This window comes from Henckelia pumila, chromosome 3 (assembly GCF_033568475.1).
Source record: "Henckelia pumila isolate YLH828 chromosome 3, ASM3356847v2, whole genome shotgun sequence".
In the NCBI taxonomy this organism is placed as follows: domain Eukaryota; kingdom Viridiplantae; phylum Streptophyta; class Magnoliopsida; order Lamiales; family Gesneriaceae; genus Henckelia; species Henckelia pumila.
Window position 1 is genome coordinate 129235011 of NC_133122.1, and position 72089 is coordinate 129307099.

The window sequence follows — 72089 nt, forward strand, 5'->3', positions numbered from 1 at the left end:
GATTCATGAATCTCAATTCTGCTATCATCTCTCAATGCTTGGGTTTCTGCAAGGATTTCATAATGAGAAACTGATGATTGTCCCATGTTGAGTAAACTTTGACACCTACAGAAGAAAATAATAATAATAATAATAATTTCCTTCACTAGACCAGATTCAAGACCATTGTACTCTTGCACGTACTTATGTGGAACATAAACATACAGTAATAAATGCAATGTTCCCAGAATGTAAACTTAGTTCCATTGCGGAAAGCCGAAGGCTTGTGAGCCAAAAGTCGGAGAGGGTAGTTTCCATGGCCATCTGATGTAACCCCCAGCCTTGGATAGTGTTTTAATAGCATTGAAGCAACATCTACAACAAAAAAACACCAACCAAGATTAGGAGAATGAAATATAATGAAGGAACCAATGATGAATATATATACATCTCCATATATATGTGGCTTACCAAAAGATTCGGCTGTGATAAGACTATTAAGAAGCAACACTCCATTCTCACCATTCTGAGGTTTCAGTAAATGTTTAGGAGTTTCTCTGTAGAGATAAATAACCATGTTCTTTTGTCAATATAAATAAAAGTAGGTGAACTCAGTATGGTTGCATTTGATGTACCTTTCTATCAAGTCCTGCATTGTTCTTCCACCAAATACATTATATCAAAATTAATATAAATTATATACTACTCAATAAATTTAAACATAAAAAATAATTAAGCATATATATATATAGAATTTATAATAATTAATTAATAGTACCCTTTGGTGGCTTGTTGATAGAGCTTTCCATGGGCGGAGAAAATAAAAAACAATGATAGTGATTTAATACCATACCAAAAGCATTAATGTGCATGAATATTACAAATAGGGGTGCAAACGAACCGAACCTGTTCGTGAGCTTTACGAGCCCGCTCGATAAATATTTGATTCGTATTCTAGCTTATCGAACTCGAGCCGAATTCGAACATTTTTTCGAGCCGAGCTCGAGCCGTGTTCGATAGTTCGCGAGCCTTAATATTTAATTAATATAATATAATTATATAATAATATATATACATTTCGAGCTTTCGAACTATAATATCCGAATAGTTCACGAATAGGTTCGAATATTTCGAACCGAACTTGAACTCGAACTTCATTTCGAGCCGAACTCGAGCCAAAATATTTGAAATTATCGAACTTCGAATCGAGCTCGAACTCGAATATACTCTTATCAAGCCGAATTCGAACCTTAAAATTTTACCACTATTCGGCTCGATTCGGTTCGTTTGCACCCCTAATTACAAATGCCCAAAATACTATCTAACTGTTTCCGTCAATCTTACTGAGAAAATACTTCACTGTCTCATAACATCCAAATGATTGGCTCACACATTTGCCCTATCATGGATCAACACTGGTTTCCCAATCTATTTGTAATTATCTTTCAGCATTACGATAAACGAAGATCCATCATTTCAATTTATTTCCAATATGGGACTGATATTATCTACTCATTACCTTGGAGAAAATTGTCGTGAAGTTAATTTCAGATTATTTATTACTGTATCTGTGATATTCATTTTGTAAGCAAGAATTAACTTTATTATTTAATAAATGACTTCGTGCAAGATTTTCCATTTGAAAATTAAAACAGTAGGAAAATAATTGAAACTTTTTTCCGGATTGATAGAGTCCATGCAGATAGAATAAAAGAAAACAATTTGTCATCAGAAAATTACATAAAACTGTTAACACAAATAAATCATATTACGCCATCAAATAAAAACTCCTTTCAGCCTTTTCTATATCACTCGAGTAATGAAATATGTTGTAGTTGCTGAGAAAATTTACCCAAAAACACAAAGGTTTATGCAACTTGATACACATAACAAATCTAAGACTCGTGATTTATTTACCATGTCATTTACTGGACATGCTGGCGTTGTGAGCTCTAACCGAAAAGAGACCTGCGCGCCAATTGTAAATGTTGTGTGAGAACATTGAACTGCGTACATAAATTAAGAAACTAAATGATCCAATATCTTGAGACACCTCTCCAGATTCCTTGCTGACACTAAGGTCTTTCACAAATCCACAAGAAACTATGTCAGTTCCAAAATCTGGATCAATTATCTGGGACAAGGCTTTTAGGACATCATTCTCAGCAACTTGAGAAGTTACATCTGAAGCCGCAGCTGCATTTAAATTTCACTGCATTAAGTTGAATTAAGAAAGTTTCAAGATATACCAGAAGCCAGGTCTAAGCTAAATAGCAGGGAAAAAAAGGAAATCCAATAAAAGTGATGGCATCACCTTTAAGTCATGGTAACTAGACGATGAACAAGTAAACTAGTTGATATTACCCAATAAAGCATTGTAATAACATTATGCTCATTAATCACTGTACATTACGTTCAAACTGACATACAAAAGTAAGTTAACTCATCGAAGAACTAGATGCGAGAGATTTCTGCCCTTTTTCTGACTCGATAAAATCTAAAAAAAAGCACTTCCATGAAGACCTCTGGTGAGAAGATAAGGAGAAGCTGGTTTCCCAGAAGAGGTAAAAGCACGAATTGCAGAAGACAAAAATAAAAAACATTGCGAAGCAAGGAACAGAAAAAATCACAAATGGATTTATCTCCACTCTGAATAATTTTTACCTCAAAACACCCATTTGTCTTCTTAAACAAGTGCGCGGTCCGTGGGTAGGCACAAGCGACCAACCTTACCGCCAATCCCTTGTCGCCGGAGTCGCCAAGTACAAGAAGAAGGAGAAAAATCGACGAACCTCGTCAACTACAAGAGCAGCAAAAATCTACGAATGATGAAAAAGCAGAATGAAGAGGAAGAAATCGCGATTAAGGTTTTGTCAAATTGTAATCGAAAGAGAGCAAAAAGAAAGGGAGAAATCGCGATTAAGCGTTTGGGGATTTTGGGTTTTTTTGGTCAGACGTGAAGGGTAAGGGTAAGGGTAAGGGTAATATAATAGATGTATTTTAACTTTTATTATATTATTATTATTTAAAATTAAAAAAAATTATCTACAAAAAGCGTTGTTGTACATAAAAAAAACGCTCATCTACAACGTTTTTTAAAAAGCGTTGTGGATGACGAAAAAATGTTGTCTTTTACAAATTTTAAAAAATAAAGACAACGCTTTCTCATAAAAGCGTTGTGTTTCTTTTTTTAACAACGCTTTTTGTAAAAAGCGTTGTCTTTCAACTGTTGTCGATGACCATTTTTGTTGTAGTGATTAAAAATGATATCAAGTGTGTCAACCGAACATTTCGACGTAGTGTTCTTGTGTCGAACCGTTGTGTTGAATCCAAAGAGTATTAGAAAAGCTAATGGACATTAGCAAGGGAACATCAGTTGTCTGATCATGATAGGTCACATTATCTAGGATCTAGTTCTCAAGATCTAGCAGGTTGTGTCACAAGTTTTCAGCATGTCATATCCGTCCAGTCTACTGTCAAGGATATTGCGTTTTAGCAATGGACAATGGTCGGATGCGTGATAGGTAGCTAGAGATGATGGTGTCATCAGAGACTCCGAGGTGAGTTATACCAAGTGCAATGGCTGTCGAGTTTCGAGACAGGATAGGAAGCGTTTCCATATGCCTGTGTACTGTGTAATGTCCCGGTAGAGCATTTTGGTGGGAGCTTGCCTTAGTCTTGATGCGATGATTGCCATTGCGGCATCTTCATATGAGTTTGCGAACCAATGGTTAATGGATGACGTAACGTCATGTTGACTAGTGATGATAGTAATCATCGGGACACAACGTTGTGCTATATCAAGAAACGTGAACTGTGATTAGTACTAGACTTGATGGCTTGAGTTCCCAGTATTGCTTGGGAAGCTTGTTTGCTTCAGGGGAGCATGGGAAGGATAACTAGTCTGGGAATCGTGTTAAGCAGTTACGTTGGATTATAGCTTCGTGTCACTAGGATTCTCTTAGGGAAAGATTCTTGAGTTTATTTTTAAGAGCAGTGTTGGGATTGGTGTTGCCTGACTAGAGGTGTTGTGCACCGAGAGCTTTTAAAACCATTAGGTGGTTAGATGCAGTTAGTGATTCGATGAATGTCACAAACCAGTCAGGTTATGACTTGGTCTTCGTCAGTCTAAGATTTTTCTTTGGGACGATGATCTCGATCGAGCGGGTGTTTGCATCCTTCGTGAGTGAGATCGTGGTCAGAATGGAAAATATATAAGTGTTGTGATACATTAGTGCCAGGAATTTCAACTGTCGACAAGAAGCGTGGTAGTATTCAGTTGGCAGAATACTAATGCGAACCGTATTAATGGAGCTTGCAGGAAATTCGAAAAGAATCTGAGTGTGTCGGAAGCTATTTCGACCAGACACTCAAGCATGTGTCTCTAGTACGTTCTCGAGGTTCTACCCTAGATTTCGAGGATGAAATCTTTTAAGGGGGGGAGAATGTAGTGACCCGTATCCAGAATTAACGATTAATGAGTAATTAATCATAGGATCATGTTGAGATTCAGTAAAACATGATTAAGAAAATTCCAAATGGAGTAACGGAGTCGAGAAATGGATCCAGGACACTAAAAAATTGGGGGTAAGGTTTGGGAGGTTCGGACGCTCCGAATGTGATCGGAATCAAGTATCGGAGGCTCCGAGGAGTTCGGACGATCCGAAGACCGATCGGATGGTCCGAACAGTTGCCAGCCAGTTGTCCTGAGATAATACGTCATTGGTGACGTCAGTGATGGGACTTCGGAGGATCCGAACAGGGTCGGAGGCTCCGAAGTCAGGAATGGAGGATCCGAATCGGATCGGAGTCTCCAATGTCGAGTTCGAAGGCTCCGAAGTCGAGTTTGGAGGCTCCGAACTTTGCCTATAAATAGGGGGCCGAGATTTCATTTTCAACTCGCCCCTCTCCTCTTTTATCTCTGATTCTTTAGCCTTCTAACTCAGATCTATGAAATTCTAGGCGTCCTATTGGGAACCCGGAAGTAGCGGAGCGATTCCGGCATCGTAGCGGAGCTATGACTAAGTTTTGAGGCAGTCGCCATCAGCGAGCTGACGACGGACGCAGGTATAGCTATGGTATCCTTAAATTATTTAGGAGTATGCAATAGCTTAACTAAGGATTTTAGAGCTTAATAAATGATGGATGGGTATTTGCATTATAGAGCTGATGATAGCCTTGAGAACCTAGAGTGGGACTGCTAGGAACTGCCTGTAGAAAGGTACGTAAGTACTGCCTGAGATGGCCAGCATGATATATATTATATGTGTTGCATGAGTATGTGCTACGTGTTTTGTATGTTTTACTGCTTTAGCACATGCATGTTTTTATGGTGGACTGCATCTGGTATGATGTGAGTCATGATAGTTTCCATCAGTGAGGCGTTACTTCCTGTGGATTCGTGTCTGGGGACACTCAGCCCCTGGTTTTGCTATCACTAAGAGCGACCACGATGGTGGAGTAGACACTATAGTTGATAGGGGAATATAGGAGCGGCACCGCGGACTAGCTATCCGACACTGCCCTGTATATTCCTAGAGCACCTGAGTATATTGTTTTACCCTGGTTTTAAATACATTTATGTGATGCATATATTTTATATATCATTGCTTTCGTATTGAGCGTATTCGCTCACGTCCAGTATTTTCTGTATGTCTGGACACCCCATTCGACGGGGCAGGTGTAGGTGAAGGGTTGAGCACTAGGATCTTGGAGTGGCCAGTGACCTTGGAGACAGCAGGATTAGTTGTAGGTTTTTGCCCTTATGCTTATTTGTTTCGATTGGGTTGTATAATCGAATTTGTTTAACCGGTTGTATTCTGTCGGTCTGGTTTTATTTAAGTCTTCCGCAGTGATTTATTTTAAATGCATGTTTATTTATGCTCTAAACTCTGATTAGGTAGTGGATCCGGGTCGGGTCGCTACATGGCCACAGTCGATTGTTTTCAAAAGGTGGTCAGATTCAGACCAGAGATGTCAAAGGAGTGTAAATTCTTTGGTAAGGGTTCTCGATCCAGAATTCCTTTGATATCTGTTTTGTCTATGATTCGGTTGTTACAAAAAGGAGCCGAATGATTCTTGATCTATGCTATTTATGTCTTGAAGTCTAGCCCTGATTTGATTGAGATACCAATGGTTAAAGAATTTGCTGAAGAATTTCCAGGGGAGATTCCTGGATTACCGCCTATTCGTGAAATCGAATTCAGCATCGAATTGACATCAGGCATGCAACCGATTTCTAAATCCCCTTGCCGTATGGCTCCTGTTGAACTGAAGGAATTGAAAGAGCAGTTGGAAGACTTGATTGCCAAGGGATACATCAAACCTAGTGTGGGGACCTCGGGTGCTAATCTCAATTGATAACATATAATCTATGTTAATTCAAGTCAGGGCAACAAGGTAAGAAGCAATCAAAAAAAAAATTTTAAGGGAGGCGCGGGCGCGCCCTTGTCTCGCACCATGGGCACCATGGTGCGAGGCTTAGGCACGGGAGCGCCTTGGGTCAGGCGCGTCGAGTCTCCTCCATGTCAAACTGAAAAATGAAGGTTTTGCCCCTGCTTTGAACCTCAAACATTCTATAACAAGTATATCAACTTCCATACCTCAAAATCTAGAAGAAAAAATGCAATATCATAAGGTGTTCAAGGATCCAAACATTACAAGTTGTTATAATATGACATGCTAGTAAATCAACAAGATTCTTGTTGTTCAAAACACACAACTAAAGTTGCTAAGTTCATACAACTCATACAAACACTTCTATAGAGAATATACATAAAGGTCTTGATAACAACTTCTGCACTTCTAACTCGAAGTCACCACATCTATCTTGATCTTATTCTTTCACGGGCGTCCCTAATTCATACCAGCCCCACCTATTGCCATGCACACTTACAAACAAAGCAATATCCGGATATCTCCAGTGAGAATAAAATCCCAGTATAAAACAACATAATCATGCATAACATAGCAATTTAAGAAATAGCCATATGAACATCTTAATCAACATTTAAACTAATCTAATGCAATGCATGATTTAAAAAACTTCTATCAAGTTCTATATCGGTTCTTGGAATCCCGGGGAAGAAGAACACAACAAACCTCCCACCTACTCTCTCTTTCGGGTGGCGTAGAGCTCTTTTCCCAAACTTTGGCCCACTATATCAAGATTCTAATAGTAGGAGTCGATCTATCTCCTAAGCTCCTCGATATATGTCCAAACATCTGTATTTCTTCTGGCGAGTCTGCCATTCAAAATCTCAAAGGGTTGTTGGCTCAATATGAATGCAACAAATCTATATAAACATAAATCTAAGCCAACAATAATTAAACAAGCTCATCTAGTAAAGAATCAACATCAAGATTTCATTCAATCCATATCAATGCAAGAAGCATTTAAACACATAAGTATGTGGTTTAAGGGCACTCAAGTAGATCTATCATGAGTGTTCAATCCCTTCAACTTTGATGATTTCTTATACCTTTATTATCTTGGTTTCAAACTCTTAAACTCTTCACAAGATGCATCACAACAAAGGCTATCAAAATCTGCTCACAACTCTTGTCAATCTTCAAGGTAGAAGTCACAAACCTTAGCCAATTCAATCCCGGTTCAAAGCTGAAGTCTCGAGTTAGATATCCCCTGTTTTTAATTCTGAAAACACAGCAAAAATAACTAATAACATCAGCAAGAACTCACTTCATTCACAGCTCAATCACAAGGATTCAAACTCTATCAAATTCTTGAACTGGCGGCGTAACGGTACGAAATCGGTAACCAAAACTGAATTCTAACCAATCTAACATCCAAAACAACTTCATATACATGATATACCAGCAAAATATCATCATATATCATCATACCAACAACTATAAATTTCAAAATACATGCTGTAATTTCATATCAAATAAAACTGTTGTCTGTTCTTCGATCCGGTTTCGATATAACAAAGCTTTTAATCTCAAGAACACAAATATAAAATAAAATTCTGAGTTCTTCCTCATCTCAATTTCAAAATATGCTGTAAACATAATAACACTTACACCAAATTGAAACTCTTTAAGAGAGGATTGCAGAACTATGCCCGAAATTAAAATCGAATGAACGGATCTTGAGATATATAAATTTGAAGACAAAATGCCAAGGTAGAAGATGATGTTCTCAGTTGTCTTGGGCTGAGAATTCTAAAATCTGATAGAAAAACATACATGTACACGTTCATATTCATAGCAAGCCAAGTGTCCCACTCAATTTCTAAAAATTTCACTTTGGCCCTCAAAATCTTCACTATTTGCAATCTAGCCCTTGAAACTTCTTTTTAATTCAATTTCAATCCTAAATAATTTAAGAATATTAGAATTTAAATCAAAACTCCAAAATTCTCAAATTAAATATTCTCGTATTGAATTAAATAATCTCGGGCCTTATAATTCTCCCACTCTAAGACATGATTTCGCCCTCAAAATCGCATGCAATCTGTACGCATATAAGATAAAGAAATAACATAAATATTGAATAAGAACTCACATCAGTGAAATAGCTCAGGAAATTTATGTCTCATGTCTGATTTGACTTCCCAAGTGTTGGAAAACTGGCTAGTTCCCAGACCAATTACGATTGATACCCGGTGCAGCGGAAGTTTAAAAATTTTCTCATGGAACGATTCCATGGTGTGGGTATCAACCATACAACGATTGAATTATTGTGTGTGTAAAATTTAAATAACAGTTAAATAAATTTTACCTCAAATCTCGCAACGAGATTAATGGACACCAACAGAACAATTCTGCTCTTGTTGTCTCTCCCTGGAACCGATGAACGCCTTCAATCAGGTCCACGAACAGAGGTTTAATCCCTCTGATAGATTGCACTAGAAAATCTATCAGAAGTTTTCTGCGAAGAGAATACACGAATTTGATTCGTTATTCCTTACTGCGATTCAAAATCACAGACCGGAATTTTCTCGGGCAGAGGGGGAGGGGTCGGCCGAAATTTTCTTTTAGAGAGACTAGGGTTTTCGATTTTTGCTCTCAAAAATTATGACCTGTTGTGCGTAATTTCTGTACTGAAATAACTTATTTATAATGCAGGCCACTAACACCTTAGGGCCCATTAGTCATAAGCTGGGGCCCGACAAGCAAAGCCCGCTCGTTCAGAAATTAATATAAAATTCATCGTGACTCCTATTGATGAAACGATTTCACCAATGTGCACAGAAACCATTTCTGCACGTTTTAAAGTCAAAATAAATTTTCCTGAATCCGAATTCAGTGGTTTCCAAAAATGTCCATCCCTATGTCATTTTAGGAAATCCTACTCCCTTACTCTTATTTAAGAAGTCCAACTCCTTAGTTCATTAAATTTAACTCTTTAAATTTAACTATCTCAACGGGGATTAAAACTCCATTACACTGTGTGACCCTCAATGGTTCAGGGATACAGCTAGCCGTGGGCTCACAACTCCTTGTGACTCGGAACAACACTTTCCGACTTGCCCAACGAATCATGGTAAAGCGCCTAGCAACATCGCCCCATGATTCCCTAGGTATCACTGATAGTGCCTACAAGAACCAGTAGATTTTGGTTAGCGTACAGTACGGTCCCTTCATCCATATATCCCGATCGAATCAACAACCATTGGTATATCGAGAGTCGCTCAAGATTCGATAACTATGCAATACATCTTGAAGATCAAATTAGTGACATCGCATGTGCTACTAAGAAACCATTTCTTAAATCACATCAATTACTCTGGCCAGAGATTTATCACACTAATATCTCCTCAGATCGCATAGGATATCCACACTCGCAAGTATGTGGTGAATCCTTGACAACAATGCATTGACTCCTATATGTCGTAACTGTACCCAATCTCGACACCTGATGACCCCCTCAGAGTCGGTAAACGAGTCAAAGCACAGTACTAGCATATAGAGTCTCCATGATGTTTCAAGTCGTAAGGACTAATGGTGTACAACCAAAACCGCGGACTTTATCCACTCGATAAGTGATAACCACTTGGAAAGTCCGGATAGGGTAGTTCGACTATTCATCCTATGAATATCCATTTGCATGCTTCGAACATCTCCATGTTCCCTACCAATGAAACGTGGTACTCCGCATCGCAAATGCTAGTCTCAAACTCGAGCGATCCTTATCCTTATTATCGGACGGCTCAATCGACTAGGAACGGTTTTAGAACATACAGTGACTATAAGATGTATTTCATGATAGACATCTCCATGTTCTACCACATCTTACATACACTATAGTATATTCAAGGTCTTTATCAAAACAACAATAGTATATCACAATATAACAATATGAAGTAATATAAAGTCATTGCCATAAAAGTGTAAATAATATTAAACAAAAGATTGTTTATACAAAGAGTCAACAAAGCCCATAGCCACACAGTTGGCTCACTGGGCACCCACTCTTACAATCTCCCACTTGCCCTATAGCCAACTAGTCATACTACGTAGACCCATTGCTTCGCGATGTTTGTCAAACAATGGTCCTGGCAAAGGCTTAGTAAGTGGATCAGCGATATTGTCTGCAGAGGCCACTCGTTCGACACTGATGTCTCCTCTTTCCACAATCTCCCGGATTATGTGGTATTTCCTCAGTACGTGTTTGGATCTTTGATGAGACCTTGGTTCCTTTGCTTGAGCAACGGCACCCGTGTTGTCGCAGTACACCGGGACTGGACCAACAAATTCAGGAATGACGCCCAACTCTTGGACGAAATTCCTCATCCAAACGGCCTCTTTAGCAGCAGCTGATGCTGCAATGTATTCAGCCTCAGTGGTGGAATCCGCTGTGGTGTCCTGCTTGGAACTCTTCCAAGAGACAGCACCGCCATTGAGCATGAACACAAATCCAGAGGTAGACTTCGAGTCATCCACATCACTTTGGAAGCTAGAGTCGGTATAGCCTTCCAGTTTGAGTTCTCGTCCTCCATAAACCATGAACATATTCTTAGTCCTTCGCAAGTACTTAAGAATGTCCTTCACGGCTTTCCAATGCATTTGACCAGGATTAGACTGATATCTGCTCGTGACACTCAGAGCAAATGCTACATCCGGTCTGGTAGATATCATCCCATACATGATACTACCTATAGCTGACGCATATGGTACATGTGTCATATTCTCTATCTCTGCATCAGTCTTGGGACACATAGACTTGGATAGAGAAACTCCATGACACATGGGTAGATGTCCTCTCTTGGACCCATCCATTGAAAACCGTTTCAATATGGTATCGATGTAGGTTGATTGAGTGAGTCCTATCATTCTCTTAGATCTATCTCTATAGATCTGAATCCCTAGAATGTAGGATGCCTCACCCAAATCCTTCATCGAAAATCTACCTGATAACCATATCTTCGTTGACTGCAACATCCCTACATCATTCCCAATGAGTAGGATGTCATCAACATAAAGTACTAAGAATGTCACAGCATCCTTAACTACTTTCTTGTACACGCAAGGTTCCTCCGGTTCTTGATGAAACCAAAATCTTTAATTGTTTCATCAAATTTCTGGTTCCAACTTCTTGATGCTTGTTTTAGACCATAAATTGATCTCTGAAGCTTGCATACCTTATGCTCGCTTCCCATGGATGTGAACCCCTCAGGCTGCTTCATATAGATTTCTTCCTTAATGTCTCCATTAAGAAAAGCAGTCTTCACATCCATTTGCCATATCTCATAGTCATACCATGCAGCTATGGCAATTAGGATTCTTATGGACTTGAACATTGCGACTGGTGAAAAGGTTTCATCATAGTCAACTCCTTGCCTTTGAGTATAACCTTTCGCCACCAATCGCGCCTTGTAAGTCAATATCTTACCATCAGGCCCAAGCTTTCTTTTGTAGATCCATTTACACCCTATTGGAACAATTCCATCGGAGGATCCACTAAAGACCAGACTTGGTTAGTATGCATCGAATCCAATTCTGACTGCATAGCTTCAAGCCATAAATTCGAATCCGCATCAGAAATTGCTTCCTTGAAGCTTCTTGGATCACATCCAATGTCGGGTTCATCTTGACCCTCTTCAAGAAGAAGACCATATCGAACTGGAGGTCTAGAAGTCCTCTCGGATCTTCTAGGTGCAGGCGTGTCCAGCAATGGTTCCTGAGGTGTGGGATCGTTATTTTGTATTTCGGGTTCTTCTCGAACTTCTTCGAGTTCCATCATCTCGCCTTTCTTATCCAATAAGAACTCCTTCTCCAAGAAGGTGGCATTCCGTGAAACAAACACCTTTGTTTCAGCAGGATAATAGAAATAATATCCGATTGAATTCTTCGGATACCCCACAAAATAACATAAGCTGGATCGACTATCCAACTTATCTCCCACTGTCCGCTTCACGTAAGCAGGACATCCCCAAATCCTCAAGTACGAATACTTAGGAGCTTTGCCATTCCATAACTCGTATGGTGTTTTGTCCACTGCTTTAGTGTGGACGTTGTTCAACAACAATACCGCCGTTTCAAGCGCATAGCCCCAAAACGAAGGTGGAAGCTCAGTGAAGCTCATCATGGATCGAACCATGTCCAACAAAGTTCGATTACGACGCTCCGATACACCATTAAGCTGTGGTGTCATAGGAGGAGTCCACTGAGAGAGAATCCCATTCTCTTTCAGATAGTCCAAAAACTCGGTACTCAAGTATTCTCCACCTCGATCCGATCGAAGTGCTTTAATACTTTTACCTAGCTTGTTTTCTACTTCAGCCCTGAATTCTTTGAACTTTTCAAATGCTTCAGACTTATATTTCATTAAATATAAATACCCATACCTTGAATAATCATCAGTAAAGGTAATGAAGTAGGTGTGGCCATGTTGAGTCCCTACTCTAAATGGACCACAAACATCTGTATGGATCAAATCCAACAGATTCTGACTACGCTCAGGTTTCCCCTTAAAAGGAGATTTAGTCATTTTTCCTTTTAGGCAGGATTCACAAGTAGGTAGAGAGTTAATATCAGACATATCAAACATGCCCTCTCCCACTAGCTTGTTCATCCTCCTTGAGGAAATATGACCTAGCCTAGCGTGCCAAAGGTTTGCCGGGTTTTGACTATCGATCTTCCTTTTGTTTGTTGTAGCCGGTTTGTCAATACAATTCACTGGAACGTCTTTTAGTTTTAAATTGTATAGATCGTTTTCAAGTTGTCCATTTCCAATTAAACATTCATTCTTGTAAATATTGCAAATCCCATTCACAAAATTACAAGAATAACCATCTCTATCAAGCATAGAAATAGAAATAATGTTTTTAATTAAATCTGGCACAAATAAAACATCTCTCAACAATAATTTAAAACCATTCTGCAAAATCAAACAAACATCTCCAATGGCTGTAGCTTCAACTCTGGAACCATTCCCGAGCCTCAGCTGGGTCTCACCCATTCTAAGCCTGCGACTTCTTGTCATCACCTGCAAATCATTGCAAATGTGAGATCCACATCCGGTATCCAATACCCAAGAAGTTGTATTAAGTGACATGTTTATTTCAATATAGAACATACCCTTTGCAGTTCCTAACTGCTCAAGATACTCCTTGCAGTTGCGCTTCCAATGTCCCGGCTTCTTGCAGTAATGGCAAACATCCTTGGATTTTCCATTGTTTGAAGCCTTTGTCTTTTGCTTCTTCTCGGGTTCCACTTTCTTGGGTGGGGCAGAACGTTTCTTGCCCTTCATACTTGGCCCCTTCTTAGCAGAAGATGAGGAGCCCACCAAGAAAGCTGGCTTATCCTTCTTAAGTGTGGATTCATATGTAACGAGCATATTGACCATCTCTTCAAGGGTGGCCTCTATCTTGTTCATATTAAAATTTATCACGAATCCATCAAATGAAGAAGGAAGAGATAGAAGCAGCAAGTCCACATTGAGTTCATGCTCCAACACCAAATCAAGGGTCGCTAACTTCTGTATGAGCCAAATCACTCGTACCCCATGATCACGGACCGAAGTCCCTTCACGCATGCGGCACGTCATCAACTCCTTAACAGTAGAGAACCTTTCAGCCCTCGACTGAGCCCCAAAAAGTTCCTTGAGTTGCGCGTGAATGTCAGCAGCATTCACCGTGTCCTCAAATCGCCTCTGGAGTTCATCAGACATCGAGGCTTGCATATAGCATTTGGTCTTGATGTCATGGTCACACCATGCATCAAGTTTGGCCAATTCCTCCGGACTTATGTCAGCTGGTGCTTCCTTCGGAGGTGCTTTCTCTAACACGTAGAGCATTTTCTCCGAAGTTAAGACAATCTTCAACTTCCGGAACCATTCCGTATAGTTGGCGCCAGTCAGCTTGTTTTGTTCGAGGATCGAGAATAAAGGATTTCGCGAATTCATTGTATGAAATACTGAAAAGGAAAACAGACATATATCAATGATTGTTTAACAATTTACTAAGACATAAAATAGGCGAATTTAATTTTATGAATCTCACTCCCACTATTTTAACGATTTCACCACCCTCTAGTGAAAACGGGAAACTTTTTCCTTAGTGAGAACATGGAGTCCAATTGACAAACTTATGGTCCCGAATAATATCAGCCAACCATAATTCTCAAAAGGTAGAGCCCAATTGCTTCCAAAGCAACCCCCATGTATTTACCTCATGTCCAATAAGGGCCCAATAATATGACGCCGTTTAAAGTGACATGTCAAGATGACCCATCAATATTAAGTTGTGATGGACGGTCGCCATGTGGATCCCCCAATAATATGAGCCGATCCCATGGGAGTTCCACCCAACTTACAACATTTGTCGATCCAATGTACAGCTTTCCGACGGACGGGCCCCCCCAATAATATGAGCCGGACCGTATCCGCGGGTAGCATCACATACATTGACCGTTGATGGAAGGTAGGAACATTTAAACAATATTTAAATTTCCTTTATTTATCTTGATATAAATTTTAAATCATATTTAAAATGAGGGATTTTATTTATAAAATATTTGTCTCATCATATTTAATTTATTGCATGCATTGCCGGATTCACGCAATTTATGTCTAAACATGGATACAATCATAATATCAAATATTATATAGGATGATCGATTCCATTTCTAATTGACCCGTGGTTGCCAATCACGGGTCTTAGTCCAATCCTAGGTAATATGCAGTATGCAAATGCAATCCTATTACATATGCTTCCAATTTACATTTCTTCAGTCTTCATTGTCTGCTGGGCCCACCATCTTCAAATCTTGATCTCCCACTAAATCTAATGTATTTACAATAAATAACAATGACAAGTAGGGGATACATTTTTAGGGGTGGGAACGGGCTATAAACCAAGCCCACTTTTATTACATATGACATTCATATCGGGCCATAAACCAGGCCCATTAATAAAACCAACAACAATAAAGACAAAATGTAAATTCCTAACATACACCTACAAAATTGGTCATGGCAATCGATCATCCTTATCCAATAACATTTAATTCAAAATTAATTTATTGGATAACATGCTGTGGCAATTCAAATTTAAACAAGATAAAATCATATTTTATATATAAAATCACATTTCACATATAAAATCATATTTTATCTCCATATCAAATAAAATCATATTTTATCTATAAAATCCAATTTTACAAATAAAATCATATTTTATCTAATATATCATAAGATCATATCTTATCATCAATTGTACCAAAATAATTGATTTCAAAATTCAATTTACGGATAAAATATTAAAATTTTCCAAAAATTCAAATTTATCCAAAATCAATTTTAAAATTTACGGACTCGAACAATTCGATCCGAAATCTCGTGAACCAATCAAAAACAATTTTTGACCGGACCAAAAATAAAATTTTAACATATTAAAATTAATTTTTAATAAAATATTAATTTTTCCCGCGGGCCACCCGGGACACTCCCGGGTTGGCCCGCACCCGGGCGCGGGCCGGGGCAGCCCGGCTGCCCCCTTAGGGCAGCAACGCTTGCTGCCCTGGCGGCGCCTGGCGCCGCCGCTGGGCGGCGCCGAGCGCCGCCCTTGGGCGGCGCCGAGCGCTGCCCTGCGCAGCGCACAGCGCTGCCCTGGGCAGCGCCGTGCGCCGCCCTGGGCGGCGACGGTCGCCGCCCTGGGCGGCGCCGTGCGCCCCCTTTGGGTGGCGCCGTGCGCCGCCCCTGGGGGCAGCGACCATCGCTGCCCCCTCCGGGCAGCGATCCAATCACTGCCCGGGTTTCGCCCCCGGAAAAAAAAAATTTTTTTTTATTAAAAATATTTATTTTGTTTCATAAACCGAGACTCAAAAATTTTGTACAATTGATTAATTCAATCGATTGATCTGAGCAACCTGGCTCTGATACCACTGTTGGAAAACTGGCTAGTTCCCAGACCAATTACGATTGATACCCGGTGCAGCGGAAGTTTAAAAATTTTCTCATGGAACGATTCCATGGTGTGGGTATCAACCATACAACGATTGAATTATTGTGTGTGTAAAATTTAAATAACAGTTAAATAAATTTTACCTCAAATCTCGCAACGAGATTAATGGACACCAACAGAACAATTCTGCTCTTGTTGTCTCTCCCTGGAACCGATGAACGCCTTCAATCAGGTCCACGAACAGAGGTTTAATCCCTCTGATAGATTGCACTAGAAAATCTATCAGAAGTTTTCTGCGAAGAGAATACACGAATTTGATTCGTTATTCCTTACTGCGATTCAAAATCACAGACCGGAATTTTCTCGGGCAGAGGGGGAGGGGTCGGCCGAAATTTTCTTTTAGAGAGACTAGGGTTTTCGATTTTTGCTCTAAAAAATTATGACCTGTTGTGCGTAATTTCTGTACTGAAATAACTTATTTATAATGCAGGCCACTAACACCTTAGGGCCCATTAGTCATAAGCTGGGGCCCGACAAGCAAAGCCCGCTCGTTCAGAAATTAATATAAAATTCATCGTGACTCCTATTGATGAAACGATTTCACCAATGTGCACAGAAACCATTTCTGCACGTTTTAAAGTCAAAATAAATTTTCCTGAATCCGAATTCAGTGGTTTCCAAAAATGTCCATCCCTATGTCATTTTAGGAAATCCTACTCCCTTACTCTTATTTAAGAAGTCCAACTCCTTAGTTCATTAAATTTAACTCTTTAAATTTAACTATCTCAACGGGGATTAAAACTCCATTACACTGTGTGACCCTCAATGGTTCAGGGATACAGCTAGCCGTGGGCTCACAACTCCTTGTGACTCGGAACAACACTTTCCGACTTGCCCAACGAATCATGGTAAAGCGCCTAGCAACATCGCCCCATGATTCCCTAGGTATCACTGATAGTGCCTACAAGAACCAGTAGATTTTGGTTAGCGTACAGTACGGTCCCTTCATCCATATATCCCGATCGAATCAACAACCATTGGTATATCGAGAGTCGCTCAAGATTCGATAACTATGCAATACATCTTGAAGATCAAATTAGTGACATCGCATGTGCTACTAAGAAACCATTTCTTAAATCACATCAATTACTCTGGCCAGAGATTTATCACACTAATATCTCCTCAGATCGCATAGGATATCCACACTCGCAAGTATGTGGTGAATCCTTGACAACAATGCATTGACTCCTATATGTGTCGTAACTGTACCCAATCTCGACACCTGATGACCCCCTCAGAGTCGGTAAACGAGTCAAAGCACAGTACTAGCATATAGAGTCTCCATGATGTTTCAAGTCGTAAGGACTAATGGTGTACAACCAAAACCGCGGACTTTATCCACTCGATAAGTGATAACCACTTGGAAAGTCCGGATAGGGTAGTTCGACTATTCATCCTATGAATATCCATTTGCATGCTTCGAACATCTCCATGTTCCCTACCAATGAAACGTGGTACTCCGCATCGCAAATGCTAGTCTCAAACTCGAGCGATCCTTATCCTTATTATCGGACGGCTCAATCGACTAGGAACGGTTTTAGAACATACAGTGACTATAAGATGTATTTCATGATAGACATCTCCATGTTCTACCACATCTTACATACACTATAGTATATTCAAGGTCTTTATCAAAACAACAATAGTATATCACAATATAACAATATGAAGTAATATAAAGTCATTGCCATAAAAGTGTAAATAATATTAAACAAAAGATTGTTTATACAAAGAGTCAACAAAGCCCATAGCCACACAGTTGGCTCACTGGGCACCCACTCTTACACCAAGTTGCTTCTTCAACTCCATGACGACTCCATTGAACTTTCATTAATGGAATGGTCTTGTTTCGAAGTTGCTTCTCTTTCGGATCAAGTATCTGTATCGGCTTCTCAAAGTAACTCAAAGTCTCATCTAATTCTGCTTCATCTGGCTAGAGTACATGAGAAACATCAGGCTGATACTTCTGCAACATAGAAACATGAAAGACATCATGAATCCCAGAAAGAGCTGGAGGAAGAGCAATTTGATAGGCAAGATCGCCTACCTTCTCGAGAATCTCTTAAGGACCGATAAATCTTGAATATAAATTCCCTCGCTTACCAAATCTGACAGTGCCTCTAAATAGAGAAATCTTCAAGAACACTCTGTCTCCCTGCTCAAAACACAAAGGTCTACGTCTGATATTTGCATACTTGGCTTGTTTATCTTGCGCTGTCTTCACTTTATCTGTCATTTCTCGGATCATATCTGGCCCAATATCAGGTGTCTCTGAAATGTCATCCCAATAAAGAGAAGATCTGCTCTTTTTTTCGTACAACGCTTCAAATGGATCCATCTCGATAATCGTCTGGTAACTATTATTATATGAAAACTCCACCAGTGGTAAAGAATCCGGCCAACTAGTACCAAAATCTAGCACCACAGCTCTAAGCATATCCTCAAGTGTTTGGATAGTCCGCTCTGACTGTCCGTCTGTCTGAGGATGATATGCAGTACTCAGATGCAATCGAGTACCTAGAGCTTGCTGCAGGCTGTGCCAAAAATGAGAAGTAAATCTAGGGTCTCGATCTGAAACGATAGATTTAGGCACACCCAGTATTCTTACCACCTCTCTGACATAAACCTCTGCCATCTGATCTTGTCTGTATGTCATTCTGTATGGAATAAAACAAGCTAATTTCGTCAATCTATCAATAACTACCCAGATAACATCACAACCTCTGGATGAACGTGGTAGCTTCGTAACAAAATCCATAGAAATGTGATCCCACTTCCATTCTGGAATAGGTAAACTATGAAAAGACCACCTGGTTTCTTTCTTTCGGCCTTCACCTACTGGCAATTCAGACATCGAGACACAAATACGGTGACATCAGATTTCATCTATTTCTACCAATACTGATTTTTCAAATCATTGTACATATTTCTGCCACCAGGATGAATATTGTATCTATTGCAATGAACTTCTTTCAATACCTACTGTTTCAATTCTGAAACAGCTGGTACAACAATTCTGTTATTCACATATAAAACACCATCATCACTAACCTGATATTCTGATCGATGCCCTGATCTGACCATATCAACAGATTTCTGAATACTCTGATCCTCTTTTTATGCTTCTCTGATTCTGATTACTAATTTTGGCTCAGCTTGTATGGCACAAACTCTGATAGGCCGCATATCTGTCTCAAACACTAATCCAAAAACACAGCAATCTTCTACCAATCCAGATACACCTATCGTAGATAAGGATAAAGAACATACCTTTCTACCCAAGGCATCTGCAGCTGCATTGGACTTTCCTGAATAATATTTGATCTCACAGTCAAAATCTTTCAATAAATCTAGCCATCTTCGTTGCCTCATATTCAATTCAGAATGCGAAAACAGATAATTCAAACTTTTATGATCAGAATAAATTCCAAACTTGTCACCGTATAAATAGTGTCGCCATATATTCAGTGAAAATACGATTGCTGTCAATTCAAGATCATGAATTAGATATCTGGTCTCATGTGGCTTCAGCTATCTCGAGGCATAAGAAATGACATGCCCTCTCTGCATAAGCACACATCCTAATCCCCTGTGAGAAGCATCATAATAAACAGTAAAATCACAAGTACTTGAAGGAATCTTCAAGACTGGTGCACTCGTTAATCTCTTCTTCAGATCAAGGAAACTTGCCTCACAAGCTTCGGTCCAAACATACGGTGCATTCTTCTGAGTCAACAGAGTAATAGGCTTGGAAATGCTGGAGAAATATTTGATAAATCGTCGATAATAGCCCGCTAAGCCCAATAAACTCCGTATCTCTGGTAAAGATGTGGGTCTAGGCCAACTGATCACTGCCTCAATCTTGCTAAGATCAACAAAAATCCCGTCTCCGGACATAATATGCCTAAGAAACACAACTTTCTTCAGCCAAAATTCACATTTTGATAGCTTGGCATACAATTTCTCTGCTCTCAAAGTTTTCAAGATAATTCTGAGATGTTCAGCATGATCACAAAGATTCTTAGAATAGATTAAGATATCATCAATGAAAATAATAACAAAATCATCTAAGTATTTCTGAAATACTCGATTCATAAGGCCCATAAACACCGCTGGAGCATTCGTCAGACCAAACGGCATAACAATAAACTCAAAATGACCATACCTCATTCTGAATGAAGTCTTGGGTATATCTTCATCCCAAACTCTCAACTGATGATATCCAGACCTCAGATCTATCTTGGAATAAACTGCTGAACCCTGCAACTGATCAAATAAATCATCTATTCTAGGCAAAGGATAACGATTCTTTGTCGTTGCCTTGTTCAGTTGCCGGTAGTCAATGCAAAGTCTTATTGATCCATCATTCTTTCGTACAAACAAAACCGGTGTGCCCCAAGGAGAAACACTCGGTCTAATGTACCCTTTGTCTAAAAGATCTTCTAGCTGTTCTTTCCATTCCTTCATATCAACTGGTGTCATTCTGTAAGGAGCTTTCGAAATTGGTAACGTACCTGAAATCAGTTCAATACTGATATCTACCTCACGAAAAGGAGGTAATCCTGAAATCTCATCTGGGAAGACATCATCAAATTCACTAACCACTGGCAAGTCAGCCAATTCTGGGCTAATTTTTAGCACATCTACTGCATAAAAAAGGAAACCATCTGCTCTTTTCTGCAATAAATGAGTCATAGATAGAACTGATATCAAAGGAATTTGAGATCTTGAACCCTTACCATAGAACTTTCATTCCTCTGCCATTTTAGGTCTGAATATTACCACTTTCTGAAAACAGTCTACGGTAGCCCTGTACTTGGTTAGCATATCTATAACAATAATACAGTCAAAATCTGACAATCCAAGCACAATACAGTCGATCTCTATCACATTATCTTCATACCGTAGTACACAATTTCTGACAGATTTCACTGATATGATACCTCTCCCCAAAGATGAAGATATAGATACTACAGTAGATAATGACTCAATAGGAAATTCATGTAATGTAGCAAATTGTTCAGATATAAAAAAGTATGGGATGCACCTGTATCTACTAGCACATAAGCAGGATAACCACAAAGAGTACAGTTACTTGCTATGATGTCATCAGGTGATATCTGAGCCTGTTCTTTAGTCAAGGCAAAGACACGAGCCTGTTGTCTCGGAGGTTGACTCGCTGCTTGGCTACCTCTTGGTCTGCTCTGCTGCTAGGGCTGTGGCTGGAAGAAGTGAACAAAAGATGCTTGCCTTTCAGGCTGAGCCACTGATTTAGATGACCCTGCACCTTGAGACCTCACTGAACCACACAGTGGACATACCTTGGCAAAATGTCCTGGCTGATGGCATATGCTACAACTCCCAAACACACCTCTGCATTGTTCACTGGGATGTCTCTCTCCGCATTTGCTACAATACATGCCAGAATAACATGTACCCTGACCAGAACTGTTCTATCTTGGCCCACTGGAGCTGGAAGAACCACTTCCTGACGTCTTAAACTGATTTCCTCTTGCCTTAAGAAAATCTTTCTTACCACTACTGCTGTTACCTCCCTCAAATCTAGGGGATGGTTGCTGAAATTGCGGTGATGGTTGTGGCTGTCGTGGAGACTGTGCAACAAACGATACTCCTGGTTGCTTAATCAGATCGGCTTCTGCTCCCTTTGCTCGATCAAGTGCATCAGCAAAGTTATTTGGCCTCCCTGAATTCATCAACGTAAATACATCGGGATTCAGTCCATTGATGAACTGATCATCTTTAGCCTCTTCACTCCCAGCTACATGTGGAGCAAACTTGAGCAATGTATATAACTTGGCAACATATTCTTTGATGTTTAGATTCCCCTGTTTTAGATTTGCAAACTCTGCACCATTGTCTTTTCTGTACGACACTGGAAAGAAACGTTGATAAAATTCTTTTGTAAATACTTTCCAAGTGATAGTCGTACCTCGATTCTCAATAGCTCTGTTGGTGGTTATCCACCAACTCTTGGAAACATCATATAGTTGGTGCCCAATCAGTCTGAATCTTCTGTCATCTGCATAATCAAGGGAATCAAAAAACATCTCCATATCCTCTAACCAACTTTCACAGTCCACTGAGTTCTCAGTTCCGTTCAGTGTAGGCAGCTTGAAAGATTGGAATCTCTTTAACAATGTTTTCATCGGTGTAGCAGTCACGTCCATTGGATCATTGCAAGTACTGCCTTGTGTTGGTATAGGATCTCCTGCGGCCTGTGGCAAATTTACCGGTTCTGGCTGAGGAACAACCACTGTCTGTCTAGTAATCGATGTTTGACGAGGAGGCATATCTGATATTCAAAAGTATTAGTATACAAGTACATCAATATATCAGATTCAACCATTCTGTTTCAGCCCTCCTCTGATTAGAACATTCATGTGTTCTCAAGAGATCGAGTTCTGAACAAGAAACAGTTCTGATTCATTTTCAACACTACATGCTTCCAATCAACTCAGATATTCAGGTAAGCACTTAATTCTTAAAGATCAAGCATGCTTTGACAATATACATCACATAATCATGTACTCATATTATTATGAAAATATTAAAGCATGCTCGTATGTAATTAATATAATCAACAACACATTTAATATCATGCAAAATTGATCAATTACGAGGACTCGATCGACCCCGCTCACTCATTTCTAATAAGTTCAGAACTTACTCTCTGATACCACTTGTTGTGGGGAACTCGGGTGCTAATTTTAATTCATTACATATAATCTATGTTAATTCAAGTCAGGGAAACAAGGTAAGAAGCAATCAATTTTTTTTTAAAAAAAAGTGAGGCGCGGGCGCGCCCTTGTCTCGCACCATGGTGGGAGGCTTAGGCGCGGGCGCGCCGTGCCTTCGAGTCTCCTCCATGTCCAACTGAATAATGAAGGTTTTGCCCCTGCTTTTAACCTCAAACATTCTATAACAAGTACATCAACTTCTATACCTCAAAATCTAGAAGAAAACATGCAATATCATAAGGTGTTCAAGGATCCAACCATTACAAGTTGTTATCATATGACATGCTAGTAAATCAACAAGCTTATTGTTGTTCAAAACACACAACTAAAGTTGCTAAGTTCATACAACTCATACAAACTCTTCTATAGAGAATATACATAAAGGTCTTGATAACAACTTCTGCACTTCTAACCCGAAGTCACCACATCTAATGCAATGCATGATTTAAAAATCTACTATCAAGTTCTATATCGGTTCTTGGAATCCCGAGAAAGAAGAACACAACAAATCTCCCACCTACTCTCCCTTTCGGGGTGGCATTGATCTTTTTTCCCGAACTTTGGCCCACTATATCAAGATCTAGCAATAGGAGTCGATCTATCTCCTAGGCTCCTCGATATATGTCGAAACATCTGTATTTCTTCTGGCGAGTCTGCCATTCAAAATATCAAAGGGTTTTTGGCTCAATATGAATGCAAAAAATCTATATAAACATAAATATAAGCCAACAATAATCAAACAAGCTCATCTAGCAAAGAATAAACATCAAGATTTCATTCAATCCATATCAATGCAAGAAGCATTTAAACACATAAGTATGTGGTTTAAGGGCACTCAAGTAGATCTATCTTGAGTGTTCAATCCCTTAAACTTTGATGTTTTCTTATACCTTTCTTATCTTGGTTTCAAACTCTTCAACTCTTCACAAGCTGCATCACAACAAAGGCTATCAAAATCTGCTCACAACTCTTGTCAATCTTCAAGGTAAAAGTCACAAACCTTAGCCAATTCAATCCCGGTTCGAAGCTGAAGTCTCGAGTTCTATATCCCCTGTTTTCAAGTCTGAAAACATAGAAAAAATAACTAATAACAACAGCTAGAACTCACTTCATTCACAGCTCAATCACAAGGATTCAAACTCTATCAAATTCTTGAACTGACGGCGTAACGGTACAAAATCAGTAACCAAAACTGAAATCTAACCAATCTAACATCCAAAACAACTTCATATAGATGATATACCAGCAAAATATCATCATATATCAGCATACCAACATCCAATGTTCTAAAAAGCGCTAGACGGTAGGCGGGCGGCGACCCACCGCCTAGCGCCTAGCCGCCTAGGCGGGGCCTAGGCGGTTTTTTTTAAAAAAATATAAATAATAAATATCTTAGGATATTTATAAGTTTTATATTATGAAAAATTATTTTTTATGTCTTATGTATATGATTCTATCCAGTTTTTGTATGAAATTTTTTAAAATTTTAATAATATAGTAATTAACTTATATAGGCATAGTCTCATAGATATTAATAAATATCAAATATTCATACATGAGATTTAAACATCTTCAACATATTTCCAAAATATATTAAATAGATATCAAGTCTAAATTTCTAATTCTTCAAGTTCATCACCATATTTTTCTAGTACTTCTTCTGTATCAGATTCAAACTCAAAATCCATGACTTCTTCATCCTCGTCATCTGACACAAATTCTTCTTCGTGAAGTTCTCTTACATGTTCAACATTTGTTTCAACATCTTCATCTCCATCATCAACAATCCATCCTTGTGCCATAGTTGCTACACTATCAAGAAGAACATCCACTCCTTTTTCATGTTGCCTTCTCTTCTTGTCGATGATCTTAGCATTGAATTGAACATAGACTAAATTGTTCAACCTTCCTGTATCTAGTCTATTTCTTTTCTTTGAATGGATCTACATAAAGGAAAACATTATACTAAAACATTGAATACATACTTAAAAATTAAAATTTAGAACACAATAAGTAATGAATTATTTACCCCCTCAAAAGTACTCCAATTTCTTTCACAACCGGAAAAACTTGAAGTCAAAGAAAGGATTCTTTTGGCCATTTTTTGCAATTTAGGTACACCATTTCCATAAAGATGCCACCATCCAACTAAAAAAACAAAACAAAAATTAATAGTTTGTCAATTCCGAAACAAAAAAAGGCAATAGAAACTACAAAAATATTATCAATTACTAGATTTATTACTTAATAGTTAATACTTAGTTCTTACCTGGATCATATTTTGCATCATTGTTTGTGCATCTCGCCTTAGCCAATGCTCTTCCGAATCCACCCTCTTTGTTGATATACTTCCGGACGATACTGAAGCTCTTGATTTTTGAAAGCCACTTTGATCTCATCCCTCGCTCTAAGTAATTCACCATACAAAAAACCCATAGATGGTTTCTTATCCCCATCAACAAGACGAAGCACCTTAACTAAAGTAGCAAAGCCTTTCAAGCAAAAACTTACCCCATTACAAAGAGAGGCACTCAAATCAGTATTATACGCCGCCTTTCCCTTTACACTCTTTGTATGTTTGCAAGCATTCCATTCTTCACTAGCAACCATAGCTCTTAATTCACTTTTCTTCTCAATCAAGCTTTGCAAAGTTAGAAAAGAGGTTGCAAATCTTGTTACCCCAGGCCTCACAATGTCTCTTTTTTTGGTGAACTTCCTCATCATTGACAGTGTCTTGTGATGTGCATAAATAAAGATGGTGAAGCATTTTGCCTTCTCAATCACACCTTTGAATTTAGATTGGCTCCCAATTCCTTGAAGCATAAGATTCACGGTGTGAGTTGCACATGAAGTCCAAAATATATGTGGCCTCTTCTCCTTCAACAAAGTTTTTGCGGCCATATTATTTGAAGCATTATCAGTTACCACTTGAACTACATATTGTGGCCCAATTTCTTCAATACACTTATCCACATATTCAAAAATATAACTTCCAGTGTGTGCTTCATCTGATGCTTCTTTCGAAGAAAGGAAAGTCTTGCCTTCTTTACAATTGACACACAAATTCATGATACTTCTTCTTTTTCTGTCGGTTCAAGCATCGGTCAAAATTGAACAACCATTCAAAACCCATTCTTCCTCATGCTTTTTCAATAGAATTTTAGTTCTATCCACCTCTTCCTTCAATAAAGGCTCTCTTAATAGATATTGAGTTGGAGAACGATAACCAGGACCAAATTGACCAACTGCTTCCACAAACCTCTTGAAACTATCATTATCAATGGCATGAAATGCAATACCAAACTCATACACTTATCGAGATAAATATTGGTGCGCACTATGTGTTTTTTCCTTCCAAAGTGCATCAATAATATTTTTTTGTTGTTTTGTTTTCCCACTCAATGAAGAATCAGGATCAATGGTAGATGCAAATCTGTCCATAGGACCAAGAATATGTGGGTTTTTTCTTGTCCCTAAACTCACTCATTCCTCATATTCTCCAAGAAATACTTCTTCTCTCACCTTATCTTCATTCGTAATCTTTTGTTTTTTTTTTTGTTTTTGCTTCTTCAATTGCATCCTTACATTTTTTTTATCCTCGTCTGAAGCTTTCGGACACGGGGCAACATTTCCCTTGATATGAGCAATATGTTGTTTCATTCTATGAATTCCACCACTAGTAATTTTACCATACAACTTACATTTCAACTTATCCAAATTTTTAGGATCCACCAAGACCGCAAATTCCCATCCAATATCTTTTGAATTACGCTTCAAAGGATTCTCAATATCTTCCATTGAATTAGACGCTTCAGAAGAAATAATACCCGCCATTTTCCTTCAAAAGTAAACCCGAAAACAAAATCAATCTCAAACAAATTTAATTTCAAAATATATGCACAAATTGAAAAACCAGCCAAAATAATCTAAAAGCCAATATTTCTCCTACAAGAAGCTGCCCTGACCGGAATGCTTCTAATTAGTTTTGCTTCCTACCCTAGAGGACAAAAAGGAAAATAAATCACAAATCGCAAATAAACATACGGAAAAAATGATCCAAAATAAGACTAGCTAGTAGTCGATGAAGCAAAGATTTCAAACCTACGAAACATTAGCTCTCGTGGCCTTGTGTATATGGCACTGTTGCAAATTAAAGCCTCTATGAGGGAGTTCGCACTTTGGAAAAAAACTTTAATAATATACCTACGTTGAAAAATTTCCCTGCATAAAAAATCAACCTCCAAAATACACATTGAGACGTTGAAAATTCCGAGCACCAATCTCAAACAATCTAAAACTTAAAACAACCAAAAACATTGAAAAATCAATCTCAAATTAATTGAAATTTCCAGCAGCAAGCATCTTTAAACCCTAGCCCCTAAATCTCAAATCTAAAATTTGGAAAATCTAAATTATAATGTAGAGCATTCAACATAGTCACATAGATGTAATTTTTCATCCAAAACGGCAATCAATTGTTTGAATTTGATATGTTGTGAACTCACTCAGAAGTCGGAACTCGGAAGAGATTGAAGAAGGCTGGAGCTGGACGCTGGCGAGAAAGGCTGTTCAGAGGTCGGCGGCGACGTGAAAGGGATGGCGAGATTGCGGCGGCCGTCTCGACAACAAGAAGCTTGAATTTGAAGACTCACGTTCGGCCTCTCCCAGTTTTTTGTTTCTGCTTCGTTCAAGCCTTTTCTTTTGTTTTTTTTTTGGTCTCGTTATTTCTGATTTGTTATGTCCTTTCTTTTCCTTTTATTTTTTAAGTTTCAATTTTTTTTTAATTATTGGCTTAGCACCGCCTAGGCGGGATGTTAAGTGGCGGGCGCCTAGAGGCGGCGCCCACCCATTACTCCGGATGGTGGACTACCGTCCATCGCCTAGGCGACGTCTTTTAGAACACTGTCAATAGCTATAAATTTATAAATACATGTTGTAATTTCATATCAAATACAACCGTTGTCCGTTCTTCGATCCGGTTTCGATATAACAGAGCTTTTAATCTCAAGAACACAAATATACAATCAAATTCTGAGTTCTTCCTCATCTCAATTTCAAAATATGTTGTATACATAATAACACTTAGAATCGGATGTACGGATCTTGAGATATATAAATTTGAAGACAAAATGCCAAGGTAGAAGATGATGTTCTCGGTTGTCTTGGGAAGAGAATTCTAAAATCTGATATAAAAGCATACATGTACACGTTCATATTCATATCAAGCCAAGTGTCCCACTCAAATTCTGAAAATTGCACTTTGGCCCTCAAAATTTTCACTATTTGCAATCTAGCCCTTGAAACTTCTTTTTAATTCAATTTCAATCCTAAACAATTTAAGAATATTAGAATTTAAATCAAAAATCCAAAATTCTCAAATTAAATATTCTCGAATTAAAATTAAATAATCTCGGGCCTTACACCTAGTGTGTCGCCTTGGGGTGCTCCTGTTCTCTTTGTCCGAAAGAAAGATGGATCTATGCGACTTTGCATTGATTACAGCCAACTGAATCAAGCAACAGTAAAGAACAAGTATCCATTGCCTCAAATAGATGACCTTTTTGATCAACTGCAGGGTTCTTGTGTTTATTCGAAGATAGATCTGAGGTCCGGATATCATCAGCTGAGAGTTCGTGAGGAAGATAAGCCTAAGACTTCTTTCAGAATGAGATATGGTCATTTTGAGTTTATAGTCATGCCGTTTGGTTTGACTAACACTCCAGCAGTTTTTATGGGTTTGATGAATCGTATCTTTCAGCGTTATTTGGATGAGTTTGCTATTATTTTCATTGATGATATCCTTATCTATTCAAAGAGCCGTATTGACCATGCACTGTTGGAAAACGGTGTTCAGATCAATCAGAATTGATACCCGGTGCAGCGGAAGTTTAAAATTTTATATGGAACGATTCCATATCATGGGTATCAAAACTTTACGATTAAATTGTGCGTGTAAAAATTAAATAACAATTAAATTTTTACCATGAATCTCGAAACGAGATTATGGACACCAACAGATAACTCTGCTCTTGTTGTATATCCTAGGAACTGATGGACGAACAATTCTTCAATCAGGTCCACGAACAGAATTTGAATCCCTCTGATAGATTGCACTAGAAAATCTATCAGAAGTTTCTACGAAGAGAATTAACGAATTTGATCTGTTAAACCAGACTGCAAATTCGAAATTCACCGACTGGAATAACTTATTTATAATGTGGGCTGATAACAGCTTAGGGCCCATTAGTCATAAGTTAAAGCCTGACAAGCAAAGCCTGCATATTCAGAAATTAATATAAAATTCATCGTGACTCAGATTGATAAACCAATTTCACCAATGTGCACATAAACCATTTCTGCATCTTTTAAAGTCAAGATAAATTTTCTGAATCCGAATTCAGTGATTTCCAAAAAATGCCCATCCCTATGTCATTTTAGGAAATCTTACTCTTCTACTCTGATATAAGAAGTCCTACTTCTTTGTTCATTAAATTTAACTCTTTAAATTTAACTATCTCAACGGGAATTAGAAATCCATTACTTGTGTGACCCTCAATGGTTCAGGGATACAGCTAGCCGTGGGCTCATAACTCCTTGTGACTCGGAACAACAATTTCCGACTTGCCCATCGAATCATGGTAAGAGCGCCTAGCAACATCGCCCCATGATTCCCTAGGTATCACTGATAGTGCCTGCAAGAACCAATAGATTTTGGTTAGCGTACAGTACGGTCCCTTCATCCATATATCCCGATCGAATCAACAACTATTGGTAAATCGAGAGTCGTTCGAGATTCGATAACTATGCAATGCATCTTGAAGATCAAATAGTGACATCGCATGTGCTACTAAGAAACCATTTCTTAAAACACATCATGTACTCTGGCCAGAGATTCACCACACTAATATCTCCTCAGATTGCATAGGATATCCACACTAGCAAGTATGTGGTGAATCCTTGACAAAAAAGCATCGACTCCTATATGTGTCGTAACTGTACCCAATCTCGACACCCGATGACCCCAATAGAGTCGGTAAATGAGTCAAAGTACAGTACTAGCATATAGAGTCTCAATGATGTTTCAAGTAGTAAGGACTAATGGTGTACAACCAAAACCGCGGACTTTATCCACTCGATAAGTGATAACCACTTGAAAAGTCCGGATAGGGTAGTTCGATCATTCATCGTATGAATATCCATTTGCATGCTTTGAACATCTCTATGTTCCATACCAATGAAACGTGGTACTCGGCATCGCAAATGCTAGTCTCAATCTCGAGCGATCCTTATCCTTATTAACGGACGGCTCAATCGACTAGGAACTGTTTAGAATATACAGTGACTATAAGATGTGTTTCATGATAGCCATCCCCATGTGCCACCACATCTTACATACACTATAGTATATTCAAGGTCTTCATCTAAACATCTTATAGTATGTCACAACATGATAATATGATAAAAGATAAAGTAAATGCCATTATAAAAGTGTAAATTATATTAAACAAAAGATTGTTTATACATAGAGTCATAAAAGCTCTTAGCCACAAGTTGGCTCACCGGGCACCCACTCTTTCATGCAGAGCACTTGAGAACCGTGTTGCAGACTCTGCGGGCCGAACAGTTATATGCCAAGCTGTCAAAATGCGAGTTCTGGTTGGATCTGTCGTCTTTCTCGGTCACATTATTTCTGGAGATGGTATTTCTGTCGGTCCCAGCAAGATCGAAGCCGTTATGAATTGCCTAGACCGACTTTTGTGCCTGAAATCAGATGTTACATGGGTTTAGCGGGTTATTATCGCAAATTCATCGAGGGATTTTCATCTATAGCAAAGCTGATTACCCAACTAACTCAGAAGAATGAACCTTTTATCTGGACTGAGGCTTGTGAGGCCAGTTTTATCGACCTGAAAAAGTGATTGAATAGTGCTCCGATTCTATCTATTCCGTCAGGTACTGGTGGGTTTTCTGTATATTGTGATGCTTCTCACCAAGGGTTGTGATGTGTTCTTATGCAGAGTAAAAACGTGATAGCTCATGCATCGAGGCATCTGAAGCCACATGAGACTAGATATTCGGTTCATGATCTTGAGCTTGCAGTGATCGTGTTTTCTTTGAAGATCTGGCGCCATTATCTTTACGGTGAGACTTTCAAAATCTTTTCAGATCATAAAAGCTTGAAATATTTGTTTTCACAATCAGAACTAAATATGAGACAGCGGAGATGGTTGGATTTGTTGAAGGACTTCGATTGTGAAATCAAATATTATCCGGGAAAGTTGAATGTAACTGCTGATGCATTGATCCAAAAGCTCTGTTCTTTATCTATTTCTACTGTCGGTGTTTCTCAGTTGATAGACAACTGTTGCACTTCAGGTTTTGAATTTGAAACAGATAGGAGGTCTATCCAATTTTATGCTACGCAAGTCGTGCCAGAGTTATTTTTGATGATCAAGGAAGCACAGAAGTCTGATCCGAGCGGTCATAATTCGATAGAGAAGGTGAGATCTGGGCATCAGTCTGAGTTTAAGGTCAGGGATGATGTTTTGTTTGTGAATAACCGTATTGTTGTGCCTAATATTTTTGAGTTGAGACAGCGTATTCTTTGGGAGGCACATTGCAATTGGTTCAGTGTTCATCTAGGTGGCCGGAAGATGTATAACAATTTGAAGAGCCAGTTTTGGTGGAAGCAGATGAAGAGGGATGTCATGAGATTTGTGTCTCGTTGTTTGAATTGTCAGCAGGTGAAAGCCAAGAGGAACAGACGGGGTGGTCTACTACATAACTTACCTGTTCCTGAATGGAAATGGGATCATATCTGGATGGATTTCGTCACGAAGCTACCGTGTTCAGTTCGAGGTTATGATGCTATTTGGGTAGTGATCGACCGATTGACGAAATCTGCCTGTTTTATTCCGTACAGAATGACATATTGGCATGATCAGATGGCGGACTTGTATGTCAGGGAGATTGTTAGATTGCATGGTATGTCGAAGTCGAACGTTTCAGACAGAGATCCTTGATTTACTTCTCACTTCTGGAACAGTCTTTAGGAGGAACTTGGTACTCGTTTGCACCCAAGTACAACATATCATCCTCAAACCAACGGGCAGTCTAAGCAGATGATTCAGACTCTTGAGGATATTCTTTGAGCCGTAGTGCTTGATTTTGGCGCTAGTTGGCAGGATTATTTACCTCTTGTCGAGTTTTCGTTCAACAACAGCTTTCAAACGAGTATTGACATGGCACCATTTGAAGCGTTGTACGGAAATAAGTGCAGATCTCCGTTGTACTGGGACGAGATTTCCAAGTTGCCAAATTTGGGACCAGATATGATTCGTGATATGGTTGAGAAAGTGAAGATTATTCGATTGAGAATGAAGACTGCTCAGGATAGACAAGCAAAGTATGCGAATATCAAACGTCGACCTCTGTACTTTGACCAGGGAGACCGAGTATTTCTGAAGATTTCTCCTTTTAGAGGCACTGTTAGATTTGGGAAGAGATGGAAGTTGTCTCCGACATTCATCGGACCGTACGAGATTCTGGAGAAGATAGACGATCTTGCCTACAGATTAGCTCTTCCTCCTTCTTTATCTGGTATCCACGATGTCTTTCACGTCTCTATGTTGCAGAAGTATCACCCAGATCCTTCCCATATTCTTCAGCCTGATGAGGCCGAGCATGATGAGACTTTGAGCTACTTTGAGAGACCTATTCATATTCTCGATTGAAAGGAGAAACAACTCAGAACTAAGTCGATTCCGTTGGTGAAGGTTCAGTGGAGCCATCACGGAGTCGAAGAGGCGACATGGGAGTCAGAGTCTTATATGAGACAGAGGTTTCTAGAGTTGTTCTGATTATGTGAGTTCTTGTTTTTCTGTTCTGGTTCTTATGTGATTAATTCTTACTGATTTCGAGAATGAAATATTTTCTTAGAGGGGGAGAATTGTAATGCCCATAAATTATCTTAATTGAGATTATTTAAGATAACCAAAGATTATAGAATTTGATGGCTGAATTTTTATTGATCGGGGACTATTTTGCAATTTTTGGAAATTTCAGGGGCTAAAGTGCAAAATAGGGATTTTATATATTATCTTGTCTTGAGCGGTTGACTTGGTCTTCATTCACTTCTCTCCTTCTTCCTCCTTAAGCTGTTTCCTCCATTGAAGAAGCCATCAAGATCTTCAAGCTTTTGATTTCCGGGTTTCGCTCTATCCGTCCGATAGAAATTAAATTTGAAGGCATATTCACGATCACGACATCAAAGGCTTTGTTATACCGTAAGTATTTCTTCGATCGGATCTATTTTATTTTTCGGATGTTTTTAGAATCGTATGATTTTCGGATATGTCGTATATAAGATAGCATGTATCGTTATTTTGAAGACGGATCGGGACAAAATGACGATTGGATTTGTTATGATTTTTTTAGGGTTTTATGAAATTGGGGGTTTGGAGATTTGTTGTTTTTGGATCATTTTAATTGAGATTGAGATTGATATGAGATATTTATGATTTATATGCTGAGTTGTGATTTCTCGGTTGATCAAAATATAGCTGTTACGCCGCCGGTTTGAGTTTTTTATTTTGGTCGGTTTGAATTGATTGAGTTGTTTTCCGTTGAAGTTGAACGTTAATTTCAATCCTTTTATCGCTCATTTATAGATTGGGTTGAAGGCCGTCGAGCTTCTAGATTGCGGACTTTTTTTTGGTTAGAGATTGAAGCCGGTATAGTATCGTTTTGTTATTGATGATTGTTTGGGTTCGAATGAATTTTTGAAATGGGTTTATCCTTTCTTATCCAGATTTGGAGCTTATGAATCATCGAGAAAGGTAAACGACGACATCGATTATAATGGGATGGAATACTCGAGTTCGGATTGAATATCGAGTCCCTAAACCACATACTTTTATGTTTATATGTTTGATTTAGAATGTGAACATATTGTTTATATGACATTCATTCATCTATCTCTCGGGCCGGATAAGAACAACGAGAAGTTTGGATTAGTGTATCAAGATCGGATACGAATCTTGATGTCAGGATCGGATATGAATCTCGATGATAGAAGAAATTCACGAAAACATGCATTGCATATTATTTATATCATGATTGATATATGAACTTTGCTTATGTGCTTACGTCTCTTTACTGGGAATTATTCTCACCGGTTTATCCGGCTGTTGTTTTGTTTTGTATGTGTGCATGACAACAGGTGGGGCAGGATCGAGCCAGAGATCACATGGTTAGGTGTTGAGATGATAGAGTGAGGACTTGGATTTGGTTTTAGGAGTTGAATTGTATTTCAAACTCTTGTTTTGGAATTGTATAAATAGAACCGAAGCATGTTCTACTAGATCGAATGTATGTATAACTCTAAGACTACATGTATTATTTTGATGAGATTGAGGTTGTAATGCATGATTTATGTTTTGTTGTAATTGGGAGTTGTATTCCATGAATTTTGTTCTGAAATGCCTTGAGTTTTTCTGGTGTAGCATGTCACGAACCCCGTGCCTACATCCGTGTAGGGGTCCGTGCACCCTCGCATTTCAAGAATGTTTGTTTTTGTTCATGCACGAACCCCGTGCCCTTTCTGTGTAAGGGTGCGTGTAAGCTGACAGAGATTTCGACTTTTAGTGTATTTTGTGTGCAATGACCCTTAACCGGAGGTGTCACGGGGTCCATGTCCTCTTCAGGTTAATGCACGGACCCGTGCACGGATGGCTGAACTTCTTATTTGTTTCACATTATGCTATTTACTGTCATTATGTCATTGTCATCTGCTCAGTGTCTGTTTTCTTTATTTATCAAGTCAGCTATCTGTCTGAACTTCTTATATTTGAGATTCTATTATCAATAAAACAATATTTCTCTTACTCTTCGAATTGGACTTCCATTATTTAACTATCCTCTCTCATTGTTATCTTTCTGCAACTATCAATCTATTCTTAGAAAACTCTCGTGCATTTGTAGGAAATGGAAAGATGATCAAGACAAGGTCGCAACCCCCGTTACAATCGCAACCATGAAGACAACAACAACAATAACAATGGGAATCCACCTCCACCTCCACCTCCACCTTCACCACCGGGAGTCAATCTCAGCCAAGAAGATATGATGGCAATAGCTACGATAGTGGCTACCGCCCTCCAAGGTTTGGTCGGGACTCATTCGCCACCGCCGCCACCTCCTGCTCAACATGAGACTAAGTATCACTATGAGTCCCTTAGGAAGAACAAGGCACCGACCTTAGATGGGAGCTCTGATCCGAAAGTAGGTTAGAACTGGCTCAAAAACATGGAAACTCATCTCCGGTTACTTGAAATTTTGGAAGGAGTTAAGGTCGATGTAGTGACACCATTCTTGGAGGACAAAGAGAGAAAGTGGTGGGAGGATATTTCACCAGCAATGATGACAATAGGGCCGATTACATGGCAGCGATTCCGGGATGCTTTTCTGAAGAATTATTTCCCGGCAGAAATCAAATTGCAAAAGTTGAACGAGTTTGAGAACTTTGTCCAAACCCCAGAGATGTCGATGATGGAATACACATCCAAGTTCAACTCCCTTGGAACCTATGTACCGACCATCATGGCTGATGACACTCTAAAAATTCACCGTTACAAGAAGGGACTTAACATTAGGATCCAGTTAGCCTTGGCAGTTTATCAAGCCACGACTTTTGTTGATCTAATGGGAGCAGCCATTAGAGCCGAGACTGATATCAAATGGCATGAGGACGAGCACAGCAATAAAAGACCCCTCTCGGGCTCAACCAACCAAAGTGGTCAGAAATTAAAGAGGCCAAATCAATCTAGTGGCCCATCCAAGGGTTTCATTCCGACTGACGCAGCAATTAAGCTATGCCCCATTTGCAACTTTCGCCACCCAGGTGAATGTCGTAGAACCTCCGGTGCGTGTTTTAACTGTGAAAAGATGGGACACCGCATTGCTGATTGCCCCGAGCCTAAGAAGGTGGGAATGAGATCAAACATTAACGCCACCCCAGGAAAGCCAAAAGATAACAAACCCCATGCTCGGGTGTTTGCCATCACTCAAGAGGAAGCTGATGATGAAAGAGTGGGTGCCCGATTAGCCAACTTGTGGCTAAGGGCTTTTATGACTCTATGTAAAACAATCTTTTGTTTAATATAATTTACACTTTTATAATGACATTGACTTTATCTTTCTTCATAATGTTATATTATGATATACTATTGTTGTTTTGATAAAGACCTTGAATATACTATAGTGTATGTAAGATGTGGTAGCACATGGGGATGGCTATCATGAAACACATCTTATAGTCACTGTATATTCTAAACTGTTCCTAGTCAATTGAGCCGTCTGCAAATAAGGATAAGGATCTCTTGAGATTGAGACTAGCATTTGCGATGCCGAGTACCACGTTTCATTGGTATGGAACATAGAGATGTTCAAAGCATGCAAATGGATATTCATATGATGAATGATCGAACTACCCTATTCGGACTTTCCAAGTGGTTATCACTTATCGAGTGGATAAAGTCCGCGGTTTTGGTTGTACACCATTAGTCCTTATTACTTGAAACATCATTGAGACTCTATATGCTAGTACTGTACTTTGACTCGTTTACCGACTCTATTGGGGTCATCAGGTGTCGGGATTGGGTACAGTTACGACACATATAGGAGTCGATACTTTGTTGTCAAGGATTCATCACATACTTGCGAGTGTGGATATCCTATGCAATCTGAGGAGATATTAGTGTGACGAATCTCTGGCCAGAGTACATGATGTGTTTTAGGTTAATGGGTTATCCTAGTAACACATGCGATGTCACTAATAGATATCCAAGATGTTATGCATAGTTATCGAATCTCGAACGACTCTCGATATACCAATGGTTGTTGATTCGATCGGGATATATGGTTGAAGGGACCGTACTGTACGCTAACCAAAATCTACTGGTTCTTGCAGGCACTATCAGTAATACCTAGGGAATCATGGGGCGATGTTGCTAGGCGCTCTTACCATGATTCGATGGGTAAGTCGGAAATTGTTGTTCCGAGTCACAAGGAGTTGTGAGCCCACGGCTAGCTGTATTCCTGAACCATTGAGGGTTACACAAGTAATGGATTACTAAAACCCCGTAGAGATAGTTAAATTTAAAGAGTTAAATTTAATGAAAGAGAAGTTGGACTTCTTAACTAAAGGGAGTGGAATTTCCTAAAATGACATAGGGATGGACATTTTTGAAAATTACTGAATTCGGATTCAGAAAAATTATCTTGACTCTAAAAGATGCAGAAATGGTTTCTGTGCACATTGGTGAAATCATTTTATCAATCGGAGTCACGATGAATTTTATATTAATTTCTACAACAACAGGCTTGACTTGTTGGGCTTAAGTTATGGTTTGTGGGCTTTAAGAAGTTAGAGTCCTGATACAATTATAACTAGAAATTAACTATAAATAGGGCTGCAGTGTTCGAAAATTTGGTGTGATTTTCAGTCTTGAATTTTCGAAAATCAGTCTAGATTATTCAAGAGGATTTTCGAAATCCTCTGTCCCTTTCGGAGAAAATTCGGCTTGTAATTTTTATGAAAAATTACAATCTGAATTAACAGATCATATCTGTTTATTCTCTACGCAAACTTCTGATTGATTTTTAGTGCAGTCAATCAGAGGGTTTTGTTTTCTATTCGTGGACCTGATTGAAGAAACGTTCGTTCATCAGTTCCGGGGATATACAACAAGAACAGATTAAATTCTGTTGGTGTCCATAATCTCGCTTCGAGATTTTAAGGTAAAATATTTAATTGTGATTATTTATTTTATTTACACAAATTTAATCGTAAAAGTTTTGATACTCAGATATGAAATCGTTCCATATTAATAAAATAAAATTTTTAAACTTCCGCTGCACCGGGTATCAATTCTAATTGATCTGAACACCGATTTCCAACAGTGGTATCAGAGCCAGGTTGCTCAGATCAAACGATTAAATTAATCGATTGTACAAAATTTTTAAGCCTCGGTTTTTGAAACAAAACAAATTTTTTAAAATCAAAATTTTGACGGGCAAAACACGGGCAGCGCACGGCGCTACCCAGGGCAGGGATCGTCGCTGCCCAATGGGCAGCGACGGGCTGCCCGGGATTGTCCCGGGCAGCCCGGAAAATTAAAATTTTATTTTTTAAAAAATTTTGAATTTTTGAAATTCTAGTGTTTGATCCGATCAAAAATTGTTTTTGATTAGATCACGAGGCATCGGATCGAATTGTTCGAGTCCGAAATTTTTAAAATTGATTTTGGATAAATTTGAATTTTTGGAAAATTTATAAATTTTATCCGTTAAATTAGATTTTATAAAATTAATTATTTTGGTACATTTGATGATAAGATATGATCTTATGGATGGATAAGATAAAATATGATTTTATCTTTTAATTATGATGCCTTTGCATGTTTATCCAATTATTTAATTATTGAATTAATTAATGGATAAAGGATGATCGATTGCCATGTCCAATGTTTTAGGTGCATGTTAGGTGATTTACATTTGTCTTATTGTTGTTGGTGTTTATTAATTGGCTTGGTTTATAGCCCAATATGATTGTCATATGTAATAAAAGTGGGCCTGGTTTGTGGCCCGTTCCCACCCCTAAAAATGTATCCCATATTTGTCATCGAAATTTATTGTAAATTTATTAGACTTAGTGGGAGACAAAGATTTGAAGAAATGGTGGGCCCAGCAGACAATGAAGACCGAAGAAATGTAAATTGGAAGCACAATGTAATAGGATTGCATTGCATACTTGCATATCACCTAGGATTGGACTTAGACTCGTGATTGGCAACCACGGGTCGATTAGTTAATGAGATCGATCATCCTTAAATAATATATGATATTATTGATGTATGCATGTTTAGACTAAATTGTATGAATCCCGCAAGCATACATAAATTGCATGATGAGACAAATTTTCAAAATTAAAAATCCATCATTTTAAATATGATTTAAAATTGATATCAAGATTAATAAAAAGGGAATTTAAATATTGTTTAAATATTCCTACCTTCCATCAACGATCAATGTATGAGATGCTACCCGCGGATACGGTCCGGCTCATATTATTGGGGGGGCCCGTTCGTCGGAAAGCTGTACATTGGATCGACACATGTTGTAAGTTGGGTGGAACTCCCATGGGATTGGCTCATATTATTGGGGGATCCACATGGCGACCGTCCATCACAACTTAATATAGATGGGTTATCTTGACATGTCACAATAAACGGCGTCATATTATTGGGCCCTTATTGGACATGAGGTAAAAACATGGGGGTTACTTTGGAAGTAATTGGGCTCTACCTTTTGAAAATTATGGTTGGCTGATATTATTCGGGATCATGATTTGTCAATTGGACTCCATGTTCTCACTAAGGAAAAAGTTTTCCATTTTCACTAGAGGGTAGTGAAATCGTTAAAATAGTGGGAGTGTAATTCATAAAATAAAATTTGCCATATTTTATGTCTTAGTAAATTAATTAAACAATCATTGATTATTGTCTGTTTCCTTTTTAGTATACTATTACAATGACTTCTCGCAATCCACTGTTTTCAATTCTCGAACAAAACAAATTGACTGGCGCAAACTATACGGAATGGTTCCGTAAGTTGAAAATTATTCTTACTTCGGAAAAAGCTTTCTACGTGTTAGAGAAGCCGCCTCCGAAGGAAGCCCCGGCTAATACAAGTCCGGAAGAGTTGGCCAAACTTGATTTATGGTGGGACCATGATATCAAGGCCAAATGCTACATGCAGGCTTCGATGTCTGATGAGCTTCAAAGGAGATTCGAGGATGCCGTTAATGCTGCTGACATTCACAAGAACCTCAAGGAACTCTTTGGAGCTCAGTCAAGGTCGGAGAGGTATGCCACCGTCAGAGAGCTCATGACGAGCCGCATGCAAGATGGGACTTCGGTCCGTGAGCATGGTGTGCACATGATTGGGCTCATTGAAAAGTTGGTAACACTCGACTTGACTTTGGAGCATGAACTTAGCGTGGACTTGTTGCTTCTATCACTTCCTTCATCGTTTGACGGTTTTGTGATGAACTTCAATATGAACAAGATAGAGGCCACCCTTGAAGAGATGGTCAATATGCTTGTCACATATGAAGCCACACTAAAGAAGGATAAACCGGTACTCTTGGTTGGCTCCTCTTCTAACTCTAAGAAAGGACCAAGTGGAAAGGGTAAGAAATGTTCTGCCCCGCCCAAGAAGATTGTACCAAATAAGAAGGGAAAGGCCAAGGCTTCAATTGGGATAAAAGATGAAAACGTTTGCCATTACTGCAAGAAACCCGGTCATTGGAAACGTAACTACAAGGAATACCTCGAACAATTGCGAACTGCAAAGGGTATGTTTTACATTGAAATAAATGTTTCGCTTAATACTTCTTCTTGGGTATTGGATACCAGATGTGGATCTCACATTTGCAATGATTTGCAGGTGATGACAAGAAGTCGTAAGCTAAGGATGGGTGAGACCCAGATAAGGCTCGGGAATGGTTCTAGAGTCGAAGCCAAAGCTATAGGAGACATTTATTTAGTTTTGCAGAACAATTTTAAGTTATTTTTGAGAGATATTTTATATGTTACAGATTTGGTCAAAAACATTATATCTATTTCTATGTTTGATAGAGATGGTTTTTCTTGCAATTTTGTGAATGGGATTTGCAATATTTACAAGAATGAATGTTTGATTGGAAATGGACAACTTGAAAACGATCTATATAGCTAAAAATTAAAAGACGTTCCAATTAATTATGTTGATAAACCGGTAACAACAATTAAAAGGAAGGACGATAGTCAAAACCCGGCAAACCTTTGGCATGCTAGGCTAGGTCATATTTCCTCAAGGAGGATGAACAAGCTAGTGGGAGAGGGCATGTTTGATATGTCTGATATTAACTCTCTACCTACTTGTGAGTCCTGCCTAAAGGGAAAAATGACTAAATCTCCTTTCAAAGGGAAACCTGAGCGTAGTCAAAATTTGTTGGATTTGATCCATACAGATGTTTGCGGTCCATTTAGGATTGGTACTAAATGTGGCAACACCTACTTCATTACCTTTACTGATGATCATTCTAGGTATGGGTATTTATATTTAATGAAATATAAGTTTGAAGCATTTGAAAAGTTCAAAGAATTCAAGGCTGAAGTAGAAAACAAACTAGGTAAAAGTATTAAGGCACTTCGATCGGATCGAGGTGGAGAATACTTAAGTACCGAGTTTTTGGACTATCTAAAAGAGAATGGGATTCTCTCTCAGTGGACTCCTCCTATGACACCTCAGCTTAATGGTGTTTCGGAGCGTCGCAATCGAACTTTGTTGGACATGGTTTGATCCATGATGAGCTTCACTGAGCTCCCACCTTCGTTTTGGTGCTACGCGCTTGAAACGGCGGTATTGTTGTTAAACAACGCCCACACTAAAGCAGTAAATAAAACACCATACGAGTTATGGAATGGCAAAGCTCCTAAGTATTCGTACTTGAGGATTTGGGGATGTCCTGCTTACGTGAAGCAGACAGTGGGAGATAAGTTGGATAGTCGATCCACCTTATGTTATTTTTTAGGGTATCCGAAGAATTCAATCGGATATTATTTCTATCATCCTAATGAAACAAAAGTGTTTGTTTCAAGGAATGCCACCTTCTTAGAGAAGGAGTTCTTATTGGATAAGAAAGGCAAGATGATGGAACTCGAAGAGATTCGAGAAGAACCCGAGATACAAAATAGTGATCCTACACCTCAAGAATCATCACAAGACACGCCTATTACTAAGAGATCCGAGAGGACTTCTAGGCCTCCTATTAGATATGGTCTTCTTCTTGAAGGGGATCAAAGTGAACCCGACATTGGATGTGATCCAAGAAACTTCAAGGAAGCAATTTCTGATGCGGATTCGAATTTATGGCTTGAAGCTATGCAATCGGAAATAGACTCGATGCATTCTAACCAAGTTTGGTCTTTTGTAGATCCTCCCGATGGAATTGTTCCAATTGGGTGCAAATGGATCTACAAGAGAAAGCTTGGGCCTGATGGAAAGGTATGGACCTACAAGGCACGATTGGTGGCAAAAGGTTATTCTCAAAGACAAGGAGTTGACTATGATGAAACCTTTTCACCAGTCGCAATGTTCAAGTCCATAAGAATCCTTATTGCCATAGCAGCATGGTATGACTATGAGATATGGCAAATGGATGTAAAGACTGCATTTCTTAATGGAAACATTAAGGAAGAGATCTATATGATGCAGCCTGAGGGATACACATCCATGGGAAGCGAGCATAAGGTATGCAAGCTTCAGAGATCAATCTATGGTCTCAAACAAGCATCAAGAAGTTGGAACCAGAAATTTGATGAAACAATAAAGGATTTTGGTTTCATCAAGAACCCGGAGGAACCATGCGTGTACAAGAAAGTAGTTAAGAATGCGGTAACATTCTTAGTACTTTATGTTGATGACATCCTAATCATGGGGAATGATGTAGGGATGTTGCAGTCAACAAAGATATGGTTATCAGGTAGATTCTCGATGAAGGATTTAGGTGAGGCATCCTATATTCTAGGAATTCAGATCTATAGAGATAGATCTAAAAGAATGATAGGACTCACTCAATCAACCTACATCGACACCATATTGAAAAGGTTTTCTATGGATGAGTCCAAGAGAGGACATCTACCTATGTGTCATGAAGTTTCTCTATCCAAGTCTATGTGTCCCAAGACTGACGAAGAGATAGAGAAGATGACACACGTGCCATATGCGTCAGCCATAGGTAGTATCATGTATGGGATGATATCTACCAGACCGGATGTGGCCTATGCTCTGAGCGTCACGAGCAGATACCAAGCCAATCCCGGTTAAATGCATTGGAAAGCCGTGAAGGATATTCTTAAGTACTTGCGAAGGACTAAGAATTTATTCATGGTTTATGGAGGGAGAGAATTGAAGTTGGAAGGCTATACCGACTCTAGCTTCCAATGTGACGTGGATGACTCGAAATCAACCTCTGGATTTGTATTCGTGCTCAATGGCGGTGTTGTCTCTTGGAAGAGTTCCAAGCAGGACACCACAGCAAATTCCACCACTGAGGCAGAATACATTGCAGCATCAGCTTCTGCTAAAGAGGCGGTTTGGATAAGGAAATTCATCCAAGAGTTGGGTGTAATTCCTGAAGCTGTTGGTCCAGTCCCGGTGTACTGTGACAACACGGGTGCCATTGCTCAGGCAAAGGAGCCAAGGTCTCATCAGAAGTCCAAACACGTACTGAGGAAATACCACATCATCCGGGGGGATTGTGGAAAGAGGAGACATCAGTGTCGAGAGAGTGGCCTCTACAGACAATATCGCTGATCCGCTTACTAAGCCCTTGCCAGGACTATTGTTTGACAAACATCGCGAAGCAATGGGATTACGTAGTATGACTAGTTGGCTTTAGGGCAAGTGGGAGATTGAAAGAGTGGGTGCCCGGTTAGCCAACTTGTGGCTAAGGGCTTTTATGACTCTATGTAAAACAATCTTTTGTTTAATATAATTTACACTTTTATAATGGCATTGACTTTATCTTTCTTCATAATGTTATATTATGATATACTATTGTTGTTTTGATAAAGACCTTGAATATACTATAGTGTATGTAAGATGTGGTAGCACATGGGGATGGCTATCATGAAACACATCTTATAGTCACTGTATATTCTAAACTGTTCCTAGTCAATTGAGCCGTCCGCAAATAAGGATAAGGATCGCTCGAGATTGAGACTAGCATTTGCGATGCCGAGTACCACGTTTCATTGGTATGGAACATAGAGATGTTCAAAGCATGCAAATGGATATTCATATGATGAATGATCGAACTACCCTATTCGGACTTTCCAAGTGGTTATCACTTATCGAGTGGATAAAGTCCGCGGTTTTGGTTGTACACCATTAGTCCTTATTACTTGAAACATCATTGAGACTCTATATGCTAGTACTGTACTTTGACTCGTTTACCGACTCTATTGGGGTCATCAAGTGTCGGGATTGGGTACAGTTACGACACATAAAGGAGTCGATGCTTTGTTGTCAAGGATTCACCACATACTTGCGAGTGTGGATATCCTATGCGATCTGAGGAGATATTAGTGTGACGAATTTCTGGCCAGAGTACATGATGTGTTTTAGGTTAATGGGTTATCCTAGTAACACATGCGATGTCACTAATAGATCTCCAAGATGTTATGCATAGTTATCAAATCTCGAACGACTCTCAATATACTAATGGTTGTTGATTCGATCGGGATATATGGTTGAAGGGACCATACTATATGCTAACCAAAATCTACTGGTTCTTGCAGGCACTATCAGTAATACCTAGGGAATCATGGGGCGATGTTGCTAGGCGCTCTTACCATGATTCGATGGGTAAGTCGGAAATTGTTGTTCCAAGTCACAAGGAGTTGTGAACCCACGGCTAGCTATATTCCTGAACCATTGAGGGTTACACAAGTAATGGATTACTAAAACCCCGTAGAGACAGTTAAATTTAAAGAGTTAAATTTAATAAAAGAGAAGTTGGACTTCTTAACTAAAGGGAGTGGAATTTCCTAAAATGACATAGGGATGGACATTTTTGGAAATCACTGAATTCGGATTTAGAAAAATTATCTTGACTCTAAAAGATGCAGAAATGGTTTCTGTGCACATTGGTGAAATCAGTTTATCAATCGGAGTCATAATGAATTTTATATTAATTTCTACAACAACAGGCTTGGCTTGTTGGGCTTAAGTTATGGATTGTGGGCTTTAAGGAGTTAGAGTCCTGATACAATTATAACTAGAAATTATCTATAAATAGGGCTGCAGTGTTCGAAAATTTGGTGTGATTTTCAGTCTTGAATTTTCGAAAATCAGTCTAGATTATTCAAGAGGATTTTCGAAATCCTCTGTCTCTTTCGGAGAAAATTCGGCTTGTGATTTTTATGAAAAATTACAATCTGAATTAACAGATTATATCTGTTTATTCTCTACGCAAACTTCTGATTGATTTCTAGTGCAGTCAATCAGAGGGTTTTGTTTTCTATTCGTGGACCTGATTGAAGAAACATTCGTTCATCAGTTCCGGGGATATACAACAAGAGCAGATTAAATTCTGTTGGTGTCCATAATCTCGCTTTGAGATTTTAAGGTAAAATATTTAATTGTGATTATTTATTTTACTTACACAAATTTAATCGTAAAAGTTTTGATACCCAGATATGGAATCGTTCCATATTAATAAAATAAAATTTTTAAACTTTCGCTGCATCGGGTATCAATTCCAATTGATCTGAACACCGTTTTCCAACAGATGATGCAAACGATGTCGTGCCAGGTACCATTTTGATCAATCAATTTCCTGCTTATGTATTGTTTGATTGCGGTGCCACTCATTCTTTTATATCCAAGAGATTCTCTAAGAATTTAAGGCTTGAACCTGAAATGCTTGTCGAACCTTATAGAGTAGCAACTCCTACTAGCAAAACTATTGAGAGTCGTATGGTTCACCGAAACTTCAATATATGTATCAATAAGCATACTTTCAAAGCCATCTTGATTGAACTCAATATGGTTGAATTCGATGCAATTTTGGGTATGGATTGGTTAGCCGAGAACCATGCATTGGTCGATTTTAGAGAGAAGAACGTGAAGCTTTCGGTTCCGAACAAAAAGGAAGTCGTCTTTCAAGGCAAAGAAAAGGGACACAAATCCCTCTTATCTGCTTCCCAAGCATGGAAATCCATGAAGAACGGTGAGGAAATTTACCTAACTATGATTAGCGAAGTAAAATAAAGAGTCAAAATTAAACTAGGAGATATTCCGGTAGTGCAAGAATTCTTAGACATCTTTCCTAAGGAATTACCTGGAATTGTTCCAGATAGGGAAGTAGAATTTGAAATTAATTTTGTACCAGATGTTGTACCAATCTCTAAAGTGCCATATCGAATGGCACCAGCTGAACTTAAGGATTTAAAGGATCAACTCCAAGAGTTGTTGGATAAGAAACAAATCAGACCAAGTGCTTCTCCGTGGGGAGCTCCTGTCTTGCTTGTAAAGAAGAAAGATGGGAGTATGAGATTGTGTATTGACTATAGAGAGTTGAACAAGATCACAATCAAGAACAAATACCCTCTTCCAAGAATCGATGATCTTTCGGTCAACTCAAAGGAGCAACAATATTCTCCAAGCTTGACCTTCGATCAGGGTACCACCAGCTGAAGGTCAAAGCTAAAGACGTCTCGAAGACAGCGTTCAGAACAAGGTATGGACACTATGAGTTCACAGTAATGCCCTTCGTATTGACAAACGCTCCAGCGGCATTTATGGACCTCATGAATAGAGTGTTCAAAACCTTTCTCGATAAATTTGTGGTGGTGTTTATCGATGACATCCTTGTGTATTCACCAAGTGAGGAAGACCACAAGGAACATCTCCGTCTCACCCTGCAGACACTTAGAGAAAGAGAGTTGTACGTAAAATTCAAGAAATGTGAATTCTGGATCAAAAGTGTCACTTTCTTGGGCCATATCATCTCAGAGACCGGCGTGTCTGTGGATCCCAAGAAAGTGGAAGCAATCTCTGACTGGCCCAGACCAAAGACAGTGACCGAGATTCGGAGCTTTTTGGGTTTAGCAGGTTATTACCAAAAGTTTGTTGAGGGATTCTCCTCTATAGCTATACCTCTCACGAAACTCACACAAAAGAATTCTAAGTTTAACTGGAATGATGATTGTGAGAAAAGCTTTGAGACTCTGAAAAAGATACTTGCGTCGACCCCAGTGTTGATACTACCGGAAGAAGGCAAAGACTTCGCCATTTATAGTGACGCATCTAAAGGAGGTTTAGGGTGTGTGCTCATGCAAGATGGAAGAGTAATTGCTTATGCTTCAAGGCAATTAAAACCATATGAGCAGAACCACCCAACTCATGACCTCGAATTGGCTGGCGTAGTGTTTGCACTAAAAATTTTGAGACACTACCTCTACGGTTCCAGGTGCGAGATTTTCACTAACCATCAAAGCCTCAAGTATTTGTTCACTTAGAAGGAGTTAAACATGATGCAGAGGAGATGGATAGAACTATTGAAGAATTACGACTTGACCATTAGCTACCATCCGGGTAAGGAAAATAAAGTGGCTGACGCTTTAAGCCGAAAGGATATGAGTAAAACGATCTTGGCTTCAGTCTCGATCCAACCATGCCTTCGAGAGACAGTCAAATTGAAGCAAGATCGAGATCCCTTAATGACAAAACTCAAGGAACAAGTCAAGGAAGGGAAGTCAAATAATTTTCAGTCAGATGAGAAAGGAGTCTTGTGGATGAAAGGACGATTGTGTGTACCAGACATTGATAATATTCGTCAAGAAGTGATGTCTGAAGCACATAAATCAAAATTTTTGATCCACCCTGGTAGGAAAAAGATGTATAGAGATTTGAAGAAGCACTTCTGGTGGAGCAGAATGAAAAGAGATGTGGCCAAATTCGTCTCTAGATGTCAAGTATGCCAAAAGGTCAAAGCAGAACACCAAAGACCAGGAGGATTAATTCAACCCCTGAAAATTCCCGAATGAAAATGGGAGCACATTTTCATGGACTTTGTAGTAGGGCTGCCAAAATCAAGGCAAATCCATGACGGAATTTGGGTCATTGACGATAGACTCACAAAGTCTTCTCACTTTCTACCAGTCCGTATGAATTACAACTTGGATAAGTTGGCTATGTTATACATGGACAATATAGTCAGACTTCATGGAGTTCCAGCAAGCATCTTATCAGATAGAGACCCGAGGTTTGTGTCCCGTTTTTGGAAAAGCTTCCAAGAGGCTATGGGAACCAAGGTCACCCTCAGTACAGCCTACCACCTCAAACGGACGGACAAACCAAGAGAACAATTCAAACTCTGGAGGATATGTTAAGGGCTTGTGCTCTAGACTTCAGCAACAATTGGAGCGAACACTTACCCTTAATTGAGTTTGCCTACAACAACAGCTATCACATCAGTATTGGGATGGCTCCATACGAGGCACTGTATGGAAGAAAATGTCGATCACCACTATATTGGGATGAATTGGGAGAGAAGTTTATTACGGGACCAGAACTTGTCCAAACAACAGTAGAGAAAGTTGTGGTTATCAAGGAAAGACTCAAAGCTACACAAGATCGACAGAAGAGTTGGGCTGACATGAAAAGGAGATCTCTAGAAATCCAAGTTGGTGAGAAATCATATGTGAAAGTGTCACCAATGAAAGGAGTCGTACGATTCATCAAAGCTGGAAAACTGAACCCTCGATACGTTGGACCTTTTGAAATTTTGGAGAAGGTGGGTATGCTTTCTTATAGACTAGAATTGCCACCAAATATGTCAAGGATTCATGATTTGTTCATTGTTTCGCAACTGAGGAAGTTTATCTCATATTTGAATCATGTCCTTGAAGTTGAACCACTCTTGATTGACGAGAATCTGACTGAGAAACTAAAGTATGAGGAAGTCCCGATACGAATAGTGGATACCATGGATCAAGTCCTTAGGCAAAGGACCATTCTTTATGTCAAAGTGCAATGGTCAAATCACACTGAAAGAGAAGCTACATGGGAATTGAAAGAGAAGATACAGATTAAGTATTTCTATCTCTTCGAAGATCAAGTTAACTCAAGTTTCGAGGACAAAACTTCTTATAAAGAGGGAAGGATGAGAAGACCCGAAACTTGGCTTCCAAGCCTACACCAATATGGAAATAATTCTTTACTTGGAAGCTACAATATTTCCCTTATTGTTATACCAATATGAAGGCTTATTCGTGGGATACAAATCAATTTTTGACAGCATACAAATCAAGAATTTTGAATTTGCAGATTCTTTCCTCCCTATTGCATGAAATCAAGGCTGAAGTTCAGCCTCTTACTGAGCACATGATTCCGCCCCTTCAGCCTTTTTCTCACATCCTTTTCATCAGCAAGGCACTCTTCAGAAAACTCTCATACAATCTCTCAAGTTTTTGAACTCAAGGCTGCTGAAGTTTTGAAACTCCCTAGGCATCGTGCTGCTGGTTTTGTTGCTCGTTTGAGTCACTTTGAGTCAGTAAGTTGCCTACTTCCCTTGCATATTTCCTTGAGAATTTAGTTATCTTATAGGCTCTTGATTCTGCCAATGTTTCCCCATAATTCGAAGGTTAGGGTCAAGGCTATCTCAATTTCAAAAATTCAGTAGGCTGAATTTTCGAGTTTTGCTTCCCAAGTTTATGCCCAAGCTTCGATTGTTAGTTTGATTCAAGAACAACTCTGTAAGTGGGCTTATTTTAAAACTATTACGTATTATTTAAAGTTTCGATCGTCATAATATGTTTAAACCGTTGTTATGAATTTTGATTTACATGTATGAAACAACGCCGGTGACACGTCTCGGACACGGGGCGTGACAAGGAAGGTATGAATATATAATTTTTTTTTATAAATTCAACAAATTTCAAACTTGGTTATTTTTGTTTAGTATGCTCAAGATCATACAATGTTCAAGCAAGATCATAAGCATTCATAGTCCGATAAGAAATCTTGGTTAGTGTTGAGAGATCAACCACAATAGAAGATATGGTCGTTCAAAAAAATAATATATAAGAGTTTTGACAAATGCTACGAAGAAGCTGAAGAGTATTGACAGTGAATACTCTCCATCTCCTTTCTCCAAACCATCTAAAACACATACCACGGAGGAAAGAGACGAAGACGTGCATGATGTGAGAAAAAACATTAGACTGATGGGAAGTAAGGCCTTCAAAAGGATTATGAGAGAAGATTAATAATCGAAAGATACAAACATAATGGAAATATTGAAAAGAATATATTAAAGAGAGAGAGAAAATGGATGATGATAGGATTCTTTTAACAAAAAAGCATTATACAACAATGACTCAAAATATGGACAAGATTAATGGAGAACGGGATAAAGGTGAGGGAACAACAAAGAAGGGATATTGAGCAAGAAATCAAATACTCATGGAGAAAGATAATAGCGATTCATATTTGACTGACTTTCAATGTCACTATTATATGAATATGTAAGAACAAATTCTTCGTAAAATATTCAATCAATAATTCTTGTTGACTATCCTAGTTATAATATGTACAACAATGTGAAGAACTTAGTGTGATGAATTTGTTAACTTGATCGCATGATAATGTCAGAGTTGATAATTCATTGAATTCCTACAGTGGTGTGGTGATGTTGAAATATTATTATTTTTATTTCATTAAATAATCATTTTTTAAGACACAATAAAATTTCACATAAATATAACAAATTAAAAATACACATAATTAAATATAAAATATACTCAAAAAAAAAACACGAACTAACATATATTAGTCTAGTTAAGGTGTTCCAAAGTCGTAGCTAAGCTGTGCCCAAGAGTTGAGGCCTTTGACAGCAAAGGGTTGACGACGGAAACATGTATAATTTTGGATCCCTAGTAGTTTTAGAGGGTATCTATTAGTCTAGTTAAGTCTTGTAGAAAAGTATTAGTGACTTGGATAATATTGGTTTGTAGGCTTGGATCTAGACTTCTGATTTTAGAGATTCAGGTTTTGAGGTACGAAAGTACTGATCAAGATATCTAACATGATATGTACACTTATATGTTGTATTTTATGTGTCATGATCATATTGGTTATGCACCTGCATGATCATATTGGACTTGTATCTCATTAGAGATGATTCATGTTGGTAGGGAGGCTTAGCCCTTCATTTATTGTATTTTGTCTAGCACCGGGAGACGTACAACGTGACGATGGAGTCTGATGCTACGGTGATAGAACGAGTGTGTGGATGCACCTTGCGGTGTTGACTCGAGCCAGTACTGCATATTTGATTGGCTCCCCTGAATAGAATGAGTTTTAAATTAATTGAATTCATCATATTCGTTTATATATCTATGCTTTCGTATTGAGCGTATTCGCTCACGTCCAATATTTCTGTATTTTCTGGATGCCATTTTCGATGGGGCAGGTCTCAGACTGAGAGACGTCGGTGGTTCGCGACAGGTTGGAGACCAGGGTACAGGGTTGCTGTGAGTTTCCCTTAGTGGTTTGGGATTTGATGCACTGATTTCGATTTGATTGTGTTATTAAATTTTAATTTTGGGTTTTAGTGTCGGTTGTATTCCGTCAACTACTTTGTATTCTGGATTTTGATATTTCCGCGTTTAATTCCTGTTTATGGTTTGCTTAAGATTAATGCATGCTTAATTAGTCTCTGTTAAGTAGTGGATCCGGGTTGGGTCGCTACAATAAGTCATGGTGCAGTGTTAGCGTATAGGCACCGAGGAAGAATCTTGGAATTATAGAGTCGTATGTATTCATATCATCCCGAGTTGTTTTGAGCATTGTACTTTCTTTTGAATTCAGTACTTGTATCTTTTAAATGTTCAGATGTAATAAAACAACATTTCATTGTTTTTATTATCAGTTTTACTTAGGCTTGATTTCGAGGGAAATATGTCTTAAGGTGGGGAGAATTTAGTAACCCGCACTTCGTTTTACGAGATTCAAAGATAAAACATGATTAAGGAATCATAATCCTAATTATCCTGATGTTTAATTGGATTATAAATTTGGGTCAAGTTCGGATCTTTTGAACTGGAGATCGGAACTTCCAAAGGTTAGGCCATGCGCTCTAAGTGACGTGTCACAAGAATTATTCTCATGCATGAGATCAGAGCTTCCAAAGTGGAGATCAGAGCAGTTTGGCACGTGGACAACATGCTCAGTTCAAAACTTCCAAACTTAGGTTTGGAGCTTTCGAACTTCACCTATAAATAGTCCATACAACTTTTCCTCTCTATATTTGGGTTCTTTTGGGTGTTTCCAACCATACAATTGAGGTCGGGCAGTAGAGAGGTGCTTCCGAGAGAGCTGTGGAGTGTTTCTCAAGAGTTGGGGCCTTCGACATCAAAGGGCTGACGATGGATGCAGGTATAGTCCGAGATCATTAGTATTAATAAGAGTATCTATTAGCATGTTAAGGCTTTTATACTAGCTTTAATGATATGATGATTATTGGCTTGTAGTCTTGGACTCTAGACTGGTATTTTTTTAAGACTTCCATAGAAAGATATGTAAATACTGACTAAGATTGACAGCGGGTATTTATGCTTATATGTTGAATTTTATGTGCCATGATCCATGTTTTATTGTTATATGTATATTAATTGTGTTGATTAATTAGAAGATTCTACGCCTAAATACAAGGGATTGATTATGCCAAATCTCATTATGTTTAGGATTTTATATATTTTTCTTTTTTTTCTTGATTATGTAATCTTTCCTTTTATGCATTATTTTAATCTCTTTAAATTACATTTCGTTGTATACATTCTGATATAATAAAAAGAAGAGAAGTTTTCTCTCATGTTCTCTCTTTGTTTACATGGTATCAGTAGGGTTCGATCATGAAATTTAAAGCTGACATGGTAGGATCTTCCTCCGCCACCGCTGCGGCTTCATCTTCTACAACCATTGGGGCTTCTTGATCCACAAATAGTGGCAGTTCTAAACCACTGAGCTGTATTTTGCGAATTCCCTCTGGCCTGATTTCGAAGAAGATGATTTTGTCAAGGCTCTTAGATCATTTCAGCTAAAGGAACGACGATTTGGTGGAAAAAGTTCTTGAATTGTACGATCGAGTTGGATGGTAAAAGGAGATCGTCATTCTAAAGTTTCATTTGCACTTCGTGTGAAATCAGCCAAAAAAATTATAATAATAATTAGGGGGTGATGGCGATTATATAAATATCTTTTAATTTCGGATATATATTTTGATCTAATTGGTGATGTTATGCATAAAAATGTTGACGTGGCTTTGAAAAATTAAAATGTTATGTTAGGAATCAATCAGAAACAAACTCGATATTCCGAGAATTACCAAACAAACACACACACAGCAAAACAAGAACACAATCCCAGAAGACAGATAAAACCCAACACACGCAAATCAATCACCAACTCACGCGAAAGCAAATAAACGACACAAGTATTTACGTGGTTCGGCAAGGAATTTGCCTACGTCTACGGGAGAGAAACACAACACTTTTATTAATCACGAACAGAATAAATACAAGCTCAAAAACCAGAGCTTGTTACAGAACCAGACCAGAAAAACTCTAACGCTAGATACAGACTCAATTCAAGCTTTTTATCCTTGAATTCTTCCCGTCACAATCTGCGCCCCAGTTCTCTCCTCTAATTCTCTCGTTCTTCTCTCTCAATATTTTCTGAATGTTGAAGAATTTAATTTTGTGTTATGTTCGTTATGTCCAGCTTCCATCTGCTTATATAAAAAAGTAAGCCGACTTTCTTGTTGGGCTTTAGGTCAGCAAATTAAGGCCCAATTATAAAGTCAACATGGTCCAACCCGATAAGTCATCTGCTTCTTTATGCAATTGATCTGTCCTCATAGTTTGATCTGCTTTCTCGCTCCAAGATCCAAACTCTTCGAACAATCGATCTGCCACCAGGACTCATCTGAAGAACTCATTTGCCCAAAGACTTCGATCTGATCCCAGTACTTGATCTGACCATGAACTCATTTGATCATTGAGCTCATCTGATCTCTACTTTTTTTTATCTGATCTTTTCCCATTCAATCTGACAGAAGCACACTTCAACAATATCCACCTTGATTCTTTCAGGTTGAATGATGCTCTCCAATCTAGCCTCCTTTGGCTAATTTTCAATCACCGCATTAAATAAGTCCAAACTTTTTTTGAACTTAGCATATGACAATGACTTTGTCATAACATCTGCAGGGTTTTCTTCTGATGCTATCTTCACAAGGATCACATCTCTTTTTTCAATGACATCTTTGACGAAATGCATCTTCACATCTATGTGTTTCGAACGTTCATGATAGTATTTTTTGTCAAGTGTATTGCACTTTGATTGTCACAGTGTACTACAACTTGATCTTGTTTCACACCAAGCTCCGCTATCATCCCTTTTAACCACAATATTTCTTTATGGCCTCGATAACAGTTATGAATTCTGCCTCAGTGGTAGAAAGGGAAACCACTGACTGTAAATTAGATTTCCAAGTGATCGTTGTGCCATAAAAGGTGAACACATATCCATTCAATGACTTTCTCATGTCTATGTTCCCAGCAAAATCTGAATCCACATATCCAACCAACGGATCAATCCCATGCACCTTGTTATTTCTCAAACTTCAACCCAAGCCTAGTTGTGTTTATGAGATATCTGAGAATGCTATTCAGAGCTTCCCAATGATATGTACCTGGATTAGCCATAAATCTTGACACAACACTGATTGCATATGCCAGATCAGGCCTACTACACACCATTACATATATGAGAATTTCCACTCCACTATCATATGGAATATCAGCCATATTCATCTTGTCTTCCACACTTTCAGGTGACTGATTCGCAGATAGCTTCAAATGCTGTCCCAGAGGGGTCAAAATAGATTTTATTTGATTCATATTATACTTCAGAACTACCTTCCTCAAATAGTTCTTCAAACTCAGTTGAATCTTCTGTCTTTTTTTGTTTCTCATTATGTCCATGCCCAAAATTCTCTTTGCTTCTCCTAAATATTTCATCTCGAATTCTGAGTTGAGCTGTTGTTTCAAGGATGATATCTCTTTCCTACTTTTACTTGCAATCAAAATATCATCAACATAGATCAGTAGGTACAAGATAACATGTTTTTCATCCTTCTTCAGATAGACACATCTGTCATATTGGCTTCTCGCAAAACCAGTACCTTTCATGAGCTCATCAAACCTCCTGTTCCACTGCCTCGGACTCTTCTTTAGCCCGTACAATGATGTCCTCAATAAGCAGACCTTATTCTGTGTTTTCTAATGTATGTAGCCCTTATGTTGTTCCATATAGATGGTTTCTTCAAGGTCACCGTGTAGAAACGCAGTCTTCACATCAAGCTGCTCAAGCTTCAATTCGAGCTGGTTCACAAGTGCTAACATAATCCGGATGGAACAATGCTTCACCACTGGATAATAGACTTCATTAAAATCTATTCCTTCAACTTGACCAAAACCCTTTGCAACCAGTCTGGCTTTATACTTGATCTGATCTGTACCAGGAGTTCCTTCCTTATGTTTATAGATCCACTTGCATCCCAACATCTTCTGATGCTTCGGTCTGTCTACTAACATCTAGGTTTGATTCTTCTCAAGTGAGTTCATCTCTTCATTAATAGCTTCTATCCACTTGTCTTTGTGTTTACTAGCCATAGCTTCATCATAATTCGGATCTGAGTACTCCACCTCTTCAGCTACTGTAAGTGCATACCAAGCCAGATCAGCTTCACCAAACCTCTTAGGAGCTCTGATCTCCCTTCTGGTTATGTCTCTTGCAAGATTATAAGTACTCAAATCCTCTTTTGGATCACTTGCTGTCACATTCTCATCTAGCATCTCATCTGACCCTGTTTCTGGCACAGAAAACTCCACCTTAAACGGTAGTTTAAGATTCTTACTGATCTAATTGTACTTTCCATCTATATTCATTTTATATCCCAGTTTGGTTTCATCAAACTTTACATCTCTGGTGTTGAAACACTTTGGACCTCTTGACTCCAGGTTCCAAACTTTATACACTTTCACACCATCTAGATACTCAATGAATATACATCTGACTGCCCTTGCTTCCAAGTTTTCCTGTTTCAGATGAGCATATGCAAGACATCTGAATACTCTCAAGTTTGAATAGTCTGCAGGTATTCCACTCCACTTTTCCATTGGTGTCTTGAAACCAATTGCACTGAATGGACACATATTGACCAAATAGCATGCAGTAAATAATGCTTCTCCCCAAAAAGACTTAGTTAGAGAAGCATTGATCAACATACATCTGATCCTTTCCAGAAGATTTCTATTCATTCTCTCTGCTAGGACATTCTGTTGTGGTGTTCCTGCCACTGTTCTGTGTTTGGTAATGTCTTTCTACTTACATAGCTTAACAAACTTATCTGATAAATATTCCAGCCCATTATCTGTTCTTAGGTGTTTCACTCTTTGATCACTCTTGTTCTCAATTGCCAGCAGTCATTCTCTGAATTTGTCATAAACTTCATCCTTAGTATTTAAGATGAATATTCATACTTTCCTTGAGTAATCATCTATCAAAGACATAAAGTATCTGCCTCCACCATGAGTTTCTGTCCGAGAAGGACCCCATAGATCTAAATGAATATAGGCCAATGGTTGCTCAGTTGTATGAATTCCTTGACCAAATGATACTCTTTTAGATTTCCAAAGAGCACAGCTATCACACAACTCTAGTGATTCGATCTTATCTCCACCCAACATACCCTGTTTAGACATCTCATGTAATCCCTTCTCACTTACATGTCCAAGCCTCAGATGCCATAGCTTGGTTCTGTCTTGCTCTTCCTGAATACTTGTTATACTTACTATGATTGTCTCACCTTGTAGTACATATAGGAGGTTCCTTTTGACAACCTTCATTATAACCAGAGACCTTTTAGACACTGAGAGACTTCATGCTCCTGATTTGAATGAGTATCCCTGAGCATCAAGTGTTCCCAATAAAATCAAATTTCTCTTCAACTCGGGCACATACCTCAAATTAGTGAGTACTCAATCAATCCCATCATGCATCCTTATTCTGATATTCTCATAGCCATTTATTTTGCATGATTGATTATTCCCAACAGTATCATTCCCTGATCAGATTCTTCCAACTTTTCAAACCAGGACCTTATAGGACACATGTGAAAAGAGCAACCTGAATCCAGTATCCATTCGTGGTTTTGATCACCTTTACAAACCACCAATACTTCTGTGGAGTCATATCCATATGAAGCTACGACCAGAGTACCATCATCTTTGGGTTTCTCCTTTTTCTTCCCTTTTATTTATGGACAATCTCTCCTAATATGCCCAACCTTATGACATGAAAAGCACTTCAGATTCCTCAAATTTCTGTTCTGGTATCTTCCTTGACTCTTCGATCTGGATTTTGGCCTATATTTCCCATTGGATGTCCTCTTATTATTCCTGCTCCTTACCATAAGACCCTCTCCATGTGATTCAGTGTTTGTGTTTGACTTTCTCTGAATTTCCTTGGATTGAATAGCTGACATAACTTCTTCCAGAGTTATCATCTGTTCTCTTCCATAGATCAAATCATCCCTGAAGTTTTCATATGCTTTAGGAAGTGAATTCAGAAGTATCAAGGCCCGATCTTCATCTTCAAGCTTTACTTCTATATTCTCCATGCCATCCAATATTTTGGTGAATTCCTCGATCTGGTCTTTTAGATTCTTATCATCCTTTATCAAAAAAATGAATACAACCTCTGTTTCATGTACAGACGCTTAGCCATGGATTTTGTCATGTATAAATTTTCAAGTTTAAGTCACACAGCCGCAACAGATTCTTCTCCCGCCACCTCTCAAAGAGGTCTATCACCCAGACAGAGAATTATTGCACTGTGTGCTTTCTCGAGCAATTCTTGTTCTTGATATCATCAAACATATCATCCTTCTTCTTAAGTACTTCCACAAATCCTTGTTGTATCAGTATTGCTCGCATCTTAATTCTCCAGAGCGAGAACTCGTTCTTACCGATAAACTTCTCAATATCAAATTTCATTGATCCCACCATCTTTGCTTACTTTCCAAAAAATGGCACCACTTGTTAGGAATCAATCAGAAAAAAAACTCGATATTCCGAGAATTTCCAGAAAAACACACACAGAGAAAAACAAGAACACAATCCCAGAAGACAGATAAAACCCAACACACACAGATCAATCACCAACTCACGCGAAAGCAAATAAATGACACAAGTATTTACGTGGTTTGGCAAGAAATCTGTCCACGTCCATGGGAGAGCAATTCAACACTTTTATTAATAACGAACAGAAGAAATCCAAGCTCAAAAACCAAAGCTTATTACATAACCAAACTAGAAATACTCTAACGCTAGATACGGACTCAATTCAAGATTTTTATCCTTGAATTCTTCTCGTCACAATCTGCGCCGCAGTTCTCTTCTCTGAATTCTCTATTTCTTCTCTCTCAATATTTTCTGGAGGTTGAAGAATTTAATTTTTTGTTATGTTCGTTACGGCCAGCTTCAATCTGCTTATATAAGAAAATACGCCTACTTTTTTCTTAGGCTTTAGGTCAGCACCTTTCGGCCCAATTATAAAGTCAACATGGTCCAACCCGATAAGTCATCTGCTTCTTTATGCAATTGATTTGTCCTCATAATTTGATATGCTTTCTCTCTCCAAGCTCCAAACTCTTCGGAAAATCTATCTGCCACCAGGACTTATTTGAAGAACTCATCTGCCTAAAGACTTCGATCTGATCCCAGTACTTGATCTGACCATGAACTCATCTTATCACTAAGCTCATCTGATCTCTACTCTTTGATCCGATCTTTTCTCATTCAATCTGACAGAAGCACACTTCAACATGTTAACTTGTCAAGCTGTCATGAAAACAACTATTAGACTAAAATAGATTAAAGCTACTAATATGAGAAAATATCATAACAAATAATCATTAATAAATGGCACGATACTTGTTTATGAAAAAAATAGAAGTACATAAGTAAATGACACGACACTTGTTTTTGGAAGTTAGAAGGACAAAATCTCTTTTACGTCTCCTTTTCTTCTATTTCAAGAAAAATATAACTAGAAAACTTTGATTAGCACAACATTGTACAAACCCAATTCACTAGGTCTTCCGCTTGCCTATTGAAACTCCTAGCAATCGATGCAATACAATAAAATGGTAGTAATGTTCTGGGAAGGACTCTTTCCACATATTACAAATACTTCAAACTAAATGATTGATAAAACAATGAGTGAGTGTGCAGTAGCACAAATGATCTTTTGAATCTGGTGTAAATTTTTTTTGTGAGCTAGGTTTTCGAGACTTATGATAACTTGAGTTAATTGATTCTTGAAAGATGATTTTACAAAAGTGCTATTCAGAATTCGAGAGAGGATTTGTGTCAACTTGATGTCCTTTATATAGAGAGAGTTCAACGCTCGAAAAAGAATGGCTCTATTTTATTGTCAAATATATATGTACCAAAATTTGGAATTTTTATTTGTATTATTCCAAAAATGATAACGAGAAATAAATAATATTTGTACAATCCAATCAATTGAGTGTACCAGAAAACAGAACGAACTCATAAATAGTGATATTCTCTGATAGATAGTACAATATGAAGTATGACATAGTCTCTACTAAATTTATACTCAAAAAGGGTTCTCTGATTTTCTGACAATAGCTCGAAAGGGTAACTAAGATTGTTTCTTCTGTTTTAGGATAATATAAAGAAGTCTGATGAATTTTATGTAACACCCCAGACCCGAGGCGATGGACATCAGTGTTGTTCTCAAGCACTTATTTGAAAACAAGCCTCATAAGTACAGTTTTCAAAAATTTTATCCAGTCTATTTATTCATAACTAGAAAATAATAATGTCATTCATAATTCTAGAAATACATCGTCTTTACAGTACTATGAACAAATACAAACATAAAACAAGTCTAACGCAGCGGATTAATCTTAAACGGAACTAAACAGCAGAATTCATTGTTCTTCTTCACCAGCCTCAGAATTTGTTTTGCTCGTCATCTTTTATTTCCTCTTCGGTCTTATCTTAGATGTTGTTTGGTGGGTACTGATATGGTCGTCAATCAGTAAATTAGAGAATTATCTCAGCACTTCCATGAATTTTCAAATGAATGGAAACAATGCTTACCGGACAAAATGCGAAAACATTTCAATGATGTTTCAAGGCGAGCATTCGCAGTCCAAAACAAATTGAGTGAAATTGAAGCAATCAACCAAAGTGGTCGGTTTTCATTTGATAGGAAGGTATGAATATATAAAATTTATTTTATAAATTCAACAAATTTTGAACTCGATTATTTTTTTTAGTATGTTCAAGATCATACGATGTTCAAGAAAGATCATAAGCATTCATAGTCTGATAAGAAAGCTTGGTTAGTGTTGAAAGATCTACCACAATAGAAGATATGTTCGTTCGAAAAAATAATTGGAGTCCTGAAAAATGCTACGAAGAAGCTGAAGAGTATCGACAGTGAATACTCTTCATCTCCTTTCTCCACACCATCTGAAACACATACCGCGGAGGAAAGAGACGACGACGTGCATGATGTGAGAAAAAACATTAGACTGGTGGGAAGTAAGACCTTCAAAAGGATTATGAGAGCAGATTAATTATCGAAAGATAAAAACATGGCGGAAATGTTGAAAAGAATAGATGAAAGATGGAGAAAAAATGGATGATGATAGGATTGTTTTAACAAAAGAGAATTATACAACAATGACTCAAAATATGAACAAGATTAATGGAGAACGGGATAAGGGTGAGGGAACAACAAAGAAAGGAGATTGAGTAAGAAATCGAATATTCATAGAGAAAGATATTAGCGATTCAAAGTTGACTGACGTTCAATGTAACTATTATATGAATATGTAAGAACAAATTCTTCGTAAAAGATTCAATCAATAATTCTTGTTGACTATCCTAGTTAGAATATGTAACAATGTGAAGAACTTAGTGTGATGAAGTTGTTAACTTGATCGCATGATAATGTCAAAGTTGATAATTCATTGTATTCCTACAGTGGTGTGGTGATGTTGAAATATTATTTTTTTATTTCATTAAATAATCATTTTTTAAAACACAATAAAATTGCACATAAATATAACAAATAAAAAATACACATAATTAAATACAAAATGTACTCGAAAAAAAGAACATGAACTAACATATATAAGACATGAAATAAAAAAACATGAAATTTTTAAAAATATAGCCAATTAAATTATAATGGAATAAAAATAAAAGGTTTATATTGGATTCCAAAAAAATAAAATTTTAATGCATGTAAGAGAAAAGAAGTTAGGATTAATAAGTATGCGATGTCCCTAAAAATATATGGGTCTGATCCGACCCGAACCCGATAACCCATGTCCGGGAAAGATACCAAAAAATCCACAAGTTCTATTAGGTGTCAAGGCTCAAGCTTAATAAGAGCCCAATCAACACAAAAAGGTAATATTTATGGTCCAAGCCCTAACTGCTGAGCCCATTGGACGGAGCCCTGACTGGATAGAGTAGAAGCCCGACCCGGGCCCAATAAGGGAACGTTTCGATCAATGGAAATATTTGAGGATCCTTAACAGATAATAATAAGATCCGACAAATCTATGATTTGATATGGTTTGTAAGTCGGTTCAAGAGTCCTAGCCGTCATTTTAATTGAGTCCTACTCTAACACATGTTCTACTTTGACTAGGTAACCTACCCCTCCAAGCCCCTATAAATACAGGTATGGTTCATGGTTTATGGATTCATTCATCTATTCTATTCACTTCTTGTGCACATACTCACGCACACATATTCTCTTGTTCTTAATTTTAGTCAAGCTTTTTTACTTTCGAGCACTGACTTAGGCATCGGACGGGTCACGCCGAAAACACCTTTGGCTCCCCCTAACCTAGCTTCTATCTGTGCAGAACACCGTCTTCTGTCTGTGCAAAACACCGTCGTGCCCGACCCAACCCGGTTTATTGAAGATTTGGAGATCCACTCTACCAGACCGAACCCGGAGGAAAATTTCGACATCATCAATTGGTGCCGTCTGTGGAAATTTGAAAACAAAGGGTTAAGATGGTGAGTGCAAGAGAAGAAACAAATTTCGGATTCTCGCATGGCTTGCACATCAAAAAATTGCGAAAATCATTGAAATTAATTGAACCGTTGGATCGGGTTCAAATTTTTTATGCATATTCATAATATGTTTTCTAATATCTGAAAGGTGGAGATCATGATTGGTATCCTGTAGAATTAGATCTGTACCGCCGAACTGACGATGCTCGCTCACACAACTTCTATGTGTTTTTTGCATGGCTTACGCATCAAAAACTTGCGAAAATCATTGAAATTAATTGAACTGTCGGATCGGGTTCAAATTTTGTATGCATATTTAGTAAAATGTTTTCTAGGATATGAACGGTGAAGATCGTGATTGGTATCTTGTAGAATCAGATCTGGACCGCCAAACAGACAATGCTCTCTCACACAGCTTCTATGTGTTTTTCGCATGGCTTGCGCATCAGAAACATGAAAAAATCATAAGAATTAATTGAACCGTTGGATCGCGTTCAAATTTGGTATGCATATTTTTAATAATGTTATCAAGGATCTGAATGGTGAGATTGGGTATTTTCTATCTTTTAGAATCAGATCTGGACCTCCAAACAGACGCTGCTCGCTCGCACAGCTTCTATGTGTTCTTCGCAGGGCTTGCATATCCGAATCTTGAAAAAATCATAGAAATTAATTGAACCGTCAGATAAATTTCAAATTTGGTATGAATATTTATGATCATGTTATAAAGTATCTGAAAAATGAAGATCTTGATCTGAGTTTTTAGGCTTGAGGAAAGGTGGCTCAGACCGCCGAGATACAACACAATCTGCTCGCCTAATTTCTGAGTAGTGTTCTTGAAAAAATAATTACGAAAAATCTAACCGTTGAAATTATTTGAAATTTTTATCATGAGTTCAAAACAACTTGAAGCACATTCTGGACGGTTGAGATCAATATTCGCTTGCTACATGAAGTCGGTTCTTTGATCAAATTATAGAAGATATTATCTTGCTATACATCCAAAGTCATGTTATCGACAACGCATGAAAGAGATAAGTATTTCAATTATATTTATGTTGGAATTAAATTATTAAATTTTTATTTATTATCATTATTAATAATATTCAGAGGCATCTACTACTATCAAAATTACATATTTGTTTTCTTGTGATCAAATTTGTTGGACTTCTATTGATTTGTATTTTTGTTTGGGTCATTTCACAGATATTGGGTGTGCAATCTCGCAGTAAGGCCCTATTATAACGAGCATGCAATCTAGCAAGAAGGCCCAATCTATGGCTCAACATTTAAAAGCCCGATCAGCTCGGCACTCACCACGCTATTCGTGGTCAAATAAAAGCTCGATCAGCTCGGCACTCACCACGCCATTCATCGTTAAATAAAAGCACGACCAGCTCGGCACGATGTAAACCCATGCCACTTATGGTTATCTCAAAATCCCAACCAACTCGGCACTCGCCACGCCATTTGTGGTTAGATAAAAGCCCGATCAGCTCGTCACTCATCACGCCATTCGTGATCAAATCAAAGCCCGGCCAGCTCGGCACTCACCATGCCATTCGTGGTCAAATCAAAGTCTGGACAGCTCGGCACTCACCACGCCATTCGTGGTCAAATTAAAGCCCGACCAGCTCGGCACTCACCACGCCATTCGTGGTCAAATTAAAGCCCGACCCGCTCGGCACGATGTAAACCCACGCCACTAGTTGTTATCTCAAAAGCCCAACCAGCTCGGCACGATGTAAACCCACGCCACTCGTGGTTATCTCAAAAGCCCGACCAGCTCGGCACGATGTAAACCCATGTCACTCGTGGTTATCTCAAAAGTCCGACCAGCTCGGCACTCACCACGCCATTCATGGTCAAATAAAAGCCCGATCAGCTCGGAACTCACCATGCCATTCGTGATCAAATCAAAGCCCGACCAGCTCGGCATTCATCACGCCAATTGTGGTCAAATGAAAGCCCGACCAGCTTGGCACTCACCACGCCATTCGTGTTCAAATTAAAGCCCGACCCGCTCGGCACAATGTAAACCCACACCACTCGTGGTTATCTCAAAAGTCCGACCAGCTCGGCACGATGTAAACCCATGCCACTCGTGGTTATCTCAAAAGTCCGACTAGCTCGGCACGATGTAAACCCACGCCACTCGTGGTTATCTCAAAAGCCCGACCAGATCGGCACTTACCACGCAATTCATGGTCAAATTCATAAGCCCGACCAACTCGGCACTTAACACACAATTCGTGGTCAAAATTCATAAGTCCGAACAAGCTCGGCACCTACCACGCCACTCGTGGCCTCCATCAAAAGCCCATTTGGTTTAGGAATGTTACTTGTACTTGGTTAATATAAGAGTTCTTACATGGGCTCGGGATTCGACCAAATCACATGGTCTAAAATTCATACTTCCTTTAGACCAGAATGGGGAGTTATTATTGATGTCCCTAAAAATATATGGGTCTGGTCCGACCCAAACCCGATAATCCATGTCCAGGAAAGATACCCAAAAATCCACAATTTCTATTAGGTGTCAAGGGCCCAAGCTTAATAAGAGTCCAATCAACACAAAAATGTAATATTTATGGTCCAATCCCTAACTGCTGAGCCCATTGGACGGAGCCCTGACTGGATAAAGTAGAAGCCCTACCCGGGCCCAATAAGGTAAAGTTTCGATCAGTGGAAATATTTGAGGATCCTTAACAGATAAGGATAAGATCCAACAAATCTATGATTTGATATGGTTTGTAAGTCGGTTCAATAGTCCTAGCCATCATTTTAATTGAGTCATACTCTAACACATGTTCTACCTTGACAAGGTGACCTACCCCTCCAAGCTCCTATAAATACAGGTATGGTTCATGGTTTATGGATTCATTCATCTCTTCTATTCACTTCTTGTTCACACACTCACGCACGCATATTCTCTTGTTCTTACTTTTAGTCAAGCTCTTTTACTTTCAAGCACTGACTTAGGCATCGGAGGGGTCACGCCGAAAACACCTTCGGTGCCCCCTAACCTAGCTTCTGTCTATGCAGAACACCGCCGTGCCCGACCCGACCCGATTTATTGAAGATTTGGAGATCCACTTTACCAGATCGAACCCGGAGGAAAGTTTCGACATCATCAGTATGGATAATTAAATACACTATCCCAGTGAAATCATGACATATTACTGAAACCCCACCCCCTATAACTATTAACCCCTTGTGTTTTTAATTTTTCAACATAAAAACATAAACGAACAAGAGGTTATGTGCTCAAATTTTAAAAATATGGACAAATTACTTTATTTGGGCAATATTTATACACTGACCGTCATACTTGCATCTTGGCCCCAAGAATCTTGCGTTGGATGGCATAAAACATGTCCAAATTTATTACAAAAACTTGTTAGCACCTAAAGATGATTTTTATAATTTATAAAATTACATAATCAAACAAATATGTTTTCCGCATCAGAGTTGAGTCTTGATGTCACTTGATGGATATATGAAAAATTTGTAAATTCAAGCATTAATATTATATGAGGGAAGTAGACCGACCGACACCAATCAGAAAAAGAAAGATGAGGAAGAGCACATGGGGAGATGGAGACTTGTCCATTGATTAACTAAATATATTTGTTATATAAAATTTCAAGGAAACAAATTTTATAATGTGAACATTTTAAAAAATAAAATGTCAAAAAGCCAAAATTTTTGGCTTTTAAAAAACCATTTAATTGGGCTTAAATAAGTGTTTTTTTAAAAAAACAACTATTGTAACCAAACGCATATCTTTTTAAGAAAAACACTTTTTTTAAAAAAAATAAGTGTTTTTTCTAAACTATCTACTGTTCCTAAACTAGGGATAGCAATGGGGCGGGTCGGGGACGGGGATGCATTCCCCATCCCCGTACCTGAATTCAAACTCGATCCCCATACCCGCCCCGATCCCCATTAATTCTTATCGGGGATTCCCCGTATCCATCCCCACGGGGAACAAGTCCTCATCCCCATATCCAAAAATATATATATATATATATATATATATGAATTAGTAAATTTTATTGTATAAAAATATAAAAATTATTATTCAATTTTATAATAAAATACCTAAATATTTGGGTCAAATTTTTTTATTATAATATTAAATTTTAAAACTAATAAAAATATTTTAAATACAAAATATTTCTATAAATAAAAATTATTATTTTAAAGAAAATATTATGTATCAAAAATTTATTAAGATTATATATTGTTTCTAAATTTATCAAAATAAATAATATATATATATATATATATATATATATATATATATATTTAGACTAATATAAATACATTATATGTGTACGTATCATTAATGAGATTCAAATAATATTTTTATGTTATAAAAAACTACGCTATCATAAACGAATGTATTATATATAATGTATAAAAATATATATAAACGAAATAATAATAATACTTTTAATTTTAATTTTTTAATAATATTTTAGATTTAATAAAATTTGATAATTAAAATATGTGTATATTATTATTATTATTATTATTATTATTATTATTATTATTATTATTATTATTATTATTATTATTATTATTATTATCCCCGAACCCAAACCCATACCCAAAAATACTACCCCAAACTCGTCCTGTTTTGGGTTTTCCCCGCGGGTACCCGAAGCCGCGGGGAAAATTTTCATCTCTATCCTAAACGGTCTCTATGATTCAATATTTAAAATCTATTTTGGAAATTTTTCAATATCTAAATATTTAGTGATGAAATTATTGAAATTAGGAAAGTGAATAAAATTTGATTGTTCATTATTTGAATTTGATAATACAAAATTTTAGATATAAAGTTAAAATGAATTCATTTTTTTTAGAATTTTAAATATATTAAAATACCTAATAAATTAATTTACAATATAAGAACGTAATATTCACATCAATAAATTTCAATAATTTCCAAACATATTTTGTTAGGATCTATATAAGCTAAAGCTATTAATGTTCATAGATACGCAATTTTATTTCTTTATATTGTGATAATCTCCCAATTTGTTCTCATAATAAGAATGAACACTTTTGGAACATTAAAAAATGGTAATTGTGGGAGGAATGGCAGCGCGTGGAGAATAAATCAATTTCACAATACGACAAATCCGTTTTACATGGTCGCAAACTCGCAATGATGTTGCTTGCTACCTAGGAATGGCAGCGGGTCGGGTTCGGGGCGGGTTTGGGCAAACTCGAGGTCCGTCTCGCATCCTCTTGGACCCGACCCGACCCGTGAGCCCGGCGGGTCCAATCCGGGTTAGACCCGTTGGACACGCCAAATTTTATATAATTTAAATTTTATTAAATAAAAAATTTAAATAATTTAAAAAATTAATAAAAAAATCATTAAAATTATTTTTCAAATTTATATTAACAATATTTAGGACAAAAAATATTCTCACAAATTAAAATGTATTATTTTTTATTTAATTAATAATTAAAAACTAAAGAAATATTATAATTATATATTTTTATATTAAAAATATCATCATATATTAAAATTATTTCAACCCAAAAATATTATAAACTCAAATTACGAATAGAGTATTGATTATTTTATATAAAAATATAATTATATAATATTAATATATATATACATATATATTTTATATTTATATATTAATATATATTTTTGGCGGGTCTGGTCCGGCCAAACTCGGGACCCGCCCCGTATCCGCTTGTCCGGGTCTAGACCCGCCCTGCCGGGCCGGGTTTGACAAGGGGTCGGGTCCCTATTGCTACCTATGTGCTGCATGAATTATTGTGCAAGTTTTTAATTAGTAAAGCTATTCAACTTGGCAATAGAGTCATTACAACGGTCCAATCAACACCAAACCATCCTCAAATGGATCGTGATGGGTCGGGCCATCAAATTTGATGGGTTAGTAAACCTCAATGCAATCCAAATCATCTTGGTTTGAGGTTAGACGAGCTGGTCCAAGAAAAAGAATTATATTAAAAATAATGATAGTATAAACATTTCATAATACATATCATTTAAATTTAGCAAAAATAATTCAACAAAAAATTAATTGGTATTATAAATTAAGATATAAATTTTAATAAAGTTTAAGAAATCTATAAACAACCACAACTGAAGTTATTCAACTGTACTAATTGAGTGAAACAAGACTGGAATTAGCAGAGTAAAGAAAACTGTGAGACCTCGGTTTTAAACAACTAATCTCGGGATTAAACAACAATTAGGCATACAAGATCCAAGAATAAAAGCAAAGCAATAAAAAAAAATTTTAATAGGGCTGCGCTCGATCGCATGTACTCGTGCGATTGAGCGCACCAAAAATTCCTCAAGTTCTGCCGGGAAAATTCAAGCCATGCGCTCGATCCTGCGAACTCATGGGATCGAGCGCACCAAAATATGAACTTCTCTGCCTCAACAATTTGAATGGCCGCGCTCGATCCTACGTACTCATGCGATCGAGTGCGCCCTCTGCCCAGAAAATAAAAACAGAACATTTAACAAGGCAAACTAATTCCATTCAAAGCCATTTAATACTTCAAAACATAAACAAGCATTACAACTCAATTCTTCCAAATAGTACATGAATTTTTGGAGTTCAACAACTGCTCAAAATTAGAGAACATGCAACAATAACATAACGACGAAGTTCGATAACTAAACATGTTCTAACATAACTAGGTTGGCATGCTGAAATCGACTTCTAAATCGAGTCTCACGACTAACTCTCCCTCTTGTTGCTAACCAGGCCTTCGCTGATTTGATCCTGCCCCTCCTGTTGCCAAGTACACATATAAAACAAAGCAATAGCCGGATAAACCGGTGAGAATGACATTACCAGTAAAAGCAACATAACATGTAATATATCAACAACATGCTATCAAGATGACATATTCAAGTCAAAGCTAATGATATGCATGTCTTTAAAACCAGGATATCAATTCTGATAAACAAGGGAGTGTTGCTCTGCTTTTGGGATCCCAAGGATGAGATCACGCAACGAATCACCGACTCTCCCAATCGAGGTGGTGTCACGTATCCCAATCCTCTAGACTTTGGTGCGACTATGAGGAGTATGCTGACACTAGGTGAACTTCTACAACCTAGGCCACTCACAACATAGCCCCCAAATGTCTAAACAAAAAGGGTTGTTCTGCCCGCTGAAATCAAAGTTGGCTCAAGATGAATGCATAACAAAACATAAAACATAAGACACATAACAAGAGTTCAATAAATCAACAAAATACAAGTTCCACATGCTAGAACAAATATTGATGCAAGTATGTGAGTTTAAGGGAAATCTCTTGATGATAAAATGCTGTTAACACCGGCTTGACAAACTTCAAACGAATCTGTACGGAGACAATAGATGATCAACAACAACGATCAAACTCACCAACCAAAGTTCAACAACTCAAAAAACGGTTCAAATCTCCAAAAACTCAAACCGGCGGCATAACGGCTATAACTGAACAAATCGGAAACGCAGACAGCAGTTCAATATCGATATCAACTCGTATCAATACTAATACAACAATAACAAGGCAATCCCAACAAATCTCAAAACCTCTTTTTTGAAAATGACTTCCAAAAATCATAACAATTACGAACGTCGCTCTATTTCAAAACCGACAGATAATAAACGATCAAAACTCTGCCAAGAACAACATACTCGAATCTCAAACAATTCTAACAACATCCAAAAAATAGAATGTATCCGATCGTAGAAAAACTTACAATATAACAGAGCTCTCGCTGCAGTGATCGCTAAACTGCCTTCAGAATTAAATTCCAACGGCCGGATCGAGCTCGGACAAAAATCTGGAAGTTTGAAAGCTCAATGAATCGGATTCAATGGAGGAGGAATGAAATGGGGAAGGAGGAGGAGACTTTTCAACTTAATAACAAGTGTAGATAATATAAAAAAATCCAAAAAAATCCACTATTTGCGTTTTAGTCCCTGAAAAATCCAAAATTTTCAAAATAGACTCTGATCAAAATCAAGTCGGCTCTTTAACTTTGTAATCTCCGATTAACTCAAATAAACTCATTTAAGATAAAAACGGTGCGTTAAAATTCTCCCTCTCTAAGAAGAGATTTCATCCTCAAAATAAATACGAATCACAACTCATAAGATAGAATAAAGAACTAAAGACAGTAAGAAGAACTCACGTCATCCGAATAACTCAGGAAAATGCTATATCTTGTCGGATTCTATCTCCCATGTCGCTTCCTTGACCCCGTGACGGCTCCACTGCACTTTCACCAACGGAATCAACTTGGTTCTGAGCTGTTTCTCCTTCCGATCAAGGATTTGAATTGGTCGTTCAAAATAGCTCAGAATTTCGTCTAACTCGGCTTCGTCAGGCTGAAGAATATGAGAAGGATCTGGATGATACTTCCGCAGCATAAAGACGTGAAAAACTTCGTGAATACCAGATAAAGATGGAGGAAGTGCAAGTCTGTAGGCAAGATCGTCTATCTTCTCAAGAATCTCGTACGACCCGATGAATCTCGGAGATAACTTCCCTCTCTTCCCAAATCTGACAGTACCTCTGAAAGGAGAAATCTTAAGGAATACACGGTCTCCCTGCTCAAAACTCAGAGGTCTACGTCTGACATTTGCATACTTCTCTTGTATATCCTGAGCTGACTTCATTCTCAACTAAATGATCTTAACTTGCTCTGCCATATCTCTAAGCATATCCGGTCCCAAATCAGGTGACTCGGACAAATCATCCCAAAACAACGGAGATCGGAACTTCTTGCCATACAAAGCCTCAAAAGGCGTCATACCGATACTCGCTTGGAAGCTGTTGTTGTAAGAAAATTCAACAAGAGGCATAGAATCTTGCCAACTAGTGCCAAAGTCTAGCACTACCGCTTGCAGCATATCCTCTAACGTCTGGATAGTCCGCTCTGACTGTCTGGCGATCTGAGGATGATAAGTTGTACTCAAGTGCAATCGAGTACCAAGTGCCTCCTGCAGACTATGCCAAAAGTGCGAAGTGAATCTAGGGTCTCGGTCTGAAACGATCGACTTCGGCACCCCATGCAATCTCACAACATTGCTAACATACATCTCAGTCATTTGATCGTGACGATACGTCATCCTGTACGGAATAAAACAAGCAGACTTCGTCAATCGATCGATCACTACCCAAATAGCATCGCATCCTCGAACAGATCGCGGTAGATTCGTGACAAAATCCATATAAATGTGATCCCATTTCCATTCAGGAACTGATAGATTGTGCAATAGACCACCGGGTCGCTTCCTCTCTGCTTTCACTTGCTGACAGTTCAAACATCGAGATACAAACCTCGCAACATCGCTCTTCATTTTCTTCCACCAGAACTGGTTCTTCAGATCGTTGTACATCTTACGACCTCCAGGATGAACACTGAACCTACTGCAATGAGCCTCTCGGAGAATACGCTGTCTCAACTCCGAAATATCAGGCACAACAATACGGTTATTCACAAACAAAACGTCATCTCTAACCTGGAATTCAAACTGATCCCCAGATCTGACTTTCTCTACTGAAATCTGAATGCTCGGATCAGACTTCCGTGCTTCTTTGATCGCCATAAACAACTCCGGCTCGGCTTGAATAGCAAACATTCTGATAGTCTCCCTATTTGTTTCAAACTCTAAACCAGAAGTGCAACAATCATCGATCAACTGAGAAATACCAATAGTAGAAAGAGATAAAGAACAAAGCTTTCGGCTCAAGGCATCTGCAACTGCATTCGACATTCCGGGATAATACTTGATTTCATAGTTGAAATCCTTCAACAGATCTAACCATCTCCTCTGCCTCATATTCAGCTCTGCCTGTGAAAACAAGTACTTAAGACTCTTATGATCAAAAAAGATCTCGAAAGACTCACCATAAAGATAGTGACGCCAGATCTTTAGAGCAAAAACGATCGCAGCTAGTTCAAGATCATGAACCGCATAACGAGTCTCGTGCGGCTTCAGCTGCCTCGATGCATACGCTATCACATGCTTATGTTGCATAAGAACACAACCCAAGCCTCAGTTAGAAGTATCACAATAGACTGTGAAACCTCC

General features: G+C 38.2%; 3 protein-coding genes and 1 pseudogene across 10 annotated transcripts in view; 1 reads left to right on the top strand and 3 right to left on the bottom strand.

Moving 5' to 3' along the window:
* Nucleotides 1-2921, bottom strand: part of LOC140891186 (uncharacterized) — a 6210-nt gene extending 3289 nt beyond the window's left edge. For 5 of the 8 annotated variants that reach the window (XR_012152446.1, XR_012152443.1, XR_012152445.1 and 2 more), the window contains exons 1-6: nt 2644-2921; nt 2033-2175; nt 1897-1947; nt 451-536; nt 205-354; nt 1-105 (exon numbers count right to left, since the gene is read on the bottom strand). The exon at nt 1-105 is cut by the window's left edge and continues 50 nt beyond it. Coding sequence is in view for 3 of the 8 variants with exons in the window: in XM_073299541.1 (XP_073155642.1) it covers nt 1-86 (86 nt within the window). In the remaining 5 variants the exon portion in view is untranslated. Of the gene's footprint in view, nt 106-183; nt 355-450; nt 537-1896; nt 1948-2032; nt 2176-2643 lie in introns of all 8 variants that reach the window. The other 3 variants (XM_073299540.1, XM_073299539.1, XR_012152444.1) reach the window with 2 other exon arrangements.
* Nucleotides 2922-19940: 17019 nt separating this feature from the next.
* LOC140889485 (uncharacterized) lies at nt 19941-22720 on the bottom strand. The gene is made up of 7 exons (XM_073297205.1): nt 22360-22720; nt 21892-22302; nt 21731-21818; nt 21313-21379; nt 20787-21086; nt 20575-20675; nt 19941-20313 (listed from the first exon to the last, which is right to left on the bottom strand). Exons 1-7 carry the CDS (start codon nt 22718-22720, stop codon nt 19941-19943), a joined length of 1701 nt encoding a protein of 566 aa, XP_073153306.1.
* Nucleotides 22721-24707: 1987 nt separating this feature from the next.
* Nucleotides 24708-27872, bottom strand: LOC140889486 (uncharacterized; annotated as a pseudogene).
* Nucleotides 27873-35473: 7601 nt separating this feature from the next.
* Nucleotides 35474-46474, top strand: LOC140889487 (uncharacterized). The gene is made up of 3 exons (XM_073297206.1): nt 35474-36260; nt 45567-46007; nt 46134-46474. The coding sequence occupies exons 1-3, from the start codon at nt 35474-35476 to the stop codon at nt 46472-46474; spliced, it is 1569 nt and encodes a 522-aa protein (XP_073153307.1).
* Nucleotides 46475-72089: the final 25615 nt, after the last annotated feature.

Coding starts and splice junctions, on each gene's coding strand:
- LOC140889487 (XM_073297206.1), top strand. CDS start 35,474: ATGGAAACTCATCTCCGGTTACTTGAAATTTTGGAAGGAGTTAAGGTC. Junction 36,261..45,566: donor AGCTGATGATGAAAGAGTGG/GTGCCCGATTAG, acceptor GTTTTCCAACAG/ATGATGCAAACGATGTCGTG. Junction 46,008..46,133: donor ATGGAAATCCATGAAGAACG/GTGAGGAAATTT, acceptor GAATTGTTCCAG/ATAGGGAAGTAGAATTTGAA.
- LOC140889485 (XM_073297205.1), bottom strand. CDS start 22,720: ATGCCTCCTCGTCAAACATCGATTACTAGACAGACAGTGGTTGTTCCT. Junction 20,676..20,786: donor GGGGCACACCGGTTTTGTTT/GTACGAAAGAAT, acceptor TTATTTGATCAG/TTGCAGGGTTCAGCAGTTTA. Junction 20,314..20,574: donor AAGACTTCATTCAGAATGAG/GTATGGTCATTT, acceptor TGTGTTTCTTAG/GCATATTATGTCCGGAGACG.